Below are 72,089 nucleotides of genomic sequence, written 5' to 3'. Positions count from 1 at the left end.
AAGGGGTAAAACAAATACCCAGACCACGATCTTCAAAATATCAAGGGCCCTGAACTCAAGTAGGCCTCCCTAACAGCTTGCTTAGGCATTTACAGGTGCTGGCTCATGAGTTATCATAATCAACAGTTGTATTTTTAAATAGGAACTAGGAAGTATCTAACCACAAAAAATGACTTGTGCTGATCTCCACTTTATTAACTGTGTATTCTCACTATAAGCAGAAAATCTAACCCATGTTATCAAAAATAAGATGATTGGCATTTGACATCATTATTGGTCAGCATTTATTATATGACTATATAGGTTGCTTGTACCATCCTTAAGTGGGCAGAACTTTGTATTCTGTCCCCAGCACTGTTCACATAAACTTGTCGCAAGCAGATCATGTGGTCTCCACTCATAAATTGGATCATGGGGGATTTTCCCCTTCAAGGCAGGAATAATATAAGTTGACGACAGGTCAACTTAGCAGGTATCAGGGTGTGGATGTCTATTCTAATGCATGCATCACAATGCCAGCAATGATCTCAGTTCCATTGAGTTATTTTGTTATCTTCACTGTTATCACCGAAGATAAATTCCTTGTGTATGTTTTATACTTGGCCATTAAAGTATTGGTATTGGTATTTCACTGGGACCTGTTCAGTGGGTATGGCATGCATTTGTTTTGGATGAAGGAAGTCCCAGATTATCTCCTGGCATATTTATTTATTCAAAAAGACCCCTCCCCAAGACCTCAGAGAACTGGAATAATTATTCAAAGGAATCATTTCTGTATTGCAAGGACCAATGGTCTGATGCTGTGGAAGGCAACTTCATATGTTTGTATCTCTCCCTATTCTAGAATCTGCATACATACACAGTGATGAAATCTGAAAATTACTTCGTATAATATACGCCCATTTTTGAGGACTGTACTAAAACCATATTGTTTTCCTTTGTCAATAAACTATTTGAGCTGAATCAGATACAAGATTTTAAAAGGTTCCATATCTAATTGTGGAGGTCACATGCAGACAAGAATGAAGCGATGCTGGTGGTTAATAACTATATTGTAGAAGGTTTAGGTTGACTGGGATAGATTAAGTTATGAACTTTCCTTATGAGGAAGGGTCAAGACCAAGAGTGCTATTGGAAGCTACCTTACCGCTAAGGCAGATAAGATGGAGGTAGGAACCAGGGACCTGGGAACCTTTTAGAACTGCAATTGTCACCTAGCTCCTACCAATTATTGGGCAGAAAGGATAATACCAGGTTTTTTTCCACATTATGCTTTTGTACCTTCTAAAACTACTTCAAAGTGCTCTATGACTATGCCCCATTTGCATTTAACCATAGTGCAGTCATGTCCTTGCAACGCTTCTTTTCCATTTGTCCCCATGACATTGCCTTCATCTGATTTGCAGTCCATGAATGAGACAAGCTTAAGTCATCCTTAACTCTATTAGTGTTAGAATTTTTCCTATATTTTTTGGCACCATTCAAGGACAGCCCCAAGGGGTGACTGGCAGTGACTGGGAACAGAGACAATAAAGACAAGATAGGGATCTGCAATGGGCAGAGCAAATTTCAAGGTAGTGTAGTTTTCCGCTGACTCAAGGGTGGATGAATGGCAGTTCAATTCAGTAGTAGGGAAAAGTCCTATGCTGAGTTGCTTGCAGTAATTGAAAAGATGTGCACATTCCAGAAAAGGCTGTTTGCCTTCCAGCAGATGTAAACAGATGTAAACTAACAACATTTGCAAAGTTGGGCTTTAAGCTGAACTCAAAGGGACCTCACATTTTCAGATTGCTGAGACCCTTTAAGACCAGTACATGCCAAAAGAATACTTCCTGTGGCTGTGATTGATGGTTCTTTTGCTTGGGATGATGAGAACATCAACTGCAAGAAGTAGGGACTTCAATGTAATAGCCCAGGACTTGAATATTTGTTGAGATGGACATTTCAATTTCTATAAAGCCTGTGCCATTCCTGCATGTATTTATCCATATGTCTCCACATTAAAACAAACTACACAACAAATTATACAAACGTTGAAGTGCCTCTTTTCCCTGCAAAATGTGCATTGAGAAAGGAGGGAGGGAGAAAAATGTTTCAACTTTTTAAATGAAGAACTGCAGAGGAATATTTGGAAAGTGTGAAAGCCAAAAATTAGCTAAATGCTGATTGGTGCAATAAGTGAAGATCAGATCAAACCAACTTCAGGCATCCCTAATGAAGTGTGAAGAAGTTTTGCCTGCTCAGATTCTTTCCATAAGGAAATGGTTTTCATATATATGTATGCATTTCTATCTATTTATCTACATCTATCTATCTATCTATCTATCTATCTATCTATCTATCTATCTATCTATCTATCTATCTCTCTATCTCTCTATCTCTCTATCTCTCTATCTCTCTATCTCTCTATCTCTCTATCTCTCTATCTCTCTCTCTATCTCTCTCTCTATCTCTCTATCTCTCTATCTCTCTATCTATCTATCTAATATTTGATTGTAGTAAAGTTAAATAATATGGTTCTATTCTTTGGGTCTGAACTGTGCAAACTTGCTGTAAAAATACTTTAAATAAAAATATGATACTGGTTAAGGTTTTAAAGCACTAGGTCTAATATATCATGCTGTTTGAAAGCTTTCTTCTGAACACTGCAATTATTAAATGTCCTCTTTTGCTTTAAGTGGGTGAATTTCATTAGCATGCTTTACTAGTGCTTTGACCTTTTCAGTATTCTGTCATTTGATTGGCTTGTCACGACACTCCTCCCCGTAGGTGAAGACGGCAATGTTATTGAATAGAAACAGCAGACAGCAAATCAAAGTGCAACATACTGAAAAGGTCATTGTAGTAAAACATACATACAACCATTACTCATAGGGCACAGTAGAAATAATTATGCTTCATTTCCATACTGGCAAGTTAAAAGTGTACAGAAATATGTAAAGAGCCAAAAAGGTCCTCAGGTCAGTGGTGGAAGTGGATTAGAACAACAAACATGCCCAGTGAATCTGCCATCCCAAGGCAATGTAAGAGAACAGATTCAGAACAATATTGTGGACTGGAGAGCACAGATTAAAATGCACTTGTTTATCTCTAGAAGATTTAAGTTAGCTGTCTTCAGCTTGGCAGTCTTCGGCCATGCTGGCTGAGAATTCTGGGAGTTTTAGCCCCAACATATTTGGAGAGCACATGTTTGAAAAAGGCTGATCTACCAAAAATAAATTAAAAAAATAAAAAATCAGAACCCATATCAGACTACTATGGCTTACAGGAAAGAGTTCAGGTTAGAACACAATGACATTTAGGGATGACTGAGTTTGGCACATTTTCTTTCACTAATGGGGAACAGGTTGATTTGTGCTCCCTTCTCCCCAGGCAGACTTGAAGTAGACCAATTAAAAAAAAAATAGCATAACATGGTTGTTGTCTAAGATACTCTTTGACCTCTGCAGATACTGTATATCATCTGCTTTACCGTTACATGATGAAAGAAAGAAGCTAAGTTTGTGGAGAGCCACAGTCGCCCCTAGGAGTGTGGGACAGATTCATCTGAAGTCCAAACTTTGAGGAAGAGCTGGGTAATTGTGTCCCAGAGAAAAATGGGACATAATTTCTTCATTCTGAATGGACATCTGTGAAGTTCTGATTCCAATCTGTTTCTCAGGAGCTCTGGAAAATGACACCTGGTTATGACAGCCATGCCAAAAAAAAAAAAAAGAATAGGGATCCTTAGTTGGGCCATTCACTGTTACTCTTGCTCTCATGGTAAACATTTCTCTGACCAGAATTAACTTGCTGATCTGATCTAACAGCAACTGATTTACCTGATGGAAAAGCCCAGAAAGTTCCTTCCACGTATTTATGCATAACTTCAAACCATCAGCTTCAATAAATTCAGGAAAAAATGCATTTGTTTGTTTGATTGAATGATTCATTATCTTTATACCATACAAAAACAGAAGTTCTCTTTTTAATAGTACAACCTATTAAAACATATCTTTATTAAAAAAAAAAGTAACTATGAAAACTATATTGCTATATATTTTATATTATAAAATATTTTGAAAAATAAAATTCTACTTAGAGAGCAGCACAATGGATAAAAATTAGACTTCCAGTAATAATATTGGCAATAAATAATCAGAGCAACAAATAATATTGGCAGAAAAAATAGCAGCAAAACACTCAAGTTCCACAAAAATACCTGTGAAGCAAAGAATATTTCAGCTGGTACCAGAAAGACAATAATAATGACCCCTAGAGAAGAGTTGGTTGACCAGTGAATGGACTATTTCTGCTTCAGTTTCTGCCTTATTGGGTAGAGGTACTTGGAGAAGACCATCAGGTGTCAGTCAGTCAGTCATTCTTTATTGCAGTCTCAGTCCTATACAAGAAGTATGTCCCTGAGTGATCTATAACTACCTATAACAGTCTAGTTTAAGAAACCAGTAGATAAGAATCCATTACCGAAGTTGATACATCTATAAAGCAACCTAAGACTCATAAGTAAAGTCAAAGAGAGGTAATCTAAGTCTAGACGTAAATGCGATAATATCTAAAATTACATAAAATACACCTATATAGCAGGAACTTGATCTGTCAAGGTCTAGTGGATCTTACATGCTGCAGTGCAAAACCACGCCATGTGCACTGTAATAAATGGCAGTTCATCTGTAAGTAGCATCTGGGCATAAGTTAAGTCTGAGCAATCAGGATATCTGCTGATCAAAAGAAGGATAAATCTAGTTCAAATGTCTCTATAAAAGGGAGCAACAAGAAGTGCATTTTTCATGGTTTCTACTTCTTCAGATTCACAGGACCAAGGCCTTTCAGCCAATGTTATTTTTTAGTATTTACTATCCAAAATTGCAGAGGGAAGAGCATGACCATGGGAGAAGGAAAAAGCTTTCCTATAGCAAGGTATTTCTGACTGTGCAAGATAGTGAGTTGGAGTAATTCTGTACCTAGTGATGGCTGGTGTGGGTCTTCCGGGCTGTGTGGCCGTGTTCTGGAAGTTTTGTTTCCTAACGTTTCGCCAGCACCTGTGACCAGCATCTTCAGAGTGCAGGAGCACAGGCAGGAGCAGTTCTCTCTGTGCCCAGGGTGATGTGGCCCTTTTGTGGGTATTTATAGAGATCTGGGGGGGGGGGGGGAAGGGGGGGCTTTTTTTCTTCTATTGAGTTGTTAACGAGTGGCTGCTGGGGGTGATTAGTATGTTCATTGTGTGAACTGTTCCCATGGGGTCACAGACCTTTTGCAGGTCAACGAACTCAGCTCAACCACCAGGACCTGTGAACAGTTCACACAATGAACTTGCTAATCACCCCCAGCAGCCCCTTGTTAGCAATTCAATAGAAGAAAAAACCCTGCCTAATCCCCAGGAAGATACACACAGATTCTGACACCAAAACAAGCAGCCACTCAGTAACCCAAGCCCCCCAAGCCCCCCATCCCCCCAGATCTCTATAAATACCCACAAAAGGGCCACATCACCCTGGGCACAGAGAGAACTGCTCCTGCTTGTGCTCCTGCACTCTAAAGATGTCGGTCACAGATCCTGGCGAAACGTTAGGAAACAAAACTTCCAGAACACGGCCACACAGCCCGGAAGACCCACACCAGCCATCGTATGCCGGCCATGAAAGCCTTCGACAATACTCTGTACCTAGTATTTGCTGATGACAGGAAGGCTGGAGTCTTGCCTAGATCTGCCTAATGCTTGATGTCCTTTATCCTCTGCTTCAAAGTTTGTTTCACCTGAAGAACCAAAGGGGGAGAGAAGCTCAGACTTAGGAGTTTAGGTTTACGTTTAAGCCTTAATCCACATAGGAGAATCAGGTGAAGCTCTCGGGGTCTTGATAGGTAAATCTAATAGATTCTTGTGCAAAGGGTGGGATCTTAGGATCCTAGTAGATAAACATTCCTTATCAACACATCTTCCCTTTGCACAACAGGCTTTCTTTGATATATCTATCTGAAGTTTGGTAAGAGTATTACAATCAGAAAGAGCTGTACATTTCATTACCTGTTATCCCAAACCAATACAGATATGGGGTATTTATAAATAAATAAAAATGTAAGCAAGTATGACTTGAAAGCTCCTGAACTGATTTCTGTGACATCTGGCACATATCATCTTCTCTTTTCCTAATCTTCTGGGGAAAAAAAATTACAGCTGTTATTTTCCCATGTTAAATTATGCAACAATGCAGCTCAGCTTTTCTATTCTCCTGCTTGCAAAACAACATTTTGGGTTATTGACCCAGATGGCCAAATTGTCAGGTGCCTTGGACTCAGGCCGCTGTCGGTAAATGCTAGGTCTTTATTGAATAAGGCCACTTCTGTACACAATTTAGTGGTCGATGGACGTGCATATCTAGTGTATATTATGTGCTTGGGCAGCAATGGGGATATTGCTCTGCAGGAGTTCTGCCCTCCTGTGTTTTGGGTCTTTCAGAAGCTCCAAGGGACAGGAAGGAGGAGTTTCTTTGATCATTCACACCATGCTACTTGTCACACCAGAGGTAATTGGATGTAAATTCCTATACAGACAGCTGAATTCCTGGGACAAGCTAGGGCTGTTGATGGTGTCCCAGTTTCCCTGCTGTCTGATAGCAAACCTCCTGGAGTTTCTGGACCTTGTCTCAGGGATGGTATTGGCATCTCCCAACTTTTTGATGGGAGATGCCACCCATGGATTTGGTGGGGTGTCTGTGTCCAAATGGCCCAGGAATTAATGGCCTCCGTGGTAACCAAGACCTCATCACAGTTAATCTTGGGCTTGATACATGTGGGTGACCACATGCTGGATCTGTATTTACTTCACAGCAGATGAGAAAAGATCTGCATATGGAGAACATTGGCAACTGTCACATGCCATGATCTGATGGAGAAAAGTAGCTCAGATTAAACTTTAGCAAGATGAAGGTACTGGTTATCTGTAAACATCAAGGCATTCCAGAAATATTGGTATTAGCATTTGTTCTAGATGGGGATTCTCCTGGATAAAACGCTTGTCCTGGAACAGTAGTTTGAAGTCACTGCTAAAATAAACTTTTGCCAAGCTTAAGCTGTGCACCAGTTATAGTCCTTTCTGGGTCAGGAAGCTTTACTCATATTCTTATCATTTCATGTCTTGACTGTTGTAAGATATAATACACTTTACACAGATCACCTTTTAAGATTACTCAAATGCAATGACCAGACTGCTAGCAGGTTGAACCTGCTATTTCAGGATAACATCTATTTTATAGTTGCTGCACTGATTTCAAGCCCAGTTCAAAGTGATATATAAAACCATATGGCACCACACCTATAAAACCATATGGCACCACACTGGATTTCATCAAGGATCATCTTACCATCCTGTAAGAACATTGAGAGAAGGCTTCTTCAAGGTTCTGTCTTTACAAGATGGAAAGGGATTGTGGACCAGAAGGCTGGCCTTCTCTGTGCTGCCTTGACACTGCGGGACATGCTGCCCCCCAGATATAAGGCTGGAACCTTCACTCTTAGCATTCCAGAAATATCTGAAAACTCTCCTTTTTAAGCAGACATTTTATATGAGATGATATTATGCTATGTTGATTTAAAAGAGTTGACTTTACATTTAGAAATATTATAAATCTATAATCAAAAGTTGATTGATTGGAGTAATATAAAAATTGTAATTACAATAAATTAACAAGCTTTTAGCATCCCTTTTAATGAAAATATATGGGACATTATCTTCCTATAAGGTCATGGATCTTTTTGTTATCTTTTCTTATGTTTGCAGAGGAAGAACTTAAATAGTAGAAGTTGTTAGCAGTGAACTCCTATTATGAAATCCAGAAATGTATATACTGGCACACAGAGGTCCTATTTTATTTGCATCAGATGAAACTGTTATATTTAGATGAAAGTTCCAAAGCAACTTCCAACCTTAGCGTGTTTTATTTCTCCTAGCACTCATTCTTGCTGTACTACAGGCAAATATTCTTATTGCCAAGGTAACTGAATCAGCTCAGTTATGTCATTTTTCATTATTTGTTAAAGAAATAAAAATGGCATTTTCTGCTGAGCTATTGGTGGTCCTGGAAACACATTAAAGGCAAGTCGGTGACTTAAATCAACAGCCATATGGACAGGCCATTGGTATACTTAGCTCATCCTGGTGTATCAGTTCTTCAAACAGTCAATCATCTGAAGTGCTTTTGAAAAGCCCACAAATCCCTAGATTGATGAACAGTTGGAAAGCTGAGCATGAAGCTCAAATGTCCTCCAGTAGCTCCATTGTAGCAGGCCATAATCTGCTTTCCTGCAGTTATTTATATTAACAATCCAGCCTTTGCCATGAAGTATAATAGTCAGAATAGTACAGAGTACAGAATGGCAGCTTGGTATCTGCTTGATCCTAGAATGTGTCTCTGCTGTAGCAGTAAAAAGCAAAAAATAAAAATCACTGAAATTTCACAAGATTTTGGAGGTCTTATATGATTTGGGGACAGAAAGCAAGAAATTCTCATTTTCTGTTCATCACTGTAGTAAAACTTTTGTTATCTTCCCTGACACTCCTCAGTGATTAAATATAAAGCTCCTGATGGAGGAAACACCTTGCATAATATCTGGCTAGCTCAGTCCTGTACTGTGGTAAAGACATTGGGTAATGTAAAGAATGACCCTGCATTTTGAAATCTTAGATCCCACTTCCCCTTCCCTGCTACCCATTTTTAATGTTGTGTTTCTGTTGGCTTTAATAACCACATTTCCCCAAATTAGATGGAATCGTGGGCTTCTGGGGATGGCAGGGAAGGGGGAGGAAGGTAAGTCACAAAACATGTGGAGTCCTTGATGCTCTCTGAGCTTGGCTGTTTGCTTGCAGACATTTCATTACCCGACTAGGAAACATCATCAGTGCTAGTAAGTGTGGGATTTGCTCTCTGTTTATATACACTAGCTTGCCCTGCCAGTGTTGGTAGGGGTGTGGTTTTCTCCTTGGTAGTTCCTTGATTGGGGTATTGTTTTCTGCTTGATCATTTGTCTCTTGATTGTTTGTCTCCTTAGTAGTTCCTAGATTAGGGTATTGTTTCCTGCTTGATTGTTAATCTGGAGTTAATCCCTGCTTATATGGGTGTTGGCTGCTGAAGAGGATGTGTTCTGGTTTTTTTATTTCCTTCTTAGCCTTTTTTATTGTCTCTTTTGAATGATGTGTAGATGTGGTTTATCTCTATGTATCTATTGAGGGTTGATTTGCTTGAGTGTCAAGCTTCCAGGAATTCCCTAGTGTTTTTGGATTTAGCTTGGTCTAGGATGCTCACAGTTAAAACTATGGTTGAGTCTGTCTATCTGTTGTGTCACAAAACATTTGTCACATCATGACACCATTATCCAAGTTCCACCCCAGACATACTTGTGTATGACATCACAACACAAGTATGAAGGGACAGAGCTTGCGTCTTGATCTGACAATGTATATTTCATTATTTTGGCACCATTGTGGTTAGGCATGGATGCCTTTGGATGGAATGACAAATTGTAGTTGGTTTGAAAGTCAAGGATAAGTTTTGAACCACCCCCTGATGCATATGAAAGAAAGAGGAGGTCATAACACCAAAGCTTTAGCATTTTAGCAGTGTGTAATCAAGCATGATATATTCCTGAATGTGTGTACCTCTAGATGATGAGTTCAAACCTCTGGGAGAATTTTTAACCTGATACCTCCTGACATAAAGACATTGAGTTAACTTCCTTCCTTAACCAAAGATTTCTGTCTTGAAAAGAATGTAAAAATACATTAAAAAATTCAAACCAACGCATTAAGGAATAATAGTCACTTTTAGGGTTAAGATTCATTCATGAAGACAATTAAAGTGGATACACTGAAAATAGAAATATGGTATGGGAGAGAAAGAAGTCCTGACAACAAAGAGGAAGGTGATGGCAAAATGAAGGTTATTCGCAAGTTGAGATGGAAAAAATCTTATAGGATGTAAATTTACCTATAAATCCAAATGACACCAGATGGCGGCACAGAATTAGAGTTTTCAGTGCCTTTCTGCACCCTTCTAGTGGTCATCTGAAGCTTTGCAATCCAGATATCTTAGGTCTCATATAAATAGAATGGAGTTAAAACAAAGGAGACTTCAGAAAGAAGGAAGAGGCGGATGCTTCAGAGAGGAAGATCTGAGAAAACTAGTGGTGTTCCCCAACACCAAAAGATGAAGCAGAGACCAGGAAAAGTTAAACCAACTACTTTGTCTAAGTAAGCTTGACTGTGATGAATGCAGAATCACTGCCTATTTCTTCAGGAACAGAGTGGGCTAAAGAGGGGAAAATTCCAGAAGATTTCTTGTGGGAGGAAAATGAGGCTTGTTTGGCTCAAATTGTTTTAGCTACAAGGCTAACTAGATACTGGGTAAATGTCCCCAAGTTTAAGCTTAATCACTGAAACTAAAACAATAACATTAAAAAAAAAACCTAAATATAAAAATAAATCCTAAGAAAAAGAAATACACAAAATTATAAAAGCAGAAAAAAGCTGGAAAAACAAAACAAAAACATACAAAATATATATTTACAGACATACATATATAATCCATTCTGCAAACCACTGAATTGTTGGAGCCATATGACTGTGTTTCTGATGCTAAACAATAAGTCTTTTGATTGTAAGTTGATTTTCTTTGTCCAGAAGTCAACTCCCATGTGAATCAGATAGAATTTAAACATCTGAGAATATTAAATCTCAAGGTTGAGTTAATGCATGTAATTGCTTCTTACTGAAATGGAACAATATATTTAAATAAAGCGTTAATTTCACTGCATCTCCAACAACATAAATGCAATGAGGTCATTTCTAAAATATTACTTCTTGTTGAAAAGGATTAAATCTAAAAATCTATTGAATTTTTTTAAAACTTCTTTTTTACTGGTTAAGTAAAATATGCAAGGAAAAAGAAAAAAAGAATGTGTGTGTATTTAAAGAATTTTGATAAGAAAGTTTAAAAAGCAAAACAAACAAAAAATATTAAAAGGCATTCTGGTAGCCCCCCTCTCTTTCTTTCTCCCCCCCCCACCAGTTTTTCCCCAGCCACTAATCCTACTTGGATATTTTTTATACTTTACTTTGGACATTATTACTCATTTCTGTTTGGATCATTTAAATTAGTACTGTCGTTATCATTGTTATTTAAAACAGTTTCTCTTTTTCTTCAAAAAAACATATTCTAAGTGACTTAGCTTGTCTTGCTGTGTGATATGTTGTATATAAGGGAACCATTCCTGCTTGTATTTGGTTAGACTTTTCCTGTGGATGTATACCATCAGTTTTTCCCTTACCGCATAACCTTCAATTTTAGACTCCCACTCCTCTACTGATGGCAATGTTTCTCTTTTCCAAACAATCACAACTGTTAAAGTTGCTAGCAGGGCATCCACAAGGGTGGCCATGCCTTTTTTACGTGCATGTAACACATATAAAAAAGGAAGGGACTTCAATGACACAATCACAGTTTTCATCGTGACTTTTTTGATACACATTCACACACTGTGAAGAACCTTCAGTGTTAGTTTAAGATTGAAATTAAAATATCATTAAGCAGTAAAGCAAAAAACTAATAGGTTGCTGGTTGCTTTAGGACTATTAGCTAAAACATCCTTATAACTTTCTGAGTACTGTCTCAGGAAGGAGAAGCTATTAAACCTGTCCCAGAAAAGGAGACTACAGGTGTGCTAGGGAGAAGTGATAACTAAGCAATACAGCTTTGGTTGAACACTAAACTGGACTGCTAAGATGACCATAAACGTTTCTTCTTGATTTTCCCAAGTTGGAGGAAAGCCTCTATTTCCAGGTTGGGGAGGACAGGGTCTGATGATCAAAAGCCACATTTCATGCTTTTTCATGAAACGGAGGGCAAAATCACACTTAAAAAACAAAAAAAACTAGTACGGATTCTTTCTTTAGTGTCTAGTTTGGGCCTTATACTACAGAGTTCATGCGGCTTTCATGCCTAAATAGTGGGAAGCTACATCCAGCAATCATAGCCAGAAGAAGCTCTAACAGCATCAAAGAAAGGAGGGATATGCTGCAGGTTGCCCACCCCTGTACCAGTTCAGTTTGGTTTAGGCTAAAACTGAATCAGACCCATATTATAGAATACTCACAGCAGATGTATGGGGGGAGCAGAATTCCTACCTTAGACCCGCCTTAGGCACGAAAGCTGCGTGGGTGACTTTGGGCCAGTCGGTCTCTCTCAGCCCAACTCACCTCACAAGGTTGTTGTTGTTGTGGGAAAAATGGAAGGAGGAAGGAGTATTAGGTCTGTTCACTGCCTTGAGTTATTCATACAAATAATAAAGGCGGGATAAAAAAATCTAAAAAAAATAAATAAATTGGAGGAAGATGTGGGTGGACAAATTGCTTATCAGATTTGCAGATGACACAAAATTGTAGGGGAGAACAAATTCTCCACAAAAGAGAAGAAATGCAAAGTTGATATAATAGATTAAAGAAATGGACTGAAAGTAACAGAAAGAAATTCTGCCCAAGTGCAATGTTCTTTGCTCTGGAAGCAAAAATCATATGCTCATGTGTAAGATAAGGAATACCTGATGTCAGCCCTTTGTGGTAAGCCAGGTCAGGAAACAGTCACTGCAAGGAATACTGGAACTCTACTTCAATATCATAGGATATAATAACAGAATCTTGAAAGCCTAACAGGGTTTCCCTCTCCTCTTATATCATACAGAATCAAGGGAGGGTCATTTTGAGTTAGAAGTGGTACTTGTGAAAAAGATCCTGGAATGATAGATGACTGCAGACTAATAACTGACAATATTAGCTACAGAAAGAGGGATGGGGGAGGCAAATGATGTTTTTAAGCTGAATCATCATAAATATCATCTCCAAATAACAGGGCATAATCATTCTAGATTCTCCTGCTTTGGTCAGACCCAGCTTGAGCCCTGTGTCCAGTTCCAGGCACCACCCTTTAAGGAGGTCTCAGAGAAATTTGGAGAGGGACAACAAAGGCAAGCCCTATGAAGAGAGACTGAAAGAGCTGGGTATGTTTAACCTTGACAAAAGACAACTGAAGGAGTTATGGTAGCACTATTCAAATGGCTGAAAGCGTGTCACGTAGAAGAAGGTCAAGATCTGCTTTCTCTCATCCCAGAGTGCAAGACACAGCATAATGGATTTAAGTTACAGGAAGACAGATTTCAACTGAAGACTAGAAAATAACTTCCTAACAGTAAGAACATTTCAACAGTGGAACCAATTACCAGAAAAGTAGAGGGGTTTTCTTCATTGGATATGTTCAATCAGAGGCTAAAGAACCATCTGTCTGGGATACTTTAATTTGGTTTCCTACACTGAGCAGAGAGTTGGACTGGATGTCCTAACTGGCCTATTGCAACTCTATGATCCTATGAATTCAGACCACAGTCAAGGAAGGAAGTGGGCCAAACTGATATACAGTACCAGTGAAGTTTCCATTTCAGTGACTCTTGATATGCCACATTAACTGTGGGCATTATTTCTGTTTCAATCCTCCTTCTCCAGGATAATTCAGTAAAATTGATATTAAAACTAAGAAGGGAATAAGAAAGAAAAGCTATACTGCTTTTGTGTAAACTGAGTCAAAGGAAACAGAGAATGTGAAGAATAATTTTCCCAGACAGATGAATCTTCAACCAAATGGCGAATTCTGTGCTAAAGGAAAGGACATGAACTAGGATAGGTGGACAAGAACTAGGATAGGTGGACAAGTTAAATAACCACCTGCATCCAAACATGATGTATCAAAACGCCAATATAATGGATCTCTACAAGCAAAGCAATCCCCATAATCTGCTTACTGCAGGGTTAAATGCAGAATCTCATTAATATAGGCTAGCACAATTGTCTCCTCCAAGGAGCATTTTCCTGACCCATATCTACATCCAGGAAAGAGACACTGAGGGTTCCATCACCATGAGAATTCAAGGGCCTTGAATTATAGGATATAATAACAGAAACTTGAAAACCTAACAAGGTTTCCCTCTCCTCTTATATCATACAGAACAACCACTCAACTACTCTCTTTAATGTAGGTTAGCACTAGTGTAGGTGGCTGTTTGGAACTATGACCAGCCATCTGTCAAGTTCCCCAGGTTGCAGGTATGGAGGTGGTATCAGCTGGCTACTCCTGGATATGGGTCTTCTGAAGGAGTGATAAACCTGTGTCCAAAAATATCCTGGCTGACAGGTTGCAAACATAGAGGAGGGGCATGAATTGAAGTGGGATGGAATGATTTATAATAAGTTAATTCCATCTCTGACTGTGCAGCAAGTGAGTCTACTTCTGTCTTTGTGACCTGCAGTGTCCATATGTAGCTCATGAAAGCCAAAGAGGCAGAGCTGAGTAGGGAAAGTGGCACACAGAAGTGGAGCAACCTCATCAACAACCGCATCATCAGTGAAGTGTGCTAAATCATATCCATAGCAAGAAAAAAAAAATGGAGAAGTGGGTAAACCCAATTTTAAAACTGGAACAGCTAAAGGTGACTAAGATGAGTCAGCTGTTGGCTGTGGATGAGATGAAGGCCATATCATGTAGATGTGGCATTTTAAACATATTACTGAGTCATGTTCTTGCTGCAATTACAGGACATAAAGATGAGCCCTTACACTTTTTTGTTTCCATTTTCTTCCAAACCTTTATGATTCCAACACTAAACAGTTTTCTTTATTAGCCTTCAGATAAAGTAAGCAGTGATTTTATTTAAATATGCATTTAATTATTAAATAGTGATTTTATTTAAATAAATTGCATTCTTATTCAAAAAAGCTCTCTTTGGAAATCATAATGTAATTTGACTGATGGCGTTATTTTATGTAGCCATCAGCTGGAACTGGAGCTACAATATTTAATCACAGTTTTCAGAGGTAAACAGTTTACTTTTTTGGCTCAGCCTCCAACAAGTCATTGCTCACCAATGTGGTTAAATAAAATGGGTTTCTTTTTACTACAGAAAAACAAAGAAAGAATTTGGTCATTTTAGATGAAGATGTTACATGTAAAGGAGGCTTTTGCAAAATAAGCAAAAGGATTGCTCCAATCCTACCAGGATTGCTCAATATCCAGCAGAATAGTGACCAGTTAGAGGTTTTTCTCAGCTTCCAGTTAGAAATTATCAGATTGCAAGACCTGAAAATATTTCTTATCAGGCTTTTTGGAGAGTAAGTAGATGTTATCTCTGGCCTGACACATAAAGAAGGACCTAATATTCAAAAACAACTTGATCAGACATAAATTGGTAATCTTCTGCAGTAATCAGGATAATTGTCCAAAGATTATAGTATACCAAAATTCTGTTTGTATGTTGTATGTATGCTATATGTATATATATATATATATAAAATCATACATATATTACTTCTATATAATCTAATATACTCTTTTCTCAGCCATTAGATATGTTCTTCTTTTAAAACTGAGCCTCCAACTTCTATTTCTCTTTCAAATCAGGGAGAAGATTCATTTGGTTGTTGGTTCTGACCTACAATACTTTATAATTTGACACTGCAGGAGGAAAGCCAGGTTATCCTATGGTAGTTAAACATTTCACACTAGCAAGTTTTATTAAAAGGCATAAGCTTTCATGAACTACAGCACCCTTCATCAAATGCATCCTCAATGAGTATCTTCACAAGGGTATCTTTGCTAATCGAGTACCAGCACCTGATATCTTTCTTTCCACTTACTTTCTTCTAACACCAGAGATCTAGAAACCCTTTTGTGTGGCAAACCCATCTTCTTCACTCTCTTGAATTTTAGTGGGTGGCTGGTTGTATCTCTGTGGCATTTCCAACTATATTTTATTTATTTTTATTTATCTATTCAATTAACATGGCTGCCCTTCTCAACAAATGGCTCTGGCTGGCAAACAAACTTAAAATAAATTAAAAACAATTCCCATCACAAATATACAAATTAAAATACACAGTAACTGAGGAAGATATCACAATCCACTTGCTCCATGGTGCCTTGCCTTCTTTCCAAGCTAAGTTCTTCCTTCCAGAAGAGACTTGTTTGAGATGCAGGCAAAATTGTGGCAGGAGCTCTTCCCAAGAGAAGTTCTTCAGTTCTGATTTTGCTTTGAATTCTATCTCCACTGTTAATTTGAATACATTATATATTGGTGCTTCTCATGTAATACGTGAATGATGAATGCCTTTATCTCATTTACAGCAAGGTTCACTGGGTTCTCTTTGATATCACATGGGAAAAAAATGATACATAACCTCCCTCTTTAGACATAAGCCTCTTCTTTATAGCTATTTGTTTGGTGTTTCCTCACTTCTCTGTGGCATCAGAGTCTCTTCTTTGAATCCAGTCATTTCTGAATACCTACAACATATATATATCACAGAAGGAGCCATTTTTTAAAATTTCCTGTTGCAGCAAAATTCCTCACAATCATTTCATCCCCAACCAGTAAAAGCAATCACATGGAGTTCCTTAATAAAAAGGGCAACACTGATGTAGCCTCAGTAAAGTTGATACTTCAAAATGGACATATTTGTTCACCACAGATGCCAAGAAGACGAATTTTATGGTTTTTTGATAACTTCAATTTAACCCACTACATTCCTTCTCCTGCTCCTGTTCCTGCTTCTCTTTTAACCCAGATCAGTATAGTCAAGACAAAGCTTGGCTTGAGTGGTCTAAACTGACTCATCGTTGTCCAGGATTGTTCAGTTATTCCAGGAGGGGATCCTACAGCCAATTGGCCTGCATGATATCCCTCTCTCTCTCTTTTTTCTTTTTTTCATCTCTCCATTTTGGCAGCAAAAGTCTGTGCTTTTTTAATTAAAGTGATTCACATCAGGGCTTAACATCCATCCAAACTCCCAAAAACAGATTGAAAATGTTGCCACAACTTCTTCTGCTGGTATCACTGTGTCTGCATCATATCTCCTGCAGTCTTTGGAAGCGATTTAGCTTCAAATGCTCTGGCCACAGAAAGTTTGCCTACCTCTGTAATACTGTTTACAGCTAATGAATCAGAGATTGCCTGATGTCAGATACGCAGCTGGAAATGTTATCTGCATTACACGTAAGCCTGTGAAACCTGCATTACTGTCTGCTTCAAGCACTTCCTACCCATCCAGTGCACATGCACCAGAGAGGTATGTTGAAGGGAAAAACTCCACCCCACCTGAGATGTGGGGGACAGCAAGAAATTGTGCTTTTCTGTAGTGGTGGCACCTACCCTTAGAACAGCCTCCCATCAGAAATCCAGAAGGTTACGTTGTACCTGATCTTCATTAAATTTTTTGAAGTGGAACTCTTCAGAAGATCAGATCATTGGGACACTTAATAATTGATTTTCATTTTTTAAATCATATATGTTATTTGTTTTTTATTGTGTACCACCATGAGTCCCTGTAGAGTATGGCAGTATAAAAATCTAGTAACGATCCTCCCATGCACAGTGTCCTTTTCCCTCTTGTCCCCTCACTGAGGACAATGAGACTTCAGAAGGGCTTGGGGGGACTCTACAAGGAGAGGAGAAGGCAACCCACTGATGAAAAGCTATTAAGCATGCAGCTGAGCCAAGGATCCATTCATCCAAAAAGGCTGTGTTTACTACTAATGGGTAATAGAGATGATAACCTTGTAATCCAAAACCATAATGAAATATGCATATTTGTAATATGCCACTATAAAATGCAAATCTTACAAACACAATGGGAAGGGCAAAGCAGGAGTTCGGCACAACTCCTAATGTATTCCTCTGGCTTCAGACATTTATCCAAATTGAGCTGTGTTTATGTAATATAAAGTCAAATGAATATGTAATTGGAATGTATATGTATAGCCATTTTCTTTTCAAATATACGAACTGTTTATCATAATAGGAAGTAATGCATATTTTGCAGGATAAAAGGTTACTTATTAAAATTCCCTTCCTCCGGTCTTTTGTATATATAAAAGCTCTATTTACATAGAGATGATGTTTGTATTCTTTTATCAGAGACCTATCCCAAGTTCAAAAGATTTAAAAGATTACGAAAGTAAGACTAAGGAGATTTAAAAGAAAACAAAACACAACAAAATTCCCCATAGCACAGTATAAGGGCATGCGTTTCCTAGGCATTTAGCCAAAGAATATTAATTTCAAATTATCTGACATTTTCCTCAGTTCCTCACAGTCCCCAGTGTGGTATTTTCCTTGATAAGAGACTGCACTCCACTTTCTAGGACAGTCAGGGAACAATATTTGCCATATGAGTTCCCTTTCAGAGTTCCCTCTCCATGTTTGCCTCCCTGGTATATCCCTTCCCAATATTCTCTTTAGGGAAAGATTTGGCTGCAAACTTATGACATGATCCCCGTGGGTGATGGGTAGTATCTTCATACCCATTTAAATGCATGTTGTAAATATACATTTATTCAAATATACATTCCTAAATGGTTTTTCTCAAAGTACTAATTTTAAAATGTTTAGAATAAATTTGCATGCTTGTTTTTTTTTTTTGTAGCTGAGAACCACACTTTTGGGAAATGCAGAAACAGGAGGGAATCGATGTGCTGATTTGCACATTAGTTTGTAATTCTTGCTGGAGTTCACAATGCTCAGATTCCACAAGCTTCATTCCCAGTAGTTCAGCCTTAAAACTCCTTTTGTTACCCAAAGGTTTTCTCCATTTAAAGGGCACTAAGAACTAGTCCACGCAGAGATTCAGTATCTTGGTTTTCTTCCTGACCTCTTTATATGAGATTTGTATAACCTCTTCCTGCTACATTTGAAGCAGAAACCTGGCAGCATTGCCTATCAAAAAATGATGACAAACAGAGTTGGACATGATTAGCAAAGCAGTTACTCCTATATGTCCCTTCATTACCTCTATGTGTTAACAGCTAAGGTGCCTCACTTATATAAGGAAACAGCCATTCCTCACTAGCACCTTACTAGTGTAATCCCAGTCTAAACAGGCCTTGATGACATCTTTTTTTTTTTTTTTCTGCCATGTCCTGGTGCCTTCAGTGGGTAGGGCCAGGGCTAAAATTAATATTGATCTGACTTCATTTATATCTGACTAACATCACATATGACAGATATGATTACTCAGTTATTAAATTCCTCCCTTCTGTCCTATGAAAAGAACTCTAGGAGGGGCCTCAGCTCTGCACTTCTGCACTAAGCAAACTTCCAATGACAGAAAGTGATTCTTGTCCCTCCCTCAGCCTCCCATCCTGAGAACAATATAGCTCTTAAAGCAGTGGCTTTTTTACAGGCTCTCACAGAAGCTTGAACAAGTCAGGAGACTTTAATGAATAGCAAAGGGGTGCTGGTAGGTGTATCTCCTGGGGGGGGGGGTGTCAAGAAAGTCAAAATGGTATAAACCTAGATTGTGTCCAAAAATACCCCTATGGTTATCTCCACAAGAAGCATTTTATAGGCAAGAAATGGTAACTAAGCAGAAATGGTTAATTTATGGCGATATTCTTGATATTCACCAAGGAGAAATTAAAATAAAATCAAGAGAGGATTTGACAACACCAGGACATTCATATCACTGGTTTTCATATGTACAACTTGGAGAAAGATTTAAAGTTGATAAAAAGACATATGGTTTTGAATGAAACAAAGCTCTTTTTGAAACTGAATTGTGTACCAATGATGAACATCTTATTGGTAAAATGTATAAGCTTTTGTTGAGATTTGAAACAGAAGATGAACAAGTTAAAGACTGTATGATAAAATGGGCTAAAATTTTTGGATATAATATACAAATGGAACAATGGGAAAATATGTGGATGAAAGGGTTAAAATTTACACTATGTTACACTTGAAGGATAATTTCTATAAAATGATGTATAGATAGTATTTGTTACCAGAAAGATTATCAAAAATGTATAAAGGGGTTTCAAACATACGTTGGAAATGTGAACAAGAAGGGACTTTTTGCCATCTTTGGTGGACATGTAATAAAGCTAAAAAATGTTGGACTCAGATTCATATATTAATTCAGAAGATTTTGGTGGTTAATATACAGTCAAAACCAGAAACTTTCTTTTTGGGACTGATGAATAAACAACTGGAAAAAGTTCATGGACCTTTGTTTTTATATATGATAACTGCAGCTAGACTTTTATATGCTCCAAGGTGGAAAGACTCAACATTACCTACAATGGAAGAATGGATGGTGAAGTTGATGGAGCCGGCTGATATGGCAAAATTGACAGCTTTGCCTAGAGAAAAAAACACTGACTAACTTTAATGCCAATTGGAATCCCCTTTTGGACATTTTGCAGGAGACAGAAAAAAATGAAATTATGATATATGGAATTGATGATTAGCTAAATCAATTGATTATACAAAATATGTATGTTAAGAAGTATTTTAAGAGTAAGAGGTTACTATATGATTTATTTACTTCTGCTCTATAAGAAGTCGGAAGTTATTCTTTTTGTATTTTTTTTCTCTTCCTTTTCTTTAGTCTCCATCACTTTTGTATTTTTTCTCTAACTCTCTTATTCTCTACTTTTCGCCTTGATTATTAGTTCTTGTTTGCTTTTACTTTTATGCTTTTTATAACTTAATAAAGTTCTTACAAAAAAAAAAAAGTTAAAATGGTAGTTATGACCATGCAACTGAACTCCTGGCCCTTTTTTCCATGTGTCCTGCTTGCAATGCATGTGAAAAAGGCAGGGGGCTTTGATCCCCAACATAATCCCCTTGAACATGCCATTGAGTCCTGGGCCCACTTAAGATCCAAAGCACTTTTTCTGAATCATTTTCAAAGAGGCATATACTTAATGCACAATCCCAGCTGTACAGACACCATTTTTGCTTCATGGTTTTCCTCCTTAAGACCACAGAAGAAAGGCACTATTACAAGGCAATACAGATAAATACCTTATGTTTTGCTCTTCTCCCCACACCAAAACAAAGTGAAGTTGTGCAGAAATGCTCCAGAGAAGCAGCCTGCTGAATAGCTTCTGAATCCTTTCCAGTGTGCCTAATGCTCTTACTGAAAAATATTTTTGAGCTTAGATTTCAGCAGACTCTGGCAAAGCCAAATAAATGGAAATCTATAGATTTTGTTCCTTATCCTTTTACAGAAATAAAACAGCTTTACAAAACCTGGCCTTGAGAAAGCTGAATGACTCAACCACCCTCAGCCTGAAGGTTCACATCTTTTCACTGTCAGGAGCCAGCAATTCTTCCCATTAACAGAATTGATCTCAAGAGACCTGTAGAAACTTTTCCACACAAAACTCAAATAAGACATTGGCAGGAACCCCCTTCTGAGCTACCTTATCGACTGATATTGCCAACTTCAATAGCAGCTACTGTGGTAAGAAGGTCAGAAACCTCGGGAGCAGAACCAACAGCCTAGGTTGGAAACCATCCAGCCACAGAAGGACTGCAGAGCAAGGAAAGAAGTTTTTTCTTCTCCCTGCATGAACCGAGATCTGATCAAGAATGGCACAATTGCCTCATAGTTAAGACATTTCTCTCCATTTACACCATCACGGAGTTCTTAGAAACTAAGGGTCCAGAAAAGAAAGAAAAATAGTTCAGATGGTGATGATTACCTATCTACAATGTCCTTGATATTTTCATTAAAATATTCCTGATATTTTCAAATTTGGCACAGATTAAAAACAATTAAAGCCATGCAGAAATTACAAGTGAAAAATTGCAAGTAGACATTTAAAACAAACAAACAAGCAAACATGCAGGTGGAGATCTCTCCTTCTGGGTCATGAAAAAGAGTTGAATAGCAAGCAAGGAAAATATATGAGATATATAAATAAACAAGTTGAGTCTGCAACTAACATTTGTAATATGAAGCAATTCTTGTTTCATATTTCATGCAGCCAGCTGACTATAGTATACTCTCTCCCAAGATATTCAACTCCATTTCTCCTTTCCCATTTCAGCCCTTTACTCTAAACAGTCATTAGCATGCTCTGGTCATTGAGCATGCTGACCACCATCAATCTTATGTTCTAGAAAATCTTTCCAGAAATACATTTGTTCCTCATCACAGTTGGTGACTCTTCTACTTTCTCCATAGGTGTGTGGATTTTGCTGTTCATCTCAACCTTAGATGATTTATTGACTGAAGGCTGATAGGCTGCCTCACATCAAAGACTCTAGGTGGTGTACAAAGTAAGATCAAAATAGAACACAAACAATAACACAATAGGATCCAAACTAAAACCACAAAGCAATAACAAGAGTAACGTCTCCAGTGGCACAAAACTTACTTCAGTTGCTTAACTTCCAAGAAGGCCTTCTTGCCTCTGAAGATCAGTTATTTCAAAGGAAGGGATCAGCTTTCAAGGATGCCCACCTTCTGTTGAACCTCCTGGTAGGAAGGGACTTTCAGCAGGTATTCTCTATTCATCCACGTTGGGCAGACAGAATTTATTTGGGATCAGCTGCCTGTAAGATGTCCAAGCCCGAGGCCATATAGAGCTTTACAGACGATAACTAATACTACAAACTGCACTCAGCAGCCAGTGCGGTTCCTATAACAGCAGTGTTATACAACAAGCAGGCAGTTTGTCCAGTAAGCAGGCAGGCAGCTGCATTCTGTACCAGCTGATTTATATATTATTATTATTTTGACTGTTACTTCATGAATTTTCACCTTTTAGAGTTGTGCTGCATGTAAAAGGTGCAAACCATATGAAGCTATTTGTGGAACAACACACAAAGTACTGATGATGATCTCTGTAGTCACCTGTGTGAGAGAGACAGAGTGAGTATGTAAACATTCCTTTAGAGCAATTGCATAAAACCTTTTCTTCTGTCCCATTCCTTTCTGAGTCAACTGCTGAACTACAAAGTTCAAAGTCCAAGTGAATGGAGCCAGTAACAAAAGAGAGCAGGATAATTCTTCCCCCCCCCCCTCCTTTTCTCCTCCTTCCTTTCTCCTGAGAAGAGATGGATGCATTTGCAAAACTCAAAACAAAATGGTCATTTGAATATGGCATTTTAGGTTGAGGGCAGGAATTTAGGCCTCAAATTGCCCCCTCTGATTTAGAGCTTCTATGTTAATGTGATGGATGCTGGGTCAACCAGCAAGTCCATTCATTGGCATAGAACTAAAATATCCTAAAATGTGATGGGATAAAAAAAGAAGAGACAAAAAAATAGGAGATATTTTGACAGACACGTCAAATTGCTTGTGTTCATTTGATTGATAGGGAGGGCATTACAATACTCTTTAAGAAAGGAGGACAGTGATGATGGGCAAAATTTTTTACAACTATGCATCTCCAACTTTACTGTTTATTAGTGTGTGCGTATGTATACACATACATACACACTATGGTTGTGTATACACATACATACACAACACAGTCTCACCAAAACCTATACTACTTTTACACAACAGTCCACCTACTATAAAATTGGGGATGTTTCACATCCCGGTAGACTTTAATTTTCACCAGTTCAGTTCCTTGTGGGGCCCTCAAGTCAAGTCCACTGAATACATCCTCAACGTTTATTTTTATGAGGATATTCAATGTGTTTTTATCTGTCCCTTTTTCCAAGCCAGGTTGTCCCAGTCAAATATATCTCAGTATATCATTATTAGACTATAACTTCTCTAGAATATCTAAAGTGGCTGTTTTTGGTACAACAGCCTATAAAATCCCTCAGGAACTGATCAACAACTAATCAAGCATAAAAACTAATTGATCTGGTCTGGCTGAACTGTACAATTACAATCTATTCTATTATTGCTGTTTAATATTAGCATCCTGGTATGTCTTGTCTTGTCTTGTTTCTTCCTATAGTTTGGTAATGGACACATTGTCATGGAGAAAATCTATCTATGTGGTCACTAGGAGTCAAAAATGACTTGATGGAACATAATCAATCAACCAATCAATCATTTGGTAAGCTCTGATCCTATACATAGATAATTGATTACTGTGCTACTATCTTAGTGTTCTTGCATGGTAGTTCACTGGGGGTTAGAGCTATATTTCAGATTTTTGTGTTAGTAATGCTCTTAGTTATTTTTTATATAAATATGCCTTATAGCTGAGATAGCTTCTGACTTTCTGATTACTTCTAACTGTTTAGGTTTTATTTAAAAATTACTTTTATACCATTTTGTTTTACGTTGAATTCTGCTATACCATCACTTTAATAGTCTCAGCATTGTTACTTAATAGAATTCCTATATATAGACTTAGTGTTATGTTTTATAATTTTCTATTAGCAATCTTAGCCTTTATGGTTTACAGTTTAGATTGTTATTTACAAAATGGTTGTAACTAGAATCATCTGTGGGGTCAAGGGGGAGGGAAATGATGAAAAAGGTCTGCAATGTCGCAACACAAGCTCTCCATCTTTTGTGTTGGGATGTTGCACACATGGACAAACGGAGCAAAGTCTGCATCGCAATGATGCAATGCCACTTGAGCCATTTTGATGAATACATTGGATCTAGTTCTGTTTGTAACACTCATATCCTTATGTTACCTTATGCTGGTCTATGATCAAAATAAATATTTGAATTTGAAAAACTCAATAAAAAAGATATGCTTATACTTTAATTGTTCAGTTTATGCTTCTCAGACCTGTCTGAAGAGCTCTCTTTTGCTCATCTTCACATCACAGGATGCAGAATGTGCGATGGTCATCCTTTCTATTCTTTCTAATGAATGTTCTTTTGACCTTGTTAAATTAAATGAAGCCTTCCATTTCATCTTTTTGGACAAGCTGGCTAAGCAGTCTATTTCTAGCAAAATGCTACAATGCTTTCTTCATTTAGATTCAATCTCAGCAAGAAGCACATTTTTTTCTAACATGTACAACATTTTCTGTTTCTTTCCTTTTCTTCCTCCACCCGTATACATTAGATGTTTGCTTTTTTACTAGCAGATAATAAATACATTGGCTGTCCTGGTAGTAAATGTTTACAATTTCCACTGGCCTACTCTAAGAGAAGAAGAAAGGTTTGAAAACCTGCCTCAAGGCTCAGCCATTTGCCTTGCCCATTTCTTTCCCATTCAGGCCATTCTGTCTTACCACCAGGCAGAACCTTTGAAGGGCAGTCAAGTTAATCCAGTATATTCTTGATGCCGTCAAGTGCCTTACCGTGAGAGGTTGGAAGAGAAGGCAGAAGAGCAGATAAAAATTAGGGCCACCGTATTTGGACTGCAAAATTCCAGGGAATCACTAGATGGCAGCAAAAAGATATAGAAAATCAACTCTTTGCTATCATCTACTGGGTATGTGGATTATTGCAGCCCACATATGATAAACTTAATAAGAAAAAAGACAGACAAAAGGCAAGCCTACTCAAGGATGGAGGTAGACATATAGCTATCTGATGTCTGGGACTCAGCTTCAAAAAGTCTTCTGCTGAGTAAGATGAGGATGATCCTATGAAGCATCCTATTCCTGTAGGAAACTTTGACCAGGAAATTCAGAGGAATCCCATTTTGAGTTCTGGGACCCCCAAAACTCCTTCAGTCTTATTCCAGATCCTCCTGAATTCCCCATGTTTCCACCTGTACTTTGTTGTCAGGTTCAGCCGGCACAGCACTCCTAGGAAAGCCAACCCTCCATGCTGAGCTAGCTCCGCCGCCTGCATCCAAGCCGGGGAAAAGAGGAAGTGAAAGCCGCAGCTGATTAATGGGCCACCTGCACCTAGTCAAACAGGAAACTGCAGAGTGGAAGCGTTGAATTTACACTAAGCGGCACGAGCTAACAATGAGCAGAGCCACGAGCCACGAAGCTAAGATCACCGCACAATCCAGAAACCCCGGTTTTGCACACAACTGAAAGGACCCCAAGGGAACCAACCCACGCCAGAGGGATAGTCGATCAAGGAACAATGGGACTCGGGCTGAACCTGCCATCTGGACAATTAAGGGGGATTATTGGGGCACTGATATCCGCAGCCGGTAACGCGATCGCAGGGCGAAAATGCCGGAAGGGGAGAGGTATAAAATGAACAATATAAATGTGCCAAGCCAGTCCTGGCTTTGTTTGTAACTCTTGTATTACGCTTGAGTAAACCTCTTTTGTGAACCACACGTGTCACGGGAGTTTCTCTTGATGAACGGGGCATACCTAACACTTTGTGACTCTTCCCCAGGTATGTAAACTCATCTGGCATTTCAGAGGTACCTTAGGAATTAATTAATTGATTGATTATGTGCCATGAAGTTGTTGTCGACTCTTAATAACCACATAGATTTTCTTTTTATTTATTTTTTATTTATTTCATTTATCCAATATATATGGCTACCCATCTCAGCAAGTGACTCTAGATGGCAAACAGTTAAAATAAAATAAAACTATTATAAGCATTACAAAAGTTAAAATACACAGAGACTGAGCAACATTAATCCAAATCACTAGCATAGCCAAGAAGCAGGTCCCTGTACACCCTTGGGGCCCAGGCACAGAATCAGGTCTTCAGGGCCTTATGAAAGGCCAGCAGGGTCAGGGCCATCCTGATCTCTGGAGGTAGTATGTTCCACAAAATAGGTGCTATGGCAGAAAAGGCACATCTTCTAAGCCCCACCAACTGACATTCTTTGGCTGATGGGACCAGAAGCATGCCCATCTTGCCTGACTGGATCGAACGGGTAGAAACAACTGGGGAGAGACGGTCCCTCAAGCAACCCAGTCCTAAGCCATGAAGAGGTTTAAAGGTGACAACCAGCACCTTAAATTGCACCCGGAAGCACAATGGCAACCAATGCAGCTCACATGGCGTTACATGCATCAAATAACTGGTGCCATTTTCTGCTTGTGCTGCCTCATTCTGCATCAGTTGAAGCTTCCAAATGCTCTTCAAGGGCAGCCCCATGTGGAGTGCATTGCAGTAGTCCAGTTGAGGGGTCACAAGGGCACGAGTGATAGTGAGCAGGGGCCCCCAGTCCAGGAATGGGCACAGACGGCACACAACCTGAAGGTGTGCGAAGACTCTCACTGCCATCTGCTCTTTGAGCAGGAGGTGTGAGTCCAGGAGGACCCCCAGATTATGCTCTGGGTTTGAGGAAGTGCCACCTCATTCAAGACCAATGATGGAAGGTTCCTGGTACCAGAAGATCCAAACACCCAACATCATTCAGTCTTGCTTGTGTTGAGCTGAAGCACCCCATCCAGGCCCCCACAGCCTCCAGACACTGGGATAGGACATGGTATCACTCAAGTGGCCAGGGGTGGAAATATAAAGCTGGGTATCATCCACATATTGGTGATACCTCACCCTAAACTGTTGGATGACCTCATCCAGTGGCTCATGTAGATGTTAAACAGGAGGGGAGAAAGGACTGAGCCATGTGGCATCCCACAAAGTATTTTCTTATTGTATTGTCGAAGGCTTTCATGGCCGGAATACGATGGCTGGTGTGGGTCTTCCGGGCTGTGTGGCCGTGTTCTGGAAGTTTTGTTTCCTAACGTTTCGCCAGCATCTGTGACCAGCATCTTCAGAGAGCAGGAGCACAGACAGGGGCAGTTCTCTCTGTGCCCAGGATGATGTGACCCTTTTGTGGGTATTTATAGAGATCTGAAGGGGGGAGGATTGGGGGATGTGGGGGCTAGGGGGGTAGGGGTGTGGGGGGTTTGGGTTAATGAGTGGCTGCTTGTTTTGGTGTCAGAATATGTTTGTATCTTCCTGGGGATTAGGCAGGTTTTTTTCTTCTATTGAGTTGTTAACGAGTGGCTGCTGGGGGTAATTAGTATGTTCATTGTGTAAACTGTTCACACGTCCTGGTGGTTGAGCTGAGTTCGTTGACCTTTTGCAGGCTGTATTTTTCAGGATTGGTAGCCAGGTTTTGTTGATTTTTAGACTCTCCTCTTTTTTATTGAAGCTGTGCTGGTGTTTGTGAATCCCAATGGCTTCCCGGTATAGCCTGGTATAGTGGCTGTTGGTGTTGTCCAGTATCTCTGTGTTTTCAAATAGGATTTTGTGTCCAGTGTGCTTGAGAGCATGTGTGTCCAGTGTGCTTGAGAGTGACCATGGGGACACTGCAACAGTTGTAAGTGCGAAGACCAGTTATAAGTAACTTTTTTCAGTGTCGTCGTAACTTTGAATGGTCGCTAAAAATGGTTGTAAGTTGAGGACTACCTATAATACATGTCAGGTTGGCCCTCTCATCCACAATCAAGTCATGGGTGAGGGAGGCCTTATAACAGACTGACTTGGCATTCAGCAGACAGCCCAGGGCCTTAAATGAGATTGGGGGGGCTGGAACATGCTACAGGAAGAATATACCTGTGGTGTGGTCCCTGAAAGCCACCCATCTCCCATCTCCTGTCATATCTCCCCCTACCCATCACTATCAAGATGTTATAGCCCATCCGCATCTCTCCAGAGACTTTTCCCCTCTCCTACCCAAACTGGTCCAGGCCCAGGTCCTCATCCCCTTCCTTACTAACATAGCAAAATCAACCACAGGACTCCCAGGACCAGGGAACTTCTGTAAGGCACTCAGCACCACCAGCCAGCCAGCCCGCGCCCCTTCAGTTAATCCCACTCACTGGGATGGTAGGCCTCTAAACATTCCAGCCATTCACCCAGCCTCCCTCACCCAGGAAGATGGTAGGCAGAATCACCCTCCACAATCCACATTCCTGCTCTTTGATGACCAGTCCAAACCTCAAACAAAGTCTTCCTGGGTTGCGATGCTTCCCATTAAAAGCACATCCTAAGACAGTCACTTCAAAGTCTTTTCCAGTTCTCAGCCAGGAAGAAGGCAAGATGGCCACCCAACCTTATGACTGGGGATAAGGAAGTTGCAGCTGTAGGGCCCAGGTCAAAGCCACCACCCCAGCCTGGCCCTACCTCCACTACAGCTAGCCCAACATCCATGACCTAACCAAAAGGCAGTCACCATTCACTTTCTTAACATTTCTCCATGATGATCTGTCCCTAACCTGGTCCTTCAGCTCTTCCAATGGCATCCCCATTGTGACTATAACTGAGTCCATCCACCTTGCTTCTGGTCATCCTCTTCTTCTCTTCCTGTCCACCTTTCCCAGGATTAGAGCTTTCTCCAGAGAGCTGGGTCTTTGCCTAATGTGTCCAAAGTAAGATAATTTGAGCTTGCGCCTTGGTAGGAATGCCTACTAGTTATTACAGATCCAATTATGTAGGGTCTACTCAGAAGAAAATATATATTGTACAGAAAGGAAAAGACTCAACTGTGAATAATGAAAGACCAGACGACCAGGAAGAGAGAGATGAGGTAGTGCTTTAGTATTATCTGAGTTGTTGCTGAGTGAACAATTCTTATATTGCTTACTCTGACATGGGTGATGGACAGCTACATACTTAAGCTATGATAAATACCTATGTAAACGCTATGTATTCTTAACACTACAAACTACTAAGGCATCAGAATTCCAGAAGTAACTACTATAGGATAGAAAAGTATGAAAGTCTTCTGTATAAGAAGGTGACAGAATAACTGATGTCCTCTGTAGAGTTAGTAAATAGGATAGCAGAAAGCATCCTTATTTTCTGAAAAGAATGGGCATTAGTTAGATTATACACACACACATACACACACTCTGTGTGTGTGTGTGTATTTCAAAAGCAATCAAGAAAGGATGTCAACACAAGAGACATACAGAATATCTCAGTAGTTATTTCTTCTGAGACTCCTTCAAAGTTATACTGTACTTTTTCCAATCTGTCTTGAATAATTATTTTAGTCACTTTGGTGTTTGCATAGTTGAACAGGTTGTACCCGCACTTCTTTTAGAGGCAGCTGTATGGCATTGTTGATTGCTGCAGTGGAAGCAATAGAACACACACAAGGGGCTTCCAATAGCTAACAGGTGTGTTTGTGTTCTACAGCACAGATAATGCTTAAGATATTTTTAAGATGAAACTTACACTTATTTATTTTTTACCAACTCAGAATAATGTGTGCCTCCCTTCTCCACTAGCTTGGAGGGATGTATAGGTGAGCAAATGAAGGGGAAAGAAACTGCATTCTCGAGAATAGCCCCTAGGCCTTAATGTGTTTCTTTGAAAGTTTGATACTAATCAACTACTACCTCAACTAGTTCCGGGTGTATTTACTTTATTTATGACACAGTATGCTCCAGACAAAATCCACTGGGGAAATTTGGGCCAGAAAATCAGCTGCTGGGTCATTGCAAGGAATATATATATCATCTGGAATATAAAATGGCTTATATTTGCTTGAAGTTGGATGCTAGGTGGGCAGGACTGATTGAGATGCCAGAGTCCTCTTGCATAGGTATTTGAGATTTGTTTGCCTGTGAATCCTGAGGAAATGGACAGAATCTGTGCTTTCACCCTGGCTACCTGTAGACTGGATCCTTGTATTTCCTGCCTAATAAAGGCTGTCATGGAGGTGAGAAAATCCTGGGTTTGGGTAGTGGAGAATGCATCCTTGAGGAAGATGCCTCCCACCCTGAAAGAGGAGGTGCCTTTCCTTTCTAGAACCCTTTGCTCTATCCAGATCTTTTAGCCATCTATCATGCTTTCAGTTTTTTAAGAAAGTTGTATCTGGATAAAATGGATTATTTGGATGCTTATCAGTCAGGATGCAGACTTAGATAACTGCATAGGTCACTCTTATTGTTTACCTTTGGCAGGATTGTGAAAAGGATCCTGCTGGATCTCCTGGCAGCTTTCAATACTATCAACGATGCTATATTTCTAGATCAGCTGCAAGGATTGGGATAGATTGTGTCACAGTAGCTATCCTTCACTTGTGGGTGGAGGAAGTCTGAGTATCATCAATATGTGGTTGATATCCAGCTATACATCTCTCCCAGAGGCTGGATTGGAGATACAATGAAGATCCTTGCCCAGTGCATGAAAGCTGTTAGGATCTGGATGGGTAAAAACAGGTTCAGACTGAACCCTAACAAGATGAAATTGCTGTGGATTTGAAGGCCAATTGACTATGGAGATAGTCCATTTTTAATTCTGGGCAGGGTCACCCTCCCTATATTGAACTATATCACAACCTGGGGATTCTCCTGAACTCACTGTATCTTGTGTGCTGTTCTGTATCAGCAGGTGTTATGCACATATTACTCATGTTCTTGATGCCTCATTCTGGACTTTCGATAGCTCCATAGCTGCCTTGAAGTCAGTTTGGAAACTTCAGCTCACACAGCATGTGACAGTCTGAGTACTTATGGCACACTTAGATTCACTGATGTTACAGTGCTACCATAGATATTGTACTGGCTGTCAGTTAGCTTCCAGGTGCAAATCAAGGAGTGTGACCTTTAAAACCCTTCGTAGCTCAGAGCCTGGATATCTCTGAGACCACTTCTTTGGGTTGAGTATGTCCACCTGGTGAAATCTGAGACAGAAGTCTTACAAAGAGCCCCTCCTACAGTGTCCCTGTATTTGAGCCCTCTCCTCAATGACCTCCTCATATGGAACAGGTTGCCCCTGATAGCTGGACCACACTCTTTCTATTGGGCTTCTGAAAACCCATGAAGATATGGGCCTTTGGGGATGTTGATGATTTGTTTACCCTTGTTTGGAGGCATACCTAGTAGTTCTTTGTTGTGATGAATATGTTGATGGCTACATTTTTCACTTGATGTGACTTGTGGATGTCAGCTCAACGCCTTCAGGAAGTGAACAGCATAGAACCATTGTAAATTAATAATTAAAACCTTTGTACACTTATTTAAGGTAAGTCCCATTATTTCACTGGAACATTTTCAGGTTAGTGTGCTTAGAACTGTAGTCTTTGGCATCTATTCTTAGCTTCAGACTAGAAACTGTATCATTCACCAGTGCATCACTACACCTCAAGCTCTGAACTAAGTATTGCTGAGAACTGCCTCTCACACAGCAACCTTGGCTCAGTACTGAATGTCCTACAACAACAGTGAAGCTGAAAATGGGATTTCTACTTTTGGCAACATGGATTGAATTAATCCTGGCATCAGCATATCTTGTTTTCAGTTATACCTGATTCATGGCAGTTTTTGCCCTTCAAGGCAGTCTGCTCCAGTTCAAACTACCCAGTGCAGGCAATCTGATCGGAGTAGATGCCCGGATTCTGAGCAAGATTCAGAGAAACAGAGCTTCTTCCTGTAGTCTAGTATGGCAAAAACAAGAATAACCGTACTTTTTCTTTTCCAGCAAACTGGAATACATGTTGCAGATAAATTAGAGATTTATGAGAGTTAAAGCATGCCAAATTTCATAGAAATTGTAGAGAGGTTTTCAATTACACAGACTTAACATTAAGTGCCTTAAAATCTGGTGAAAAATGATTAAATATGTAGCAATATCAGTCTCTCTAGCAGGGATCACCCATGTTCAATTTCAGGTAAGTTGGCAAAAGAAAGGGGTGTTTTCAAAAACGGTAAGGGTGAATTGAATTGAATAGAACTCACCGTTTGTTTGTTTGTTTATTTATGTACAGGACTTATTCAGCCGCCTACCTCATATAATCACTCTACGTGGCTCACAACAATCCATAAAAACATGGCTAAAAACCAAAATACCCTTCCCCCCAGGCACCAGACTAAACATCCTCCCAGCTCAACCTCCGTCCTAGCCCAATGCTTGGGGAAGAGCCAGGTCCTCACAGCCCTCCTGAAGGCAAAAAGGGAGGGGATCCCTTGGTTCTCAGGTAGGAGGCTGTTCCAAAGGGCTGCGGCGGTTACAGGAAGGCACGCCTCTGAGGTCCCATCAGGTGGCAATATTTAAGGGAGGGGACCTGGAGCACTCCCAGCCTATCTAACCTAGTTGGATGGGCAGATACCCTCAGGAAGAAGTGGTATGGCAAATACTGTTGAAGTAGACAAATACAGGATTAACTTGCAGGATTAACAAATACAGGATTAACTTTCTCTGTACTTCTGTTGAATGTAGAAGTATAGAGAAATGACTAACAGCAAAAAAGAAGAAATAAAGAACAAATGAAACAATCCTGCTGCTATACTCACAAATGCAGCTCAGAAAATCCTGTTACATAATATCTCAGGACATTAGTGTGATGTACCGTACTGGAGCAGAGCCATGTGGAGGAAATGGAAAGGATCTCTCCATTCTCACAGAATGCTGATATTGGAGTTATTGATGGTGGTCTAAAAGCTGGGGTGACTCTGATTTCATGAGCACATCTGTCAAGTCACTAAAATTCAATCTCCCCTCCTTACCAGCAAATCAGCTTTTCATTACAGCCTAGAACTGGGGCTGGTCCAGTTCGAACATTTCTCCCTTACCATGGGGAAATCTGAATCTGATCTCAGTTGCCCCATTCTGTCTTGGAATCAGGTCTGGCTGAAGTCAATTTGCATCCCTAGTTTCTGTAATATTCTGTACACCCCTCTGTAATATTCTGGTAGTTCATCTGTAATAGTGTAATATCCCTAAACTTCCAATTTGCCCTGGTATGACCATCGATTCTCTCTTTGATCTTGTTTTCTTAATCCTTATATAATATATAATGCTTCTTTGGTGGCCCTTATACCACTGAGATATAAGTTTGCCATTTCAGTGCAAACTAGGATTAATTTCCCAAGTAGCCCTGCAGTGTAATTGTTCCTCCTAAGCAAAAAGAAAAGAAAAAAAAACAGCTTAAAGTTACAGCAATAAATCTATATCTGTAGAACAGTGATGGAGCTCAAATTACAGTGTGAGATGATAATGAGGAAATACTGCAGTCTGAGATGACGGCTAGTTCAGGCCAATGGTAGTTCCTGCAAGAGAGAAAATTTTAGATAGGTGGTGACGCAGCGGCTTAATGACGCTGAAAGTTGCCGGCCAGAAATGGTCGACGTTTCAGCAGTTCGAGTCCAGCCTTCGCGTTAGCAGGGTGAGCTCCTGTTTCCTCCCCAGTTCCTGTCAACCCAACAGTTCGAAAACTCATGTGAGTAGATAAATGGGGACTCTCACTCCAGTGGGAGGAAAAATGCTGGCGGCGCCTTGCAAAAAAGGAGTCAGGAGCAGTTGCCGGTAAGCATGAAAAACCGTGCGTGCCCAAAAAGGGCGCGAAGCAACGGAAACCCCGCCTCCTGCACTCGCCAGCTGGGCTCTGCTCTAGGAAGGAGGCTCTGGCAAACCACTTCCGAAACAATTGCCTTGAAAACTGCAAGGACCCGTCCAAGCAGTCACTGCAGAGTCGGTAACGACTGAGCGCAGATAAAAAAAAAATAAAAATGCACAGATACATGAGGATGGTCACATAACCCAAGAGCATGAACTCAGAAGAGATTCAGATGCCACTATGTCTAGGCCACTGTTATAACATCTTGATAATGTAGTAATATGTGCAACATTGTTTCTGCTCAGTTTGCCATTCATTTCTGCCGAAAAGGAGCTGAACGTGCAGGAAATGTGTCCCATCAATCAAGCAGCACGAAAAGCACAATAAATGCATCATCGTTATATGAAAAATATTCAGAAGCATGACTGGGCTGAAGATGGTGCCTCCATTATCAGTGATGGACAGCATACCACCCTGCTCTCTGCATCCCAAAGAATATGATTTCTTTTCTATATTCTCACGATGACAGCTGTAATGACAAATATATATGTATCTCAAGTGTCACATGAAATTCTCTTCTACTGAAAATACGTGGAATCTGACGAAGACATTTGGCCCAGATCCCTGTCTTTCATGGCTCCTCCTGTGCAGATTAGGGGAGGTGGATGCTATAGATGCCATCACTGTTATATTCTGCAGCTTGTTTAGCATTCATTGGGAAGCAGCTCTAAGGGGCATTTGTGCTACACAAGCCATCCAACTGACTGGCAGTCTGCCACACGTTCTACCATTTCCCCACCAACATTTCCCCCAAAATGTGCAAAATGCTGCTGAAATCAGAAACAACACCTTGTACAGCAGGTGAGTTAACTTGAAATGCTAAACCTTGCCCCATTGAGGGCACCCATTTTGACCCTTAAAGATCTCCAAAGCCCCTTAAAAATTAGCCCAATTTTTTTTGCAGGGATTTGAACAATTTTACCCCACCCACTCTGGTGGCCACATCTCCTGAACCTGGGTGAATCCAAAACATTAAAAGAGTGGCCCTCAGAAGAAAGTTGGAATAATACAAGATAATTTTTTAAAAATTAAAATCCAATATAAATAAGTACTTCTGATATGTCACCTGTTTATATTTCTGCCTTTCAACTTACAGCTGGTTTTCTGCTGCTACAGAACTCAGCCAAGAGAATGAAGCTTAGGGAGCAGTATGTCCAGGCAGCATTCTCCTTCTTTTCACGTAATGTCTGCGCTTGTCTCAACTTCTCTACTTCTGTTGATGTCATCTTTGCCACCGGCAGAGATAATGTTGCCATCTTAGAAGTCCTGGAATAATGTAGATTGGTAGAAAAGTCTCCTCTTTTCACTAGTTAAGTTTACAGTGCTGTTCCCAGGGCTAGCATATCTTCAGGAGGGAAGGTTGGAAGGTTGGAAAAACTTTTGGATATCTGAGAGGTTGATGGAGATAAATAGGGCTTTATTTTGGGTGCTTTGGGTTGATCCAGTTGCAAATAATTCTATCATTTTTCTAGCAGAGGATCTTAAGTAATTTCTCAGTTAATCCAAGATTAACTCAATTAATTAATTAATTAATTAATTTTTTAAAAAATCTATGATGACATCACAGTTCAAGAAAACCTTCTATCCATTGTAAGTAATAGACCAGATTTTTTTTAATGTGTATTTCTGCCTTAATAGTGGCCTTGGTTCACACACTGCTAGTTTTACAACCTCTATGCATAGCAAGAAGAAATGTTCCAAATGTTTGGGATTAAAATGAAATAAACTACCTCAGAAAGATTGGATGAAAAACTAGAAGCAAATTCTGTGTTCTTCTGATTCTTGAGAATTTTGATCCTAAATCAGATCCCATAACATCTGAAGTCCAAAATGAGAGAGCACGTTATACAGTGTTTTGTTTTAATTCATAGACCTACTTGGAGGGATCACTGGAATTTACTACTTATCTCCAGTTTCCTAACTAGTAGTTACAGAATCCATTGTTACTGGACTTAATCTGAAAGTTTGTCTTGATTCCCCAACCCAAGATTCACTATGAGAAACTGGTCACCTGAGGTCCAACCACCAGATTAGGAGCCACTAAGAGCAGCTTCCCTTCACCTTTTCTCTATAGTTTTGTTTCATTAAAAGTTGATTAATGAAATGATGCCATATTGTTCATTGTCCTGCCTATTGCCATTAATTAAATAGAGCTGGGCAAGGGGAAAGCCTAAGCATAAAGGTGATATGCCTAATTTTATTTCTAATTGATTTATTTTTCAGTAAGGGCATGGGGACAATGCTTAGGATAATGCTGATCACTGATACTTGTAAATATATAGTTTGGTCCTAACTATACATTATTTCTAAGGAAAACTAATGCTCCTGATACACATTTTGGCAAATGTGTCCTACATCACAATAGAGGGAATGTCAGCTTATTTATATAATCCACTTGAATTCAGTGAAGAGAGAGCAGGATCATAAAAATAGCCATATTGGGCCAAACTGAAGGTCTGTCTTGTCCAACTTTCTATTCTCTTTGCAGCTAGACACCCACAGAACTTTATAACCAGGACACAATGGCAATTGATTTATTCCCAGCAACTGCTATTCATAGGCACACTATCTCAGGACTGTTGTTGTTCAGTTGTTAAGTCGTGTCCGACTCTTCGTGACCCCATGAACCATATTGCGCCAGGCCTTCCTGTCCTTCACTGCCTCCCTGAGTTTGCTCAGTTTCATGCTCATTGCTTCAGTGATGCTATCTAACCATCTCATCCTCTGCCGTCCTCTTCTCCTTTTGCCTTCAATCTTTCCCAGCATCAGGGTCTTTTCCAAAGAGTCCTCTCTTCACATTAGGTGACCAAAGTATCTGAGCTTGAGCTTCATTATCAGTCCTTCCAATGAGGAATCAGGGTTGATTTCCTTTAAGATTGACTGGTTTGACCTCCTAGCAGTTCAGGGGACTCTTAAGAGTCTTCTCCAGCACCACAGTTCAAAGGAATCAATTCTTCAGCACTCAGCCTTCTTTATGGTCCAGCTCTCACAGCCATACATTACAACTGGAAAAACCATAGCTTTGACTATGCGGATCTTTGTCGGCAAGGTGACATCTCTGCTTTTTAATATGCTCTCTAGGTTTGCCATGGCTTTCCTCCCAAGGAGCAAGCGTCTTTTAATTTCATGGCTGCAGTCTCCGTCTGCGGTGATCTTGGAGCCCAAATAAATGAAGTCTGTTACTGCTTCCATTTCTACCCCTTCTATTTGCCAGGAATTGATGGCTCTAGATGCCATGATCTTAGTTTTTTTAATGTTGAGTTTCAAGCCAGCTTTCGCACTCTCCTCCTTCACCCTCATCAAGAGGCCCTTTAGTTCTTCTTCACTTTCTGCCATTAGGGTGGTATCATCTGCATATCTGAGGTTGTTGATGTTTCTCCCTGCAATCTTAATCTCAGGATTAGAAGATACTTATAGCCATCAATAACCTTATCCTCCAGAAAAAAAGTCTAATTCCCTTTTAAAATCATCCAGGTTGGTCCTTTATTACATCTGTGTTATATCTGTAGTTTATATCTATGAGATACATGAATGACTTTGGCCATGTTCTCAGTTCTGACATCCCTCCCCCCCATCATATCTCTTGATGGTGCTTGATATGCATTAAGTATATATGCATAAAACTCTTCTGACTTGGGAATTCTGGCCAGAGCACTAGAAGAGACCATAACACAATATACTTCAGTTTGTATACAGCATTTCAGTAATACTTTATCAGCCTAAAATTAGGATGGCAATATGACCTCCATTCTTATGCTAAAGGTAGCACTGAAAAGATCAGATACTTGGGTGAAAATCTGCAAATTACTCTCAAAGGCATAATCAGAGGGAGGGAGGGAGGGAGGGAGGGAGGGAGTCTAAACAGAACCTTTTCGAAGGTAAATAATGGCAGAATGCATGATTCTTTTTTTAATATTGCCACACCCAACCTCCATGCCTTTATAAGCAATGCTGCACAGAAGTGGAGATGGCTGGGATAAGGTGATTTGGGAGAAAAAAAACACCCAGTGGAGAAACAATTACTTATCCCTTGTTCTTTTCAGTCTCCACTCAGAATTAACCCATCCTCTAACTGCTTTTCATTTCATTATAAGCACTTGTATTCACTGGACTGACCTTGTCCACTTCCTGCCCTTCTGCATTTCCTAACAGAGCCAAGATTCCAACTGGCCACATCCTGCTACACAGACAGTTTCAGCCCAACCTGCTACCAGCATGGCAGAGACCACTAGATGTCACAAAGTCTTCCATCTAGCCTGGCACACTTCATTAGTGGTCTTCTGAGCTAATAAGTCTTGTTTCTTGGCCTTCCCATTGACGGTGTGATGAGAAACATCACTTCACTCAAAATGCGATCACTCCATGGGAGCCCATGAAGATAAGAAGCTCTCCATTTTGCAGCCACATTCCCCTTTGCTCTACACTGATGTGCATAATGCAGGCACCTTTTTTAACCTCCTAAATTCGACTAATTTGAATTTTTTAAAAAAGAAGAACTCTCCTGCTCTTCTCAGGTGATCTTCTTTTGCAGACAAACATAATGACACTGCAGTAACAGTGCAATAGAGATATTATTGCTTAGCAATAAGAAAAGGTTGAAGAGGGAGAGGGAGAAGGTATTGTCAAAATTACATGGCCATTTCTACTGTCTCTCCAAGTGATAATATCTTTTCCTAATCTTGGGCATACTGGTAGGATATTCTACAGAGAGTATTACATGGAATAAATAATAGAATAGCCAACTGCTGCCATCTCAGCTCATTGCTGGCTTCTCCTGGTCTTTCTCTTTGTTTTTACTTTCTAAATGTGTGTTGCTTAGGAGATGAGGCACTTTCCTACGATAAGAAACTAGCTTTGTCTTGTGATGGGTCATCGTAAAGCCAGCCTATCACATCTTCAAAATCACAGGAAATGTTGTTAAAGTGCCAGAGAAATAAAGAGACATAAATAAAGGAGAAAAAGCAATAATGCTGAAACAAGTGCACAGTGGAATATCTGCTAGTAGATGTTCCTGTACTATCTAGATATAAAACATGGCAAGCACCAATTTGACACCATGGTAACTTCACTGATTTTTTTTTTTTTAATTCATTTCAGGGTGAAGTGCATTTCAAAAGAAAATGTATCAGGTTAGAACCTTTGCATGTGTAATGTTTGGTTTGGGTCTCCATGTAGTACATAACTCATAATTTCACTGAGTACATATCTTCCCCCATAAAAGTATATAATCTTATAAGAATCAAATAAAATCAATAGAGGAAAAAAATGAGGAATGGCACTATTGCAATAACAGGAAGCCAAATGTGAAATCCTAAATAAAATAAATAAATAAATAAATACCCAGATGGAAATCTGGAGGGAAGAAATTTAAAAGCCAAGGTCCTTGTTACATGAAAGGCAAACTGCCAACTCAAGTGATTTTTGGAACAGACTTTTCAAGTAGCCATAGTCTATATTTAAATTCATTTTGAATTCAATCCATCACTGTACTAGTATACAAAGTGGGCATAATTCTTGCACATATTATTTGCCTAAAGTAATACAAAGTTGAAGAGCAAAGTGGATTAAATCCCTCTCAAGATCAGGCCTATTTGGGGTCCTGTCCCTACCTAGTTTTGGAGTATCCATCTATGTCCCTGATGTAGCCTTCTGGGCAATAGAAACTGTACACTTCAGTCCAGCAACACCTTATATTTGGGTTGGTTATATCCCAGCTTGAAATACCATGTTTCTACAATAAGCTATCTTGTATGAACTCCTATCACCTCACCCAAGTTTTTATTTCTCATTATACTGATAGATCAATGAATAACTAGCAATACTGGACAAGGATCTACAACAGCATCTAAATAATTTTTTTCAGGGACACATGCCAAGTTAGAAATGGAATAAGAATGCAGTATCCCAATTGAAATATAATAATTTACAGCAATCTGATCTTAAACACACATTTAGAAGTACCAGATGGAAAAATGAAATATTTTTCCATTAATGTTTTAGGAGTTTCAGAACTGCCACTATGCAGTCACAGAATTATGGGACAATGTTGCTCAAAAAGATTTAATTGTCATTCCATCTAGCTCCTAAAGGCTGTCCACTATCACCAGCCTTTGAATGACTCAATCTGTCTCATTCTAATTAGAGATTATTGCAAACTAGATGATTGGACATTCTGTGATCTGGCAAAATGTTTCCAATATAAAATTGTGTTATTGTACAAACCCTTAATGTTAACAGTGGCATTAAGTTATAAGCATCTATTATAATGTGTGAATGAAAGAATGAGTAAAAATGTGTGAAATGGCTAAAACAAGGCTGGGAACATCACAAGAAGCATACAAACAAGATGTGAATAACAAGAGCAAGGTTGAATGCATGGACAGGAACCAGATAAGTGCCAAGCTGAGAAAGAGATGTCAATAGAGCTGAGAGAGCAACTAGATGGAATGTCAATAAGATTCTGTCTCAGACTATTGTGAGAAACTGAGAAAACATGGAGTGTCAGCAAGGATGATCTTGACATGTTGTGAGCAAAAGTGACAAAGCACTACTTTTTCTCACAGTAAGGAAACAAGGTTCCCACAATAAAAAAAGCAACAACCCACTTCTGAATATAACAACAATGACCTCTTCCCATGCATAAAGATATAAAATAAACAGCTAGGAGGGTCAACGTAGTCCTGATCAACCCAAGAGAGAAGACAATATGTACAACTACTGAAAATAATATTTTCTATCCTATCTTACACTCTGTTTGAGTTAACTACCCAAAGTGTAGAAATGTAAGTACTAGTGGCTGAATGACCAATACTACCTTCTCTCTCAATCAATCAATCAATCAATCAATCAATCAATGCTATTATGCTATATTTAGTCTCAGATTTCATTTGTCAAAAATCCTCTCTATCAATCCACCCAATGCAGATGTGACCACTTTGCCCTGCCAGTCAGATTACAATAAGAGTTTAATAAAGTTGTGCCTAAACTTGGTGCCTAATGATGTACCCTACCACTCTGAAATTAATTGAAGCCATACATGGGTTATCACCTTAATGTTACCAAAGATTACTATATAATTATCATATATACTACATATACACATACACACACTCATGCACACACACATGCTGACACACATCTCTTGTGCCATGCATTTGTGTGAAGAAAAGATGGAATGCCTGAAGCTCACTCAAAGCAGGCTATAAAGGCAAAAAGGTTGTTCTGGCTTATGTAGCATGTTTCAAAATACAAGATTAAAGGTCCCTATGAAAACTCTTGACAAGAGATGTTTCTCAGAACATGAGGTGGTTCTCAAAACAAGAAATAGTTCCCATGTGAACTGGCTGAGGTGATGACACTCAAGTAGAAATGTATCAGGAGACATGAAAACTAGGACTGGCCAAGTTGTGTCTGAAGGTATAAAAGTAAATGGCTATAGTAGTACTTCAGAGCCATCACACAGTATGAATAATGCCCAGTCAGCATCCTGCCTTGACTCTTCTGGAATGCAAAGTTAGCCTGCCCTACTAAACACTGAGTTGGGTAGATACCCATGGGTGTGTGTATGTGTAAAAGAAAAGAAGTTTTAGCTAGGGAAATAAATGAAAATTTAGAGTTGTAAATGTTCAATGTTTCTAAGTATCTGAATCTTTGGATAAATAAGAACAACAAGTAGTACTGGAGGTGTTATTAAGTTGCCTTTGTATGACCTTCCATGTGACAATCACTGTTTCTGAAGGATCACTCTGGCATCTTAACAGACTTCCCTGGTTTTAGAGTTTCAAGCAGGGCTCATCCCTGACAATGCAGATGTTTGCAAGTCTGTGTCTTCTGGCAGGGAGGGTTCTGAATTTCAGGGCATATTGATTTGTTCTTGAGGACTTCTTCTCCAGGTCACCTTCCACATGCTGCAAAATCCAAGAGCTGAGGTCATGACATTAGCCTTCCTCATAATGGTGAGATGTATTATGATCTACACTATACACTACTATCCTTATGATACTAGATTTGCCAGAATTAACTATATTCTTAACCTATGGGTTTGGTTGATGCTTTGGAAATGTTGAGAGCATATTGTGGATAATCTCATGAAATGGCTGCCATGGACTTGGGTGAGAGGTAGAGGAAGGCTGATTGGCTTGCTCACTCATTCATAAAATAGTCACAAAGCACCCATTCAGCAGAAAGTAATTGAGGTTATTGCCTCCCACACTCTTTCAACCCAGATTTCCTTTACCTTCAAGGAAAGATGCTCCCCCAAACAAAGGATGGCCAGCAGCCATTTTTATTTTCCAGAAATGCTTATAAGACCCATTGGAAGTTGAGGGGCATTCATGGAAATAAAGATAATGCTAGAGTTGCTTTGATTTACAGCATGACAATTTCTTTTTTCTCTAATTAAAAGAAAATTAAGTCAGATCATTCAAGGGAGCCATAACTAACCTTATCTAATTATTATAGGCAAGCTTAAGGATTTGGTATTAGCCTCCAAGAAAAATACGTTGTTTGTCAGACCAAGATAAGCCACCCATGTTAAGTTTTACAAAAGTGTAAGAAACAGCAAACTATTTTAAAAAAAGCTTGCTAAGTCATCAAGTTTCAAAATAGCTTTTCTTTCTATGCCCCAATGATCACTTGCTAAAATTATCAGTATGAAATTATATAGGGTAAACAATATACTAACAAAAGAGATTCTGGACAATTCAAAATGAGGAATTAAAACAGACATCTTGGGGACAGGATATCGCAGGGAAACTGGATGACGTTGATTCTTGCACCTGTCCTGTAAAACAAATGTGGCTCAGCGAATAACAAGGTGGGAGATCAACCACAACCTGAAAGTTGATACAGCATCATCTTTAGTATAAGGTGTTGGGTGCAGATGACCTATATACAGAGCACAAGCTGGAAATGGACCCTTTGGCATTCGGTAAAATTGCTATTCGGGCTAGACAAGGAAGAAGAGGTTGTCCTATGTGCTATACTGTTGCTTGCTTTGCTTGGGACTTCCAGGACAATTTTTTCCAACTTACCAGGAAAGAAAGGTACCTTTTCACAGGCCAAAGCTGCTTTGGATAAGTATTTTACTCCACACTGAAGGGTTGTGATGGAATGGCTTGAATAGAATACTGGCACCTGAAGAATCTACAGTTACATATGTTCACACACTTTGGGAAGTAGCTAAATTGTGTCAGTATGGAAACTTAGAAGCAGATACAATTCAAGTACCAGTGGCAGGAAAATGAACTCACAAAACATTGCATAGTAAATACCTGCAGCAGGCATTGGATGAAGCATTTACCATGGCCAGATTATATGGAAGTGCTCAAAGTCACCTAATGGCAGCAATACGTGGCATCTGTCTAGACACTTTCATGAACTATGGAAAATGTGAGCAAAAGATGTCTTTTACAGGATTCAAGGCAGAAATTCCTTGTGATTGGGGCACGATTCCAGACACCAATGCAATACTGAATACTATTCATTAATACTGTTTTTAAAAATGGACATCTAGCCCAAGTTCATCACAAGAAACCCAGAGATAAATCTCATAACCAGGACATAAAAAGATCATGCCTAAAAAGCAAGTCTGTAATGGCTGCTGGAGAACAGAAAGTGAAGATGAGGAGGAGGAAGAGCTTATTTTGGTGATTCTGAAGAAAATGAAATTGGGAGCATTAATGGGAAGCAACTAGAGATGCTCAATAATACTTGAAATGGACAGGATTTTATTTGCAGCAAACTGTATTATGGGATATTTGCAAGCAAGGGGTTACATTGTTACCAACAAAAAGTTTTTTTAAAAAAACCTACGGTCAGTGCTGCCCATTCATGTACTGTATTTGGATGACTTCGTGGAACAATCAGTTTGAAATTATAGTATGGCTGATGGTTGATGATTTTGCACAAGCTTTGAAAAATCTAGATGTACTACTGGGCCCAAAAACCTCATTTGCCTTTCGTATTCTTCAGAAAAAATTTCTGTGAACCATATTACAAGTTCTGCTGCTTATTCTCAGAATAAAGCATCAACTGTTGAACAGTATAATTTATTGCTTAAAGAAATTGGTCAAAATATTCTCCAAATAAAATAAAATAAAGTATAACTTATTGCTTAAAGGAATTGGTTACAAAATATTCTCCAAAGTGAATGACTCTGTTGTTTGCTGAGGGGCACCTAAGATTTCCCATAAAACATGTAGAAGCCGTGAATGCTGAATTAGACAAAATGTTGGACAATAATATTATAAAAGAAGTACAATGCAGTACACATTAGATATCCCATGTGTGAATTGTACCCCCCCCCCCACACACACACACGCAGAGAAAATACATATGAAGTTCTATCTTCATGTTGATCTGAGGGTGGTAACCAAAGCTGTAGTAGGGGAACACCACCCTGTAATGTCAGTAGATAATATTTTACGTTCCATGCAAGGTACATGGATTTTGGGCATCAAAGATTTTTGGAAAATAAAATTGGCACCAGATTCTTGTCATTTAACAACTTTTATGACACACTGTGGTTGTTAGGAGTTCTGTAAAAGCCTATTTGGACTCCCAAATGCTCCTGAGGCTTATCGAAAGGCAAGGGACCCTCTTCTGCTGGATCTGGTATACGGACGATATTGCTGTGTACACTGAAGAATTCTGCGATAGACTGATGGCATTTCTTGAGAGATTTCATAAATGCAAATGCCATTTTGCAAGTCTTGAAGAGATTGTTAAGTTAGGCTATGTTGTCTTAGCTTAAGAAATAAAAAGGGATCCAAAGAAAGTAGAAGGTATTCTGCAAGCCTTTGGTCCCAAGAATTTGGATTTGCTGCATTTTTTCTAGCTGCGAGTAGCTATCTTATGGGATGGACTCATAATTATAGAGATATTTTGGAACCACTGTGCTTGCTGACTAGAAAAGGAGTCACTTGGCACTGGTTTGGAGGAGCTGACTCTGCATTTCAGCAGCTGAAAGATTCATTAACTAAAGAAGACTTGCCTGATGTATAATAAGCTGAACACACCAACTTTGGGGACTTGGGGCCATCTTGCTACAGATTCTGAAAGACAGATCAAAGAAGCCTATTACATATGCCAGCTGTTCACTTTTTCCTCTGAAGTAGAGGTATTCACAAATTGGGGATGAAACTGAGATTTCTGTAAACCAAAGAACATTCTAATGTTTATCTGTGGGGGTATCCATTTGTGCTTTAATGGATCACAAACCACTCATATACATGCTTCAACCACATAAAACCACCATTTTGCTTCCTTGTATGCAGCTTCCCAGTTGGAGACTGCCACCATACAATTTTGTTGTTCAAAATATTTCTTGAAGAAAATGAAGGTAGCTAATTTCTTAACACATCTTCCATTACCTGATTCAGGATCAAACTCATTGGTGGAGGGGTATGTTCATCAGGATGTTGATTTATATATGCTGAATTTTGAGGCATTTTCATCAAAAAAGCTCTGCCCTGCTTCTCAGTGAAATGTTTTGCTCACCAGACTTCAATCTATTATTCAATCTAATAAATGGCTACAAACAGTTCCTGCTCCACTAAGACCATTTAAACATGTTACTGCCAAACTTCCTGTGCATGATCATCTCTTGGGGGGGCGGGGGGGGAGGAGCAGACTGTTATCCCTGAATGTAAAGTACACAAATGGACGTTAGCTAATGCAACAACCAAGGCATGATGAACCAAACAGATTCTGCATGCTAAGTTTTACTGGTCAAATATTTACCCAGATGTGGAACATTTTATCAAGAACTGTTCTACCTGTGGACAAACTCAGCCTTTACATGATGATTAGCCCCTATGCCCTCTTCCACTATCATCCCATCCTTGGGACCATATTAGGAATTGATATTGTTGGACCTATACAACAAATGTTTGTGTTTACAGTCATTGACTCTTCCTACCGGAAAGCAGTTAAGTTGCCACATAATTCAACTGATGTCGTTGTCAGGGCACTGCAGGTTATTCTGGATGTCTTCATGAAGTGGCTAATTTGGGATAATGCCCAAAGTTTGTAAGTTATTCTCCTTTAGCATTTTTTCCAATCACATGGCATTAAACATATCCATGCTTCTCCCTACTCTCCCAGAGTACAGAGAAGATAGAGCACTTCCATTGCTATTTGGAAAAAGAAAAGGCTTTGCACACTGCACACTCTGAAGGGAGGAATTGGAAAAAAGGATTACCTAAGATTTTAATGGCATATCCTCCTATTCAAAGGATATATCTGTCAAGTTGCTTCTTTCTCAGGACATTTGTACTAAGCTTCTTAGTCTCTACCCTGAAGTGAAGGGGGATAATTCAGCTGTTAGAGAACATTATCCAAAATTTTGGGACCAAATGGAGTATGCTGATACTACACATACAATTGAAGAACACAATTTTAAGTTGTGGACTTGGTGTATGTTGTTAACAATCTAGCTGGTGATAAACTTCAGCCAACATATAAGAATGTTCACTGCATTATCCTTTGGAACATTTCTGGGTCTCCTTTTGAACTATGTCATATTTGGTCATATTTGAATTAGAAGTATCAAGCATCTGACAGGTAAATGTTTCTCTCAAAACCAGGGCCTTTAACTTGGTTTATCACCTCTGGGCTGCAAAATTCCACATGGGCCCTTGTTGGCAACAAAGAGATACAGAAATATTATACAGTGGAAATAGTAGCCCTATACAAGGCTTCCTCATCGTTTCATGCCTGGATATGCATCTTCAATGTGTGGTAATGTATTACTGCTTTTCAAAAATGCCCTTTGCTCAGTCATGGCACCACAAGAATTAAAATGATCTAAACCACCACAATCTCCATGACTTTCAAAGGGATGTGAGTCTGTGAGAGAGACAGTATGTGTGTAGGATAACAACAACGATGGCTTTCTTCCTCTTCTCCCCAAACAAATTGTTGGGCTATGCTGTAAGAAGTTAAGTGTGATGGTGCTAAGAATATCAAACACTAAGAATCCTCTGATTATCGGCTTTGAAAGCATTAGCTGGTTCAAGAAAAACGACCATTCCCAACTTGCAAAATTAGAAAGAGCAGAGAAAAAAAACAACCACAAAAAAAACTTAGGGAACAATCAAAACCCCAAATCCCTAACATTCTATCTGCATAAACAGGGTATAAGTGAAAGCAATGAAGTTACTAGTAGCAGCTGTTTGTTGTTTCTCATTAGCCAACTCTTTAAAAAGAATCCTAGCTCTTATCTTCTTTTGAAACCAATTTGATGGTGAGGCACGGAACTAATCAGGAAAAAGAGGCAGCTGCTCTTTTCAAATCTCTCCTTCCCTTAAAATTTCGGAGCTAGACCCATCTATCTCTTCACAGTCTTTTTGCATTTCTTTCCAGAGGCCTTTAAAGAACAGAGCACATCATGTGCTGTGTAACAGTTGGCAAATGCTTCTTTTAAGAGTGTTTGCACATTTGTGGATTGATCTTTTTATGATCAAAGATTAAATAATCCCCTCCAAGTTCTTTTGAAAAGAAACTAATCAAATTCTGGGAGTGAATGGAGGAATAAGAGAGAGGAAGAATATTTTTAATTACCGGATTTTAATTAGCAGATTCTGTTTCTAACAAAAATCCCGTCTTCTGAACAACATCTCTGTAGTAATATCAGAATAAGTGTGGTACTACGGAGTAATATAATATATTTCCTACTATTAACCTGAGTTTGGACACCATAAATCTCTCTTACAATTTAATTGACTTTATCCTGGGTATCATGTCTGAATCAAAAGCAGCCATTATCTACTTGGTGTCTCCAAATAAGTTGCAGTTTAAGTCCCAGGAATCCCATCCACTATGACAAGGGCTTTCCAAAACTCTAGCAGGTTCAGTGTTATTCTGGTCTCGGAGGATGCACTAGTCCAGAGAAGGACCAAAAACTGTATCCCAAGGAAGGGGTGACATGATTCACAATAGCAGCCCAAAAAGTCTAAGAAAAGCCCAACCTTTCTCCTTTCCTGTTAATTCAGGCTTACTCAGATTCTGACAGAAGTCATGTTCTGACAGGCAAGGAAATCTTTCTAAACTTTCCTGCATCACAACTGCTTCAGTTCTGGGCATTGTGCCAGTGAACTGTTTGCAGCACTGACCTGTTCCATTATGGGAGGCCCTGCTGGTGAATCCTGCTCCCCTTTTTTTCCCCTTCCCCGATGATATGGATAACCTTGCTAACTTACGCTGACTGAAGTACAGTCTTAAGCCTAAAGTAGCAATAAAAGCTCCAAAGATAGCAATTCTGTGCAACTCTCTGACCCAGATAGTCATGCTGCCTAATGGTGACCAGATTCTTACCATATTCACCTGGAAGAGGGTCAACCCTGGATTTAAGGCAGATCTCCCAAAGGAAGAACAGAAAGAACAAAATTTGTAAATGTTGGAAAAAATCCTACACAATGCCCAGCTTCTCTCTCTTGTCAGCCTAATGTTAGTATCAGCTGAAATCAGTCCTGGAGTTTTCTCCATAGCCCCACATATAAACGTAGGCATTTGCGTGCCACACCTGTGTAATATGCATGTGTGTAGATATGTCACCCCCTTCATGGATCACTGCCTTGTCGTGGCGAAGGGGCTTGCGTAACTCAGTGAAGCCATGAGCTATACCGTGCAGGGCCACCCAAGACGGACAGGTCATGACAGAGAGTTCTGACAAAATGTGGTCCACTGGAGAAGGAAATGGCAACCCACTCCAGTATCCTTGCCAAGAAAACCCCATGGACAATGTTAAAAGGCTAAAAGATATGACGCCGGAAGATGAGCCCCTCAGGTCGGAAGGTGTCCAATATGCTACTGGGGAAGAGCGGAGGGCAATTCCAAGTAGCTCCAGAAAGAGTGAAGCGGCTGGGCCAAAGCCGAAAGGACATTCAGCTGTGGATGTATCTGGAAGCAAAAAGAAGGTCTGATCCTGTAAAGAACAATATTGTATAGGTACCTGGAATGTAAGATCTATGAACCAAGGCAAGCTGGATGTGGTCAAACATGAGATGACAAGATTGAACATCGACATCTTGGGAATCAGTGAACTGAAATGGACGGGAATGGGTGAATTTAATTCGGGTGACCATTATATCTACTACTGTGGGCAAGAAACCCTTAGAAGAAATGGAGTTGCACTCATACTCAATAAGAGAGTGGGAAAGGCAGTAATGGGGTACAACCTCAAAAACGACAGAATGATCTCAGTGCGTATCCAAGGCAAACCATTCAATATCACAGTCATCCAAGTCTATGCCCCAACCACTGATGCTGAAGAAGCTGAGGTTGACCGCTTCTATGAAGACCTACAACATCTTCTAGAACTAGCACCAAAAAGATGTCCTTTTCATCATAGGGGATTGGAATGCTAAAGTAGGAAGTCAAGGAGTAATCGGAATAACAGGCAAGTTTGGCCTTGGAGTACAAAATGAAGCAGGGCAAAGGCTAATAGAGTTCTGTCAAGAGAACAAGCTAGTCATAGCAAACACTCTTTTCCAACAACACAAGAGACGACTCTACACATGGACATCACCAGATGGTCAATACCGAAACCAGATTGATTACATACTTTGCAGCCAAAGATGGAGAAGCTCTATACAGACAGCAAAAACAAGACCAGGAGCTGACTGTGGCTCAGATCATGAGCTTCTTACTGCAAAATTTAGGCTTAAATTGAAGAATGTAGGGAAAACCACTAGACCACTCAGGTATGACTTAGATCATATTCCTTGTGAGTACACAGTGAAGGTGATGAATAGATTTAGAGGATTAGATTTGGTAGACAGAGTGCCTGAAGAACTATGGACGGAGGTCCGTAACATTGTACAGGAGGCAGCAACTAAAACCATCCCAAAGAAAAAGAAATGCAAGAAAGCAAAATGGCTGTCTGATGAGGCTTTACAAATAGCTGTGGAAAGAAGGAATGCGAAAAGCAAGGGTGAAAGGGAAAGATATAAGCAACTGAATGCAGATTTCCAGAGAATAGCAAGGAGAGATAAGAAAGCCTTCTTAAATGAACAATGCAAAGAAATTGAGGAAAACAATAGAATGGGGAAGACTAGAGATCTCTTCAAGAAAATTGGAGATATCAAAGGAACGTTTAGTGCAAAGATGGGCATGATAAAGGACAAAAAAGGCAGGGACCTAACAGAAGCAGAAGAGATTAAGAAGAGGTGGCAAGAATACACAGAAGAACTATACAAGAAAGATCTTAATGTCCCTGATGTCCACGCTGGTGTGATCGCTGACCTTGAGCCAGACATCCTAGAGAGTGAAGTCAAGTGGGCCTTAGGAAGCATTGCTAACAACAAAGCTAGTGGAGATGACAGTATTCCAGCTGAGTTATTTAAAATACTAAAAGACGATGGTGTTAAAGTGCTGCACTCAATATGCCAGCAAGTTTGGAAAACGCAACAGTGGCCACGGGATTGGAAAAGGTCAGTTTACGTTCCAATTCCAAAGAAGGGCAATGCCAAAGAATGCTCAAACTATCGCACAATTGCACTCATTTCACATGCTAGCAAGGTTATGCTCAAAATCCTACAAGCTAGGCTTCAGCAATACATGAACCAAGAACTACCGGATGTACAAGCTGGGTTTCGAAGAGGCAGAGGAACTAGAGATCAAATCGCCAACATTCGCTGGATCATGGAGAAAGCACGAGAGTTCCAGAAAAATATCTACTTCTGCTTCATTGACTATGCAAAAGCCTTTGATTGTGTGGATCACAACAAACTGTGGCAAATTCTTAAAGAGATGGGAGTACCAGACCACCTTACCTGTCTCCTGAGAAATCTGTATGCAGGCCAAGAAGCAACAGTTAGAACCAGTCACGGAACAACCGATTGGTTCAAAATAGGGAAAGGTGTACGACAAGGCTGTATACTGTCACCCTGCTTATTTAACCTATATGCAGAGTACATCATGAGAAATGCCAGGCTGGAAGAATCACAAGCCGGAATTAAGATTGCAGGGAGAATCATCAACAACCTCAGATATGCAGACGATACCACCCTAATGGCAGAAAGTGAAGAAGAACTAAAGAGCCTCTTGATGAGGGTGAAAGAGGAGAGTGCGAAAGCTGGTTTGAAACTCAACATTAAAAAAACTAAGATCATGGCATCTGGACCCATCAATTCCTGGCAAATAGAAGGGGTAGAAATGGAAGCAGTAACAGACTTCATTTATTTGGGCTCCAAGATCACCGCAGATGGAGACTGCAGCCATGAAATTAAAAGACGCTTGCTCCTTGGGAGGAAAGCTATGGCAAGCCTAGATAGCATATTAAAAAGCAGAGACGTCACCTTGCCGACAAAGATCCGCATAGTCAAAGCTATGGTTTTTCCAGTAGTAATGTATGGCTGTGAGAGCTGGACCATAAAGAAGGCGGAGCGCCGAAGAATTGATGCCTTTGAACTGTGGTGCTGGAGAAGACTCTTGAGAGTCCCCTGGACTGCTAGGAGGTCAAACCAGTCAATCTTAAAGGAAATCAACCCTGATTGCTCATTGGAAGGATCAATAATGAAGCTCAAGCTCAGATACTTTGGTCACCTAATGCGAAGAGAGGACTCTTTGGAAAAGACCCGATGCTGGGAAAGATTGAAGGCAAAAGGAGAAGAGGACGGCAGAGGATGAGATGGTTAGATAGCATCACTGAAGCAATGAGCATGAAACTGAGCAAACTCAGGGAGGCAGTGAAGGACCGGAAGGCCTGGCGCAGTATGGTTCACGGGGTCACGGAGAGTCGGACACGACTTAACGACTAAACAACAACAACAAGATATGTCACAGAGAGACATATAGGCATGTATGCACTATATAAAGTTAAGCCTCTCTCTCTCTTGTGTGTATGTGTGTATTACATATGTGTTACATTCAACAACATATTTTATTATAGCCACGAGGCAATCAATATAGTACATACATGTGCATATGTACACACACACACACACACACACACACACACATACAGTATATCCCAAAAGAGCCAAGCCAGAACAGAAAGTAATACTTGAATTCATATCTTCTACTGGTTAAAATTAATTGCCTATAAATTATGGTGCCCATTTAAAAAATTAAGCAATCTCTGATCTCTATATACCAATAATTGCCTCATGAACTACTGTACTACAGAGAAAGATACAAAACAGAAATGTGCATTTTCCTCTCCTTCCTTCCATCAGAATCTTCCAAAATGAAAAAGAATAAAGCAGGATAGAGTTATTTATTTATATATTATATCAGCTTTTATGTCACTCAATTTCTGTAATATTCAAGCAGCATTGAGATAAGGAGAAAGGAAGAGAAAAAAGGACGGATAAAACCGGATGAAGATTGTGCAGCGGGAAAATATGTGGACATGGAAGGAGAGCAAAAAGAGGGGAGCCCAGTTTAGGCATGATGAAACTGTGAAAAATAACCAAGCAAGCAACTGTACTTGCTAATTTGGGCTATTGGGGAACGGGATAAAAAGAAAAAAGTAAAGGAACCTCCAGCATTTTCAACATGCACCAGGGAACTTATTTAAAAAATGAAACAGTGGAAAAGTTGAATAGCTCAGGGAAAGAAAAACAGTAATTTTAAAAAAGCTATTTCTGTCAAGTTTCAGACCAGTGACCTTCTGCATGTTAGACAAATGTTATGCCCCTAGAGTACATTGAACCCCATGGGAACAGTAGCTGATGCAGAGATTAAAGAGCTGCAGGAGGGTGACTGTTGACACAGGTGAGGGGTTGGGCCTGCCACTGCACACAGGAGCCAGTCAAAGTGCAGTGGTTTGCCTAAAAGAAAGGAAAGTACTGCAGGCAACTCAGACAGCAAACCTTGATTGGCCAAGCCAGGAAACACTGTTTTCAACATGGAGTAGGGAAACAGCAATAGAGATCACATCTGCAGTAGACTGGAGGTCAGTAGGGCACAACGATGGGGGCCCATAGTCACAAGGGGGCAACCTGGCAGTGCAGCTCTGCCCTTGGTCTTCATGCATTCACATGAGTGCTGAACAAGAGTAGGAGCTTCTTGGCCACAGCACCACTTCTGACCAGTTCCACCTGATTCCCTCTGCATGCCACACTCCTCCTGCCAAATGTCTTCATACATTTATGCAGCTCAACTCCTACACTGGCTGCCTGTGGGCCAGGAAGTGCGCACGTGCGTGAAAGGCCCAGTACCCCAGATGAAGAGGCTGGCATCCTGATAGCGCAAGCAGCAACTTTGTTGCTGTTGTGGCCAAAACTTGGCTCAGCTAGAGCAACCAAATCACTTTGAAGATACAACATAATTTTATCTGCATGTGCTCAATAAAGAGTATATATACTGGGCTCCCAGCAAAACATTGACACTTTACTGAGCAGCCATGAGCAAAAGCTGAACCAGAGCTTATATACTTTTGGCCCACTATGTTGCAAAGACAAGGCAGAGGAAAAAGACAGACATGGTGGAAATTACAGTATGGCATTGGAATGTAGATAAACCCATCCGTGTGACCTTAGCCCTAATTTATCCCTTTCTGTTACGTCAGCATGCCAGCCATTCTATCTCTGAGACATGGTCAGCAAATAGAAACAATTTGGTTTACTGGGCCACAGGTTCCTGACTGATTCTTCTCCCTCTTGCCACTCAGGGTCAAGTCAGCTTGCTGTAAATGTTCTCTTACAAGGGCACTTTAAGCAGTTCATACGTCCGGGGGGTGGGAGGGCATCTCATAGGCTTGGTAGTGAATGCAGCTTATGTGTACGGAGGGAACCTTTTACCACCACGTTGCTCATGCAGAGAGGATGATGCAGAGGTGCTGTTGAGCTAAAAAGGACTGATGGTATTCAAACGTCACGAAATAGTGGGGTATATAAGGCAGCAGTGGGGCAGCTGGCCCATCGGGAAAGAAAGCACATCTTTTTTGCTCTTTAAAGGCCACTTTTCAGAAACCTAAAACACAAAGAAGTGCAGAGTATGGGTTGCAAGGAAATCAATCCTAAGTAAATCAAGGGAGAAGCCAAACTCCTATACAGCAAGGAAAAACCCAGGAAGAACACCAGAAGGATTCAGCTGAGGTGTTTCTACTAGGAAATGCAATCTAAAGATTGCACGCAGTATGTGTAATGTTGTTAGTGTAAATAAACCATGTTTTTGTAGTTCAGCAAATGTCCCCAACTAATTTATAAGCAACTAAGGCTGGAATTAGCAATTACTCTGCTGCTGGGGGAATGTGGAGCTTTGTACTCTTGGACTGCCTCCCTCTGCCAGACCTCTAAACGTACCTTGAGCAACTGGCAAGATGTATCACAATTTCTTTGGATGCAGAAAGGTATCAGCTCCTTCTCTCTTCATAAATGTTAAGCATTTTCACTTAAAGACCCATGTAATATATGAGGAAGAAAAATGAGAAAAAATACCAAGGTGCCTGCATGTTTAACTAAATACATTACAGCAGGATCTCCTTGGGGCCCACCTTACCGAGCTGTTCTAATCTGCCAATAGATGCCTTTTGCCCCTTATTGTTCCTTTTGCTCACTCCTGAAACCCGTGAAACTCTTAGAATGTGTTGTTCAGTCCATTAATGGAGCTTTAAACAAGCATTTCCTTAAAATAATTAAATTTTTGCATACAGTATAATAACACTGGGCCAAAATCCACTTTTTAATTTCTCAAAAGTGTTATTTCCCAGAAAAAGAGGCCTCTATTTTTATCACTTATTTTCAGGGTGCTTGCAAATTTCTTTTGAATATTTTGTGATGCTCTTTTTGAGCCCACTTTTTTGTTGGAGCTGATTAGCTACATCAGGACTTCTGATGCTCTTGTGTTTCTGTACTGCTGAAGCCAGCCCCACCCACAAGTGCCTGCATTTCCCAGACCAAAAGAGTCTATGAAGATTTCTATTGTTGTAACTTCCCTTAGGCTTGAAAAGAAATATAGGAACGCCTAGAGGCTGCAGACCATGAGACAAATGATCGTATAGTGAAAGGCAGGAGATATGCATAAAATATTGGACCACCTCATAACTAAATAACTGTGATGGAATGTATCTACAAAGAGGAGGGTGATGTGATGGATAGCAACAGAGAGCAAGGCTATCAAGGAGAGGGTGCATTCCAGGAAGGGAGAGGAGACAAAAGACAACTCAGTCTGCAGGTGGAGCATGGGAAGCATAAGAGTTTCAGGATAGCCACTCCCTAGAATCTCCCAGAGTATATCCACTAGTTGTAGTAGTATAAATTTAGTCTGGCAAGATTCTATTTATATGGTATAAGCAAATAAAGGAACTTAACTCAAGTGGACTGTTTCACCATTGTTCTTGGGCTGGGCCTGACATCAATTACCCATTTTACTCATATGAATTCACTAAAATTTTAATTTTCTTTGAAAGAAACTTTGAAATCCCTTTCATCAAATCTAATAAAAAGCCATGGTAAACCCTGTGACACTCTATGGAAGTGAAAGTTGGACTTTGAAGAAGCAAAATAAGTGATGCTTTTGAACTCTGGTGTTGGAGAAGACTCCTGAGAATTCTGTGGACAGCCAAGAAAACAAACAAATGGATCATCAAAAAAATCAATCCAGAGCTTTCACTCAAGGCACAAATAACCAGGCTCAAATTATCTTACTTTGGACACATTATGCAAAAACCCAGCTCTCTGGAATAAGCTCTAACATTGGAAAGATAGAAGGAAAGAGAAGTAGAGGATGACCAGCAGCAAGGTGGATGGACTCAGTTACAGTGGTGATGAATGCACAGCTGAAAGACTAAGTTAGGGCCAGATGGTCATGGAGAAAATCTATCTATGTAATTGCTCAGAGTTGAAAAGGACTTGATGGTACATAATCAATCAATATGTGATTATATAGAAATAGTAACAGTACACTTAGGGAAGGAAGGAAGGAAGGAAGGAAGGAAGGAAGGAAGGAAGGAAGGAAGGAAGGAAGGAAGGAAGGAAGGAAGGAAGGAAGGAAGGAAGGAAGGAAGGGAGGGAGGGAGGGAGGGAGGGAGGGAGGGAGGGAGGAAGGGAGGGAGGGAGGGAGGGAGGGAGAAAGCAAAGCAAAGCAAAGCAAAGCAAAGCAAAGCAAAGCAAAGCAAAGCAAAGCAAAGCAGGTCAGAACTGTTAATATGTAGATAGAAGATCACCAGGAACCCCCTAGACTTTTGGTTAGATTGGGATGCTGCAAAAACATCTCAGAAAAACAACAATGGCAAACCACATCTGTACAATACATTTGCCAAGAAAACTACATGGATGTGCCTATGATGTCACCATAAATCAGGCTGGAGTTACGGGACTCTTTACCTTTAATAAATAAGTTTATTGTAAATCAAAAATCAAGCATTTCACCACTGTTTTGATTAGTATTAGAGTAACAAAGATTATGCACATATTCAAATGTTATCCCTGAATGGAAGAAGCTGGATTTATTTCATACTTAGAATTGGATTAGGATCAGAACTTAGCCACCTGACCTTCCACTCTCTTATAACAAACAGAAACAACACAATGTATGCTATTGTTTCAAATACAAGATTTCTCCAGAAATGCAGAGCAAAAAATGGTCATAATTTAATGCCATTTTTTTTTTTTTAGAAAACCTTACAAGGTGCTGTTAGTTTTAACAGTGCAAGCAGAGAAAGAGAGAATATGCCTCATTTCTTGGCTGGATTTGATAGATTTGCTGAAATGGCTGAGGTCCTTGAATATTGATAGGAATGTTTTTGTGAAAATGCCCTGGTAAATTACACACACAGACATACAGATACAGGCTAGGAGGAGATGGGAAAACATTAGAAAGAGGTCATGGCTGGATTTGCTGAACAGATGAGCTCTCCTGTTACTACGAGATCTCATCAAACTCCTCTTGGTTTTGTTCTAGAAAGCAGCGTAAAACAATCACTGACCTTCAAGTCCAACCTGGGAACATAAGGGCAAAGTTTCTACTAGAAAAGCCCATGTAGAAAGTAATCAGACATTCTCTACAGAAAATGGTTCTCATATTATTGTTCAATCTCACCCTCCAGGCATGTTTCACGTTTTATTTTATTTTATTTTATTTTGCATATTTATATAGCCACCCATCTCACAAACATGACTTTGGGAGGCATACCACATAACAACAGTTAAAAACTCCATAACAATCTAAAAGCAATCAAAAATAAGTAAAACATATAAACATATAAAATAAACAAATAAAACCCAAGAAAGCAGGAGAACAAGCATCACTTAATCACATAATAGTACAACAAAAGTAGAAAGAACATGTAACAAGGATTGTTTAGACAATCCCTATCTAATGCTGTATTATGTCTTCTTGTCCTTCTAGTGTGAATACTTTGGATACCACTTTCCAGCGCTTCGGGGAAGGCTACAACCAATGGAACAGGGTATTCAAAGTGTTTCCAGCTAGATCTAACTCCAGGCCATTAAAATAGGCAGGCATTGCCAACTCACTGACATCCATGGGCCTTTCCTAGAATAGCACTAGACCATTTACTTTTGTTGTCATGTATGTTTAAAAAGAGTTTATTATATCTGCTTAGAAAACCTGCTATAGCACAGCAAATAAAAGACAAGGATGTTCTCCTTGACTTAAATCAATTACTGTGGAAAATAGGTGCTTCCGATCAGCAAGCTGCTTTTGCCTTTATATCAGAATCTATAGTTTCATCTCCTGCAGTGACTATACATCATAATGCAATTAAAATAAGTTAAAAATCTGTACTATCAGCACCAGGACTGACAGAGATGACTCCAACTTTATTACAATGCTTGCGTATAACTTTTTTTTTTACATAACCCTAGAAAACAGGTCATGATTTTGATTTATATTTTGCCATCTAAAATGCATAAAAGATGTGGCATTCTTGCTTCCCCATTAATCTTTCACTTTTTTGCTTGAAATTTTATTGAAGGTGACATGATAAATCACTGCTGGAATCAATCTGTTCTTAAAAAACAAATCATTTTAAGATATAATATTATACACACATACATAGAGAGAAATGAAAAGAACAGAATAATAGAAACTCAATGGCTTTTCCAGATGTGTGTAGTTCATAACGTGATGAAGGCTGTCTAGATATATAACACCATTGGACAGAATGGGAGGGAATCATCCAGCATAACCAATATAGAGAATCAATTAGTAGTATTATTTGACTTAAAACCTGTATATCTCCTCTGGTGAGCACTCAAGGTGGTTGTATACCTTGTATATCTGTGCATGTGTGTATATTTCTTTGGTGCAGGGGAACAATCACCCTTATAGCATCAGCATGCATCTAGCTTCAAGCCACATTTAAACCATTTGTTTTAACAAAGAAAAAGCTGTTATTTAATTCAAGACTGTCTTCCCAGTGTTGAAAGAATTCTAGTGCTTAACCTGGAACTCAACTCCTGGAAGGGACTTCTTCTATTTGGTCAACTGTACTTTACCATTGTCCTCATCATTCTTCCGATGATCCTGCCATCTGAAGTGAAGTAATTTGGCTGCGGGAAGAGAATCTCTTCAGTTTGGGTGTTTTGTCTACAGGCTGATCTACATGACCAGCTTGTTCCAGCACAAATATGGGTTACTGACCATTTCTTGAGGGCTGGAATACACAATATTGTCCTCTATTTCTGGGGCCAATTCAAAACTCATTCATAAAGCCTCTTGGTGCTTATGACTCCAGCATTGGTAGAAAGGAGGTCTCCCATTTCTACCAAATCCCTTCAGAAGCCACTCTCCCACAGAGAGGCGAAACAAATGGCAGTCCAAAATTTGTTGTCTTGGGGTTAGCTCCCCAGTTTTGAATTACAAGACCACAAGGGAATCACCACACACTGACTGAGTTATTTGCAAAGATGGTCTTATTGTCTATTCATTGTGCAGTGGTGTTTTTAAACTCCACTTAGCTCTTCTACCTAGTGACTGCTTATGGTTTTAACTGTTTGATTAACTGCTTTACTACCCATGCCAGACTGCTGTTATAAATTTTTGTTGTTTAGATGTTTTGTTTTGTTAGAATTGTTTGCATATTTGTAAGTCTCTATGGGCAAATTTTGTTTTTAAAGCTAGCATAAAAATTTTAAAGAAACGAACTAAAACAGAGTTATTAACATTAATTGCTCTGGAAATTCTGAACTGAATGGCAAGGTACAAATGTTTTCTATTAAAAAAAATTTTTTTAATCAAAATAAAAGGCAGGATGAGGGAAATACTGCAAGATATTGGTCCAAATTATTTCAGTAAATACTGTAATGGTTAGAGGAAAGAGACAAACTGTGTGTGTGTGTGTGTGTGTGTGTGTTGATGCACAATACTGAACTAGAGGGAATCATGATATTTATTATATTCCCAATTTTTAAATAGCTGGGTTAAATATCTGGAGATAAAAGGTTACTTGGATGTATAACTACTTACCTGAAATATTTGAAATGTTTCCTAGTTCACACTACATCAGTTACAGCCCCTTCTCACATCATCTTTCCTGCCCAGCATTTGATGGCACCTTTGCTGTATGGGATGGACCCATGCACCACAGAGGTCACACAAAGAGAAGGGCATATTCTTAAACAGAGAATGAGCACGGAGAGTGCCCTCAATTTATATTATTATCAGAAATACATTCGCACCAGGCATTCTTGGAAAGATCATCAAACACCCTCCTTCTGTCAAAAGTCTTTTTTGATAAAAAGACACTGAATGAAGTACAGTGCATTCAGAAAGTATTCAGACCCCCTTCACTTTTTTTTCAGTTCTCCTATGTTGCAGACTGATACTACAATTGTTCAAATTCATTTTTTTTCCTTGTTAATCTACACTCAGTACCCCATAATGACAAAGGGAAAACAGAATTTTAGAAATGTCTGTAAATTTATTAAAAAGAAAAAACTGAAATATCACATATACTTAAGTATTCAGACCCTTACTCAGTACTTTGTTGAAGCAGCTTTGGCAGCAATTACAGCCTCAAGTCTTTTTCGGTATGACACAACAAGCTTTGCACACCTGGATTGGGGGATTTTCTGCCATTCTTCTTTGCAAATCCTCTCAAGCTCAATCAGGTTGGATGGGGACTGTTGGTGGACAGCCCTTTCCAGGTCTCTCCAGAGATGTTCAATAGGGTTCAAGTCAGGGCTCTGGCTAGGCCACTCTAGGACATTTACAGAGTTGTTCCTAAGCCATTCCTGTGTTGTCTTGGCTGTGTGCTTAGGATCGTTGTCATGTTGGAAGGTGAACCTTCAGCCTAGTCTGAGGTCCTGAGCGCTGTGGAACAGGTTTTCATTGAGGATATCTCTGTCCTTTGCTCCATTCAGCTTTCCCTCAACCCTGACCAGTCTCCCAGTCCCTGCTGCTGAAAAACACCCCTACAGCATGATGCTGCCACCACCATGATTCACTGTTGGGATGGTATTGGGCAGGTGATGAGCAGTGCCTGGTTTCCTCCAGACATAACATTTAGAATTGAGGCCAAACCATTCAATCCTGGTTTAATCAGACCAGAGAATCTTGTTCCTCACAGTCTGAGATTCCTTCAGGTGCTTTTTTGCAAACTCCAAGCGGGCTTTCATCTGTTTTGCACTGAGAGGCTTCCATCTAGCCACTCTGCCATAAAGCCCAGAGGATCAGTGGTAGTTGTCCTTCTGGAATTTTGTCCCATCTCCACATAGGATCTCTGGAGCTCAGTCAGAGGGACCATCAGGTTCTTGGTCACCTCTCTTACTGAGGCTCTTCTCCCCCGATTGCTCAGTTTGGCTGGATGACCAGATCTTGAAAGAGTCCTGGTTGTGCCAAACTTCTTCCATTTGAGAATTATGGAGACCGCTATGCTCTTGGGAACCTTCAGTGCAGCAGAAGTTTTTTTGTAGCCTTCCCCAGATCTGTGCCTTGCAAGAATCCTGTCTCTGAGCTCTGCAGGCAGTTCCTTTGACCTCATGGCTTTTGCTCTGGTACAGTATGCATTGTCAGCTGTGAGGCCTTCTATAGAGAGGTGTGAGCCTTTCCAAATCATGCCCAATCAATTTAATTTACCACAGGTGGACTCCAGTCAAGGTGTAGAAACAGCTCAGCAACAATCAAGAGAAATGGGAGGCACCTGAGCTAAATTGCAAATGTTGCTGCAAAGGGTCTGAATACTTATGCCAATGTGTTTTTAGTTTTCCTTTTTTAGTAAATGTGATATTTCAGTTTTTGTTTTCACTTTGTCATTATGGGGTACTGAGTGTAGATTAATGAGAAAAAAGTGAATTTGAACGATTGTAGTATCAGGCTGCAACATAACAAAATTGAAAAAAGTGAAGGGGGTCTGAATACTTTCCAAATGCACTGCATCAATAGCACTTAGTGTTGTCTAAATACCAGAAATTTTTTGACTCTGATACTAGGTCTAATGGCAAAATGGTATGTGCAAAAGCCACAGGGCAGGGAATGACTGCCAGGTTCCCCTTCTTTTTTAATGGACCTTTTTCAACTGAGGCCAGTTGCACCACTTTCATTGAGAGTATGGGTTTGAACTGGGCAGGCAGAGACAAATGACTAAAGCATGGACTTCAAGCCTCCACCTCCAGATGCCACCCCAGCATTGACCACGCTGAGAAACTGGATGAACCTAGTTCACAGATGGTTGCTGGGCTGCAAAGAAAACTCAGCTACAGAGCCACAGACTCCTCAGCTGATACTCAGTTACAAGCACTTCTAGTAATGTGCAATCTTAGGAGCTAAATAATTCCTGATTGAAAATAAAAAAATTGTTTACACACGCTTTTAATAATACAGAAGCTTTGAAGTAACTCTTGAGTATCCTAGTGGCCTCAATTTCTTATCCATCATTAAGTACACAAAATCAGAGGAATCATGAGATGGTCTTGAAAGAAGCAAAAGCCCTAAGGACCCTTTGTCTATTGGTATGCAGAAGTCTGGATAGCACAGTTAAGTATCTGCCTGTCTAGCAATCAGTCAGTCCATGTCTCCTTGAAATCAAGGGTTTTAAATGCTCCTGATTGGGGATATGTATAGAACACGTCTTGTAGTGAAAAGTATGCTGAATGTTTTATTCAAAACACTTTGAAGAGTCAGGCTAATTAAGTATTTGACCTACTTTACTTAACCACCAACATAGGAGTGAGGAGTGATCCCAAGGGTATTGCCTTCTCTTTATCAGATGAATAGCAAGTGGGGGGGAAAAAAGAACACGCATATACAGCCAGAACATACCTTCACATATCTTCCCAGCAGTAAGATAATTGACAATGATGGCCAGTACTCTATCAATACAAAGAGCAGCAAACAACAAATTGCTCTCATGCAAAGAATATGAACAAAGATCTATACGATGACTTCAGCTGATGAAACTAAAACAGCTAGGTTTAAAGAAAAGTCTTACAGCATATGTCAAAAATCTGCTGATGAAAAGAGATACCAGTGTAAATAAATGCTGCAGTAATGTAGTTAAGATGGAGCCTTCAGACGTGGCCTTGATCCAGAGCTCTGTGGGGCAAGGGTGCTTACACAAAAATCTGCACCAACTGGGATGCTCCCTTTGATTCAACAACGGTGACTGTCCCATCCATATCCCTACAAAAGGAAAGAGTCTATTGAGGGACGATATCTGGGGTGCATATAACATATGCATAACAACTTGTGCACCAACCAGTGGTTGAAAAGGCCTTATTGTAATATTTTGTAGCCAAAGCTAGATCTGTTTTGGGTACTTCGTGGATTTTGTAAGTTTGCATTCTTTCTTAATGTACAAAAGAATAAACAAAGCATTTGTAGAAATGAATGTTTGCACAAAATTTGTTGCTAGGAATTGCCCAGTCAAATTATCTAAGAACATTCCTGCCTACTAGGGCTATCCAAATTTTCCAAAAGATGCTTTGCTCTGATAAAGGTTTAAGCAAAGTATTTCCTTGAAGCTGCCTCATAACACAACATTTTAAAGGTTTTTTTAAAAAGTTATTATTATTTCCCTCCTCTGCGGGACCAAATGGGAAAGAAAGTAAGTATTCCTGACAGATGGGCATTAGCCTGGTTTTGCTGACCTTGAAGTATTCCCTGAGACTCCAAGGGCTTTGGGTCTTAAGGAATGAAATGCCTTTTCTGATCTTCCTCAACCATTATTCTTTTCCTATCAACCTCTGGGCATTTCTGATTTTCTCCAGAGCAAAATAGATTTTTGACCCCAAATGCCAGGAAAGATAAGGTCCAATCATGCACAAAATAGAATGGCAACCTGGATGAGAGCTTCTACCAAATCACCCTAGGGCAGCCATCAGGATTCCATTCCTAAAATGATGCCTAAAAACAGCATCTGATAAAGATGGGCTCTCCACCTCTCCTGGCGCACTGACTTTGGTAAGGCATTTCAGCCACCCAGGAATAGCACAGAAAAAGTCCACAGCCTTTGTTCACTTTGCTGGTCATCAAACCACCAGGGAATTTAGAGCAAAGCTTCTGAGTATTAGAAAGAAAGAAAGAAAGAAAGAAAGAAAGAAAGAAAGAAAGAAAGAAAGAAAGAAAGAAAGAAAGAAAGAAAGAAAGAAAGAAAGAAAAAGAAAGAAAGAAAGTAGAGTAACATAAATGGAAGCTATTCTTAAAATACTCATTTCCCAGGCCACTAAGTGCTTCAAAACCACCACTTGAACTGAGCCTTAAAAGAAGTTGATAACCAGCAAAGAAGATGTAGTACCTATCTTCTGTCTTGTAATTTGCCCATCTGTTAATATCCAAAAAGTAACATTGTGCACCAAAAGCAGTTTCTGAACTAACATCTTAGGTAACAAGCCTTTGCCAAGCATTGGATCATCATCTAAAGTGGAAGGGGAAAAGGCATGTTACATTCAAAATAGCATCCAAAAACTCAGCCAGAAGCTGCACCTCCCATTTTGAAGTTGGAGGTATTATGTATCAACAGTAAGTGCCTCACTCATTTGTCATGGCAAAATTGAAGTTTTTTTTTCTCCTTATAAACTGGACCTTTTGCACATATAGCTCCTCCTCTTTTCAGCCTCCATCTACTCATTTTTTTCCCACCTTTCTGTCACTACAGAAGAATGACAATAACAGAAATAAAGGCCTAGCATATCAAATATTCTTATTCTTGTCCAGTGGCCATTTGAAATGGTCACTTTGAGATTAGGACCACATCACAACAGTGTACACATATATGTATAGATACATATCTGTGTACATACAGATACATACATACATAAAGTGACCAAAGAGTATCCATATATAGCTAACTACCCAATTTATTTACATCATCATGATACAATCCGATGCATAGTAGTTACCCAAGAGTAAGCTCCATTGAACTCAAGAATGCTTACTTCTCACTTCAGAAGATTTGACTTGTAAGATACTTTGGGCTTTAATAAAAGTTTGTGGGTTTTTTTCCCACCAACTACAAAGGCAATCATTAGTTTCTCCTTAGGTTTTTGCAAAGAAGCATTTCCATTTAAATGGTTAGCATGGAGTAAGAACAGCTTCTGCTTGTTTATTTTCTTCCTTGATTTCCACTATGCTAATCTGTCACAAAGTATAATAAAACTTGTAAAGCCTCATTATCACCTCATTAACTTATCAGAGCAAGGAGGAGCTGTCAATTACTCTAATGCTCCAGTATATTGATATCATCACTCTTGCATGAAAAATTTAAAAAAGAAAAATCAGATCCTGAAGGGTACTCCTTTGTATTCTTGTCCAGTTAGAAAGGCTTTAGAACAGGTGATCTTCTGCTATATTATGTTGATTAATGGCCAATAGATAGGGCCTATCTGTCTGAAAACAAGAGATTGTACTAAATGAGTTTTTGATCCTGTCCATCTTTCTGAAAAGATGTGGAGAATTATACATAGCTGGTTAGTAGAGTTGTTTTGAGTTTCATGCTAAGGGAGGAAAAGAAGAATCTTCTGAAGTGCTGAATAACATTAATCAAGATCACAATGTATTAGTCCAGTTACATTGTATAAAAACATTAAAATCCAAACTTATTTATGAATCAAATAATGATTTACTAATGAAAGTTAGTTCCTCCCCAGTGATGAATGTTGCTCGGAGAGATTTTTAGATTTTATATACATTTGTAGAGCTTCTTTACAAACTCATATTTCCCATTGACAAAATGGTATTTAGGAACTCAAAGGTATCAAGATTGTAGCACTAGATTTTATATTTATTGTTCATACAGAAATAAAATAAAGTGACAGAATATGCCTTGAAAATATTGAGTCATAAAACGCCTTCATCAAGCAAGTTCAGGAATACTTCCAGTGTTCTAGGTTCATTTATAGTATTCCAAACACAGAATTGGCTAAAGATCTAATATGTCTTACTGGTGGAATATTTTGCTGTGAGTTCAAAGTTTCATGAGCAAAACTCTTTGCAGAGTCCAATACAAGTTGGATGTTCATTTGACATATTGCCAAAATATCTGTCTCAGGACTCTACCCTTTCCCCACTCCTATTTGACATCTTCACAAAGCTTCTGGATGAGGTAATCCATCAGCATGGGTTGTAGTGTCATCAGTATGCTGATGATACCCAATTGTACATCTCCTCCTTGGGCTGACCACACAATGCTGTCAAAGTCCTTTCCCAGTGCCTGTGGGGGCCTGGAGGGAGGAAGAACAGGCTTTGGCTCAACACTGGCAATATGGAGTCACTGTGGATTTTAAGCACACACCCCCCCCCATAAAAAGTAACAAGCAAAGTAAAAAAATGGGACTAAAATGAAACATAAATAAGACCAAACTAATGACAATGGGTACAACAACCAACGTTAGAATTGGCAATGAAGATATCAAAATGGTAGATAGTTTCTGCCTTTTAGCATCAAGCATCAACAGTAAAGGAACAAGCAGTCAAGAAATACAGCAAAAACTAGCCCTTAGTGGAGCAGCCATGAAGGCCTTGGAAAATATATTCAGATGCTGTGATGTGTCTATACCTACAAAGATCAAAACACTGCAAGCTATGTATTCCCTATGACACTCTATAGAAACAAAAGTTGGACTTTGAAAAAGCAGGATAGGAACAGTATTGACGCTTTTGAACTTTGGTGTTGGAGAAGATTCTGGAGAATACTGTGGATAGTCAAGAAAACAAACAAAGGGATCATTGAACAAATCAACACAGACTTCTCACTTGAGGCACAAATGACCAGGCTCAAATTATCTTGCTTCAGACACATTATGCAAAGACCTAGCTCTCTGAAGAAGGTTCTTATGCTGAAGGTGGAAGGAAAGAGAAGAGGATGAGCAGCAGCAAGGTGGATAGGTGGCAATGGGGATACCATTGGAAGAGCTGAAGGACCAGCCTAGGGAGAGATCATCATGAATTTGATGATGTGATTGCTAAGAGTCAACAACAACTTAATGGCTTGTAATCAATCTATCAAACCCCCCAATACCAGGGATTTTCCATTTTTAACTCTGTATGGGGATGTACTTCTCCAGCAGAGTTGGTGCACAATTTTGGGGTCCTCCTGGACTCTTGGCTCCTGCTCAAAGAGAAGGTGGCAGCTGTGGCCAGGGGGGCTTTTACACAGGTTTCTCTTGTGCACCAATTGCACCTTGCTCATGGTGACTCATACCTTAATGACTTCTCATTTGGATTACAGTAATGTGTTCTACATGGGGCTGCTCTTGAAGAGCATTCAGAAGCTCTAGCAGGTCCAGAATGTAGCTGCATAGTCAGTGTTTGGCATTCCTCATTAATTTATGTAACACCACTGCTCCATGAGCTGCACTGACTCCCAGTAGGCTTCTGGGTACAATTCAAGGTGCTGGTCATCATCTATAAAGCACTCCATGTCATTTGTATGGGATGGGCAACTATCTAAATCAAATCAATCAATCAAGAAGTAAGTACTGTAAGTAATATAGCATCAAAGAAGAAATCAAGTGAGATGCAGATTCAAATATAGAGTTGTCCTCTATGACCTTGGTCATCTATTCAGATATCAAATTTAGTAGGAAGATCAGGTTACAAGGGAAAAGGGAAAAAGATTAAAAACTTTATGTACTTCTCCTGTCCCACAGATCCAAAATACAGAAGCCTTCAAACTGGCTTTGGATTTATGACAGTTTCTCCATAAGGTTTCCCTAGGATACTTCACATAATTGACAATAACCTTTTTAATGCAATGGGATTCAGAAGCTTCTGCATTTTATGTTGCTTCTCTAGGTGCAGTTGATCATTTCATTCTGTGCTGTTCCTAAGGAGTAATCTGAGAGGACATAGTCAGGACTGACTTATCTAAGAAGGCATAGCAGATGCAAAATCCTTTGTGTCATCCCTACTGAAGGAACCCAGAGACCTCTTTGCTACTGCTAAGATGGACTAACACTGTCACTGGATTCATGCATTTCACTAAATCTTGCTTTAACCATGATGTGGGGGTTCACACATCATGCTAAAATGTAATATGTCATTTATAACCCCAATGACTGGGTTTATACACATTCAGCTAATGTAGGGGGGTGGGTACAAAGAACAGAACCTTTTCTGTCACAGGATGCAGAATTTTGCATCCTTTTATTTTCAGAATTTTCTGGAGATGACTGGTTCCATTGCTGCTTTCTTTCTTGTAAGCCACAAAGATTGTCTTGTTTCAGTGGGTTTCCTAGTTACTGCTTCATAATAAATTCTATTTTTTTTAACCGTAGTTAGGGAGTATTCAGTTAATTTTAAATTAATTTTTAACCCCATGGCCATGCATATATAGATGAGTGTAACGCACTGGTGAAAACAGCTGCTTTTATTTCTGCCTTTTCATTAAAAGACAGAATATTCTTGTGAATAATATATTGGCCTTATGAGCACCTTGGATGAACATAAATTCATCTTATAAGTAGGTTACCTTGGAGAATTTATATTATGCATATATCCACACCTGAAGTACATGTCTTCACATTAATTAAAACGAAATGCCCTTAGCAAAGGACTTCCATATTAAAGAGGAATGGTACTTTTTATGATCTTCAGCACACAAGGGTTCTCATAGTCCAGCAAAGTGAACCTTCCCAGACCATGATAGAAACAATTTGAGCTTCCAAAAATTAATTAAAAATAATTGCTTGGGAAAGAGCTCTCCACAACTTTCCCATCCCATCATTCTTTAATGTATGAAAAGTTATGTGGCTTCTTTGGGTGTGAGGCTGAAGTGATGAGCAGAACATAAAGCTTTGCTTCTGTGACAAACAGGAACTAGGCAAAACCTAAAAGATATGGGTTCACACAGCAAGGACCTTAACCATAATTTGTTGGACAGATCAGAGCAGCCATAGCATTAACCTGTCATGGGTGAATTCATATACCACAAACCAATCATTTCCTAGTGGAGACTTTTGCTTCACTTGGGCACACAGTGAAATATACATATGAGCTAAGATGCTATCTATCTAGAGTGCTTCCTTTTTTCAATGTAATGCTCCTTTGAATGCACATATGAGTGCACATCCCATTAAAAGCAATAAAGTGTATAAAAACTCCTACATTTCTATGCCTTTGTAGCTCTGCAGTTGTGTTAAAAAAAATGGAGATCTTTAACCACTGATAGCCAGGCAGCTACAGTGCATCTCCTTTTAATTACTGGCATTGCTGTGATTTCAAAATTGAAGATATTTGGGAATTGATTCTCCACTTTCCCCATGTTCAGAAATCCAAATGATGATCCAAACAGGATAGAACAGTAAGTGTACACATGTCTTTGACCACAATTTGACTTATCTATACGTCCCTCGTACTTAAATCTAAGTGGGGCATGAAACTGTGCTCATCAACCTGTTTCTTCTTCACAAGCTTTCCTTTTCTCTCCCTAAGAACCATGTAGACCTTAGTTGGGCACATTTGTGGGAGATGGAAGCAAAGACAGAATTCAACCTGGCCAATCAATGCCTTGGATGATCTGATCTTACAGTATCTATTTAGTCTAATTATCCTAGGAAGAGGTTTCAGACAGGTTTTAGTCTAGACATGTTTAGAAATGCCCCCCCCCTTTTTTTTAAGAATGTTCTAACAAAGGGGATAAGAATCTGATTCATTACAAGGGAGTTCTCAAAAATACAGGAATTAATTTCTTCATTGTGCTAGCCATTTGTTTCTTTCTTTTAAACCACCTCCAAAACCCACTCCACTAAAAAAGAAAGAAAGAAGAACAGAACAGAACAGAACAGAACAGAACAGAACAGAAAAGAAAAGAAAAGAAAAGAAAAGAAAAGAAAAGCCCTCAAAATATTGATTCTCAGGAGTATATCAAGAGTTTGAGCAAAAATGCTCAAATAGTATATGATTTCATGAGGATTATAGTACAAAATGTGCAATAATCAATGCTTTAAATGCAGAAATCCCTCAGTGATGAGAATCAGGAACATTTTGATTAAGCATTCTTTACTTCTTCCACTCCCAACTCTCTTATTTAACAAATAAGATCTGGGTCCCCCCCCCCCCCAAATAGTTGTTCTGGAAGTAAAACTAGAGATGTTGTATCATAACATGTTCACATATAGCCTTTTTATCAACATTAGAAACTATCATTAAATGACAGCTTGAAACTGAAGAGTTGCCTTGCTTTTACCTATCAGTGGTAGCTGTCACTAACAATAGCTTTAATTGTAGCTCTGAATCAAAAGTTCATAAACAATTGTGATGTGTTAATACAGTAGATGATATGCCTAATCAAAATACCCTTTCTTTAAACAATACCTTTTCTTAAAAAAATAAAAGAAGAAGAAGAGGCCTGCTTGTGCTGTTACCTAAGGAATGGGAGAAAGAGAGGGTGACCCAATGTCTTAAAGGCCATATAAGACTTGCACTTTGAGTCTGTCAACTACTTGGACATGGAGAGTAAAACTGGTCACGTAAGTGTTGATGTACAGTAGGCATCACTTAAGGCCTGGATAGCTAAGAAATTGCTTTTCTGTGATTTTTTCTTTAAATGCATGTGTCATAAAACATTAAAATGGAAAAGCAATAATCCATCAGATCAGTATCATAAATGTATGTTCTTAAATGCTATCATTTTAACCTGTCATCAGTGCATGCAGATGAGGAGGCTGCCCTGGAGAAATTCAGCCTGGCATTCTGGATGAGCAAAATTAATACCGAAAACCAACGAGGGACAGAATGTCCAAGCATCCTTCCTCTGTCATAAAGCTTCCCCCAAATCCCAATCATTTCAGAAGGGCTTCTTGTATTAGTATGGAAGGCTTTATTGAAAATACAACAGGCTGAGATAGTTCAAACAGGACAACTTCTTGTCAATGCCATCAGTAGCAGTAATTTCTGATCTTTCCTTTGCTGGTACCAATGTACTGAAATCACCCCCAATATGTTCTGTCCTAAGAATAGCTACTGTTAACAGTACCTTTAATTTCATCCCAGAATAGGATTCATGTTATCTCCTTTCATGCGGGGTAGCTTATTTTAAAACACAAAGACAGCATTCACAGGTTGTGTTAGGAAAAACCATCTGTTTGATTTGACTTACAGTAGCATGTTGGATGAACACTGTTTCTAAAACATATACTGTTTTATGACCTGGTATATTATGTTAATAAGCTATGGACAAACTAAATCATGGCTGAATGACATATGTGCCTATTTCTTAAAAATATGTAATAGTATCCTCAACATGGTTCTAATCAGGACTCTTTACAAAACAACAGAACTGAGCAGGGCCCACATGCCCATATGAAGGTAGGAGAACTAATTTCAAATGTCATAGTTTGGATCCAGGTCTCATCACCTAATGTCACATCTGCTAGTTTCCTTCACTAAACCCCTTTTTTCAAGCACAGAGAGATAATTATCCTGATGTCCTAATGTCTCTGAAGTTCAAGGGACTGCCCATTTAATACCCAGCAGGTCTCTCAGAGTTAAATACCTTGTCCATTTTCCATTTTTCTTTCAAATATCAGAAGTGATTGCACCACATTATAGACTAATCATCTGTCAAATTTAATTTATTAAGTTGAATCTGTTCTAATGCCATGTAAATGAAGAAAAAGAATCACATCCAAACCTTGTAATTTTTGAAAGCATTTTACATGGTGTTAAGACAAATAGTATTAGATCTTCCACCAATATGTTATCATTAAATATAGTTATCGTCTGTAAGTCAAAATGAATCCAAGAATTAGGGATAAAGAAATCTCCATGTCCTCTTATTTTATTCTTCTATAAGTTTATTCTGCCATATTGCTTTTGCATTCCACTTTTATGAGAGTGAATTTCTAAAATGCACCATATAAATCATAATGATTTGCTGAAAATTTCCAATTAATTTTACTTTTTGAAAGCAATACGCAGGTACCCATTAATGAAACACTGCAAAAAAGCAATAAAGAAATATTAGTTGAATTAAGATAATTAAATTCAATGAATCTTTTAAAGCTTTACATTCTACTAAGATGCCACAGGAAAAGAATCTTAATGCAGCTATAACTATAATGCAGCTGAAAACTCTAGGTTTCCAAGATGTTTCCTCCCCCAACAAGGAGATATGCTGCGTTCATAGTACAAAACCCAGTAATAAATAATTTTGAACCAAGAGCAAGGCTAAGGCGAAACTGATAAAGGTTTCCAAGTAAATTGCCAATTCCACTAGAAGGCAGAGGTCAGCAACACAGCAACCATTGGTGCCAAGATGCCTGCAAAAGTTCTAGGTGGCATCTAAATTAAATGAAAAAAATATTAAACTAGAAATGGCTGAAATCTTATGTCAGTATTCTTGTATGAGATCTGGTGAGTGAAGTTGCTGAAATTTTAGTCTTGCAAGATTTCTGTCATTTTTAATTTGTTGAACCTGAGAGATTGCATGATAGAGTCCAGCACGCGGAAAGATTTTAGTCTTCTGGAATAAATAGAAGGCAAGCACTGCAGAAAGCTCTGATTATGTGCTATAAACCGGTCAGTAACCACTCCTTCACTTCAGCTGGAAGAGTAATGTTCACAGTTTTACAGTGGGAAAGGATTTACTGAACAAGAAAATCCCATTCTTCTAAAAATGGGACAGGGCTGCAATGGAGATGCCATGGCCACCATCTTGCCTTTTTGACACACACCCAAACACACCCCACTGTAGATGTCCTTGGTTGG

This window comes from Python bivittatus, unplaced genomic scaffold (genome assembly GCF_059951505.1).
Source record: "Python bivittatus isolate LINGU-HERP-01145 unplaced genomic scaffold, Pbiv_v1 ctg000080_np1212, whole genome shotgun sequence".
In the NCBI taxonomy this organism is placed as follows: Eukaryota; Metazoa; Chordata; class Lepidosauria; order Squamata; family Pythonidae; genus Python; species Python bivittatus.
Note: the sequence above shows the minus strand (reverse complement) of the source record.